The sequence below is a fragment of the Meles meles genome, chromosome 1, assembly GCF_922984935.1.
Source record: "Meles meles chromosome 1, mMelMel3.1 paternal haplotype, whole genome shotgun sequence".
Taxonomy (NCBI): domain Eukaryota; kingdom Metazoa; phylum Chordata; class Mammalia; order Carnivora; family Mustelidae; genus Meles; species Meles meles.
In genome coordinates this window covers 15,270,465-15,342,553 of record NC_060066.1, presented here as the reverse complement: position 1 = coordinate 15,342,553, position 72,089 = coordinate 15,270,465, and positions in this window count along the sequence as shown.

Here is a 72,089-nt window from a genome sequence, read left to right as displayed (position 1 = left end):
CCCTCTACCACAGGGGGCCGCCTGCTTCCCTGCTGGAATCATTTTGCCCTGGGGACTCCCACCAACAGCAGCTTCTTAGGGCCCCTGCTCTGGGCTGTTTGCTCTGTTTCTCACCCCACACATGGTGGGCTAGGGAATTTGGTCACTTTGCACTTATCTCTAAGTTCCTGTTTCTCTGGGCCCAGGTTGGGCCAATCCACACATCTGTTGAGAGGATGAGGGCAAACAAACTGTGTCGAGCCAGATTCTACCAAGTGCTCCTCTGTGCACCCACGATGTGCCAGTCCCTGTGCTGGGCGGCTCTCGGAATCAGGATAAAGCCAGACGTGGTTCCGCTGTCTTCCCAGAACTCAGAGGTAAGAGGTAGACCACAAGGCAGATGTTCTCAACACAAGGGGCGGGGGTGATGTTGAAGCAGAGGGAAGCTTGCGGCTCCGAGGGGGTGCCATGTAGCTTGGGGCCTGGGAAATGATGTTCAGGGTGAGTCCAGCATAAGGAGAATCTTGCTGGATGAAGCCTGAGGGGAAAAGCCATCCCGGGAAAGAAAATACCATGAAGCAAAGATGGAACAGCCTGCGGAAGGCAGGAGCCTGTCTTCTGAGCATAGAGTCTGAGTGAAGGAGAATCAGGTGAGGACAGCAGAGAAAGCAGGAGCTCCCATCCTGTTGTCATTGAAAAGATGGAAGCCCAGAGGGGCCTGGAAGATGGGTAATGGGCAAAGATGCCACACAAAGGATTGGAGGGACCCTGCCGATGGGCTGCCATAAGGGGTGATAGTTTCTGTTTTCTTGGTCTCCAAGAAGGGCAGGGAGTAAGGAAGTTTCCGGAATCAACATGTTCCCCTTCAGCTCTGAAGCCCATTACAGTTTCACCATCAGGTTACACTCTCTTTCTTACCAAACCTAACAAGAGATTTTATCATGTTGCTTCATAACGTATGGTGGGACATGGAGGGCGCTGATAAACTGTGAGGGTGGGTGAGTAGGGGTCAGGGGAGAGGAAGAGGAGGTGGGGACATCCCATCTTGTGCCATGTGGTTCCAAGAGGTGACCGTCAGGGTCTGGGGACAAGGCCTGTCTTTGGTGCTCAGAGGAGACATTCTGTAAGCATTTGGAAATCCTTTCTGCTCTTCCAGATGAATGAAGAAGTGAATCCAAACCTAGAAGTGGAAATTAAAAAAAAAAAAAAAAGTCCCATCATCACTTTGGGAGCTGAGATGTCCAAGTGTCACAAAAGAGAATTTCTCAATGAGGAACTGGCCGGCAAGGGAGAAAAATACCCTTTAAAAATACTTCCTGCTAGAAGTCAAATGGTAGGCAAACAAGAGTTGCACCATCAAGGCAGTGTTCTTTCTGGGTTCATTTTCTGAATTTGGAGTCGGTTGGTTTCCACAAATCCAGCAATCTGACCCTGTTGCCGAGACCTCTCCAAAGTGCAGGCACAGAAAGGAAACTTCTAGGGGATGAGCTTGCGCAGACCCGGGCGGGCAGTGGCGGGGTCCTCCGTGGTCAACGTGCAGGGGGAAGGAGGGAGGCCAGCGCTCCCCCAGTGAGCCTGGAGTCCAGGTGACCCCGGACCTCAGGAGGCCTGCGTTCCACCCCCAACCCTCCCACGGGCTTGTCTCACATCCGCCGGAGCCATTCCAGTTTACACCTAGCGGTTCTGGATTGGAGACAGATGAAGTTCAGATCCAGGCTTATAACCTTCCACCCCCACAGAGGCTGCTGGGAAAGCTCCCTTTGGCCACTCTTCACGAACCGTTCCACCTGGCAGGCCCTGTGCTGGGCTCAGACCTGCGAACGCGGTGTTGGGAGGCAGGGACGTTTGCATTTATCTCTTTCCCTCTCCACTTGAGTTTTCTTGGGAAAAGCTATTAACCTTTGGGAGCCTCTGTTTTCATATCTGAAAGATAGGGACACCGGCACTCAGCTCCTGGGAGCAAACGATGTCGTGAACGAAAGGGACTTCAGACGGCGCCCAAGTGGTAGGACCTCAGTAGGCGTGGCCTCTCGTGGTCTCACCTCAGTGCTCTCCTTGCTCAGGTTGCATTAGCACAGGCCAGTAGGGAGACACCGCTCTGGCCCTCAGGCTGGTTGCTCACGGTCTGGGGAGAGGTGGACAAGAGCAAGCTTACTCATGGGATGTTCTGGGAACAGAGTGAAAAGAGGTTATGGCCTCCCTCTCAGTTGTGTGTAAGTGTGTGGGTCTGTTTGTGGAGGTGTGGATGTGTGAGAATGAATATGGATGTGTGTGGATGTGTGTAAGTGTGAGAGTTGTGTGCGTGACGGTATGGATGTGTTGAGTGTGATTGTGTGAGAGTGTGAGCAGGCAAGCGTGTATGAACATTTGTGTGTATCTGTGGGTGTGGGTGTCATAAGTCGGAGCGAGGTTGAGTTTATGCAGTGTGTGTATGTGTGTGTGCGAGCAAGTGTGTGAGAGTTGTGTACGTGTTGCGTGCGTGTGAGGGCTGCATGGGAGTGTGTGTCTGCGTGTGTGTGAAGGCTTTTCGGTGCCTTTGGTGCTCCTGCAGACACTGAGGACGGAGCAGTGTGCAGAGGGCGCGGGAGCTGGGCTGGGGACTGCTGGCAACCGTCACTACATAGGGACCGAGGGTCCTGTCTGCGCCCTGCTCTCTGCCCAGAGCTGCTCTTCCCCACGGTTCACAGGGTACATCCTGCCCGGCTCTGCGCCTGCAGGCTGACCTGCCCGCTGTGTCCCCGGCTCCCTTGGCTGCTCTTCTGATGGAGCTCGGCCATGGGGGTCCTGCAGGAGACCAGAGGGCAGAAGGGGAGCCTCCGTCTTTGGCTGTGTTCCTCCGTGACCTCTTCCCACCTCCTTTCCCGTGTCTCCTCCCCTGCTCCTCAGGGGGTGCGATGGTGGGACCCTCGGCCCCCAGCCCCCAGCCGTAAGCGGTCCCTTTGAGAAATGCCCTTCATCTGCACCATCTGGGGTAAATTCCGTAAATCCGTCGGGGTGGATACCCCTATTTATTGTTACCACCCGTACTCGGTAGGCCTGAGTTGCCTTTTCTTGGGATGAACTCCCAGTCTCCTTGCTTCTACCTTTTGGTTCTAAATAAAGCAGCGGTCAGCAAACTAGAGACTCGGGGGTTTGCTTCAACGGTGAAGATTCAAGGTTTGGCTTTCAGTTCTCTTGCCGGCTCTGGGGCAGGGCTCCTCTCTCAGTGGTTCCGGGGTGCTCTTGCACTTTGGGGAGGAGAAGGGGGAAGAGAAGCATCTGCCCCCAGCTGTGCCTGCTCCGGCCCCCACCGGCAGCTGCCAGCAGCCCTGGCAGTTCCTCCTTCAGAATGGCTCTGCCTCCCCATCCTCTCCCCTCCCCAGTCTGCTCAGCTTGCTGCCTTCTGCCTTCTCCACCCCTCTGCCTGGGATGCCCAGGAAGCCCAGGAGGTCATTCTCTAGTGCAGCATCTATGCATAGAACACCTGCTGTGTGCCTGCCCAACCCCCACCTCAACTCGGCAACGAGACTCCAGCAGGGAAGACTCACATTGTAGGGGAAGGAGACAGACAGGAAAGGAAGTGATGCATCATCCTGATTGGTCAGGTCACAGGTCAGGGTGCTTGTTTAGGGGAGCAATCAAGCAGGATGAGGAGGTAAAAAGGAAAGGGTGGTCGTGGAGGGTGTCACCGGGAAAGTGACCCTGGAGCAGAGACTGGGAGGAGGTGAGGACGGGGTCCCTGCGGATGTATGGGGTAGGGTGCACTGGGCAGAGGGGACAGCAAGGGCAAAGGCCCTGAGGCGGGGAGTACATGGATGGATCCCAGGAAAGGAGTCCAGGGAGGCAGCTGAGCTGGTCTTGTAGGGCACTGAGACCCTTGGGGTGGCTTTGGATTTCCTCTGAGTGAAATGGGAAGTCTTTGGAGGAATGGAAGGGTGACACAGATTTAAGGATCCCTCTGGCTATTGAAAGAGACCACAGCGTTGACCATCAAGCCCAGCCCACTGCCACCACCACCACATCAGAAACACAGGATGGCTTCTAGAATTTGCCCAAGGACTCCAGGGGGTGTTGCTTGCTGTAAGCCCTCAGATCAACAGCGCTGTGGGACCCCCCCCCCAGCTGTGCCAGCTAATGGAGGTCATGCTTTTGTCTGAGATGCAGGTTCCTCATCCCTAAAATGGGGGTCACACCCTCTGGCTTTGAGGCCTGTCTCAAGAATTTTGATCGCTCACCTACGCCGTCCTCATAGAACGTGAATGAGGCCACTATCACCCCCGTTTCAGGGATGCAGAAACAGAGACTCAGGTACTTAACCGAGGCCATAACCCGCCCCCCTGATTCTAAACATTCAGGTCTATGGAAAAGGAACAGCCTTGAATCTGGGGCCGATTCCTCAGGTCTACACTGCAGGCTCCCCTGGGGCCAAGGTGACCCTTGAACCCTACTCTCTTCGTCCAGTGAGATTCCAGGCTCCTACATCCTCCAACCAATGAAAGCCCAGGCTCCTGCTCTCCTTGACCACCACACTTCATAATTCTCCCCTGTCGGCTTCTGACACCCGGAGGAACGATCCCCCTTCCCTGTGCTCCGTTCCTGGCATGGCCCTCGGGGATATGAGTCGCCTTTGTAATGATAGCTCCTACTTGTTCCACATGTCCTGGCTATCAGGCACTATGCACTCTCCCCTTTAAATCCCCAGGACAACCCTAGAGGATTACTATTCTCATCTGTACATGACGGATGAAGAAATGGAGGTTGAGAAAGGTTGTGTAATTTTCCCAAGATCATGTCCTCATGGTGGAAACCAGAGCTTGGATCCGACACTTAGAGCTGCAAAATCTGTGCTCTTTCTACTGATCTGCTCTGTTTATTGTTCTGCAGAATAGCCTGACTTGGTCAGACACAGAGTAGCTAATTAATCAGCTAATTAGTGAATTTGTTTAATTGCATGAATAACCTTCGCTGACTCGGTGTCACAGGGAGGCTGGAACAGAGCAGGGGGAGAATGACTGATGGGGGTGAGCTGGAGTAGGCGGGACCAGGGCTCCTGCGTTCCTTAGTGATATGGACCCAGGCAAAAGGGACTCTGCAGAAGCGATGAAATTTGAGATGAGGACATTATCCTGGATTATCCTGATGGGCCCAATCTCACCACAGGAGTTCTTAGAAGTGAAAAAACCTTTCCTGGATGTGGTTGGAGGGAGGAAGCGTTGTCAAGACAGAAGAAGAAATTGAAGAAGACACAAAAAGATGGAAGACTGTTCCATGCTCTTGGATTGGAAGAATAAACATTGTTAAAATGTCTATACTGCCTAGAGCAATCTATACTTTTAATGCCATCCCGATCAAAATTCCACTGATATTTTTCAAATAGCTGGAGCAAATAATCCTAAAATTTGTATGGACTCAGAAGAGACCCCGAATTGCTAAGGAAATGTTGGAAAACAAAAACAAAACTGGCGGCATCACGTTACCCGATTTCAAGCTTTACTACAAAGCTGTGATCACCAAGACAGCGTGGTACTGGCATAAAAACAGACACATAGACCAGTGGAACAGAGTGGAGAGCCCAGATATGGACCCTCAACTCTATGGTGAAATCATCTTCGATAAAACAGGAAAAAATATTCAATGGAAAAAAGACAGTCTCTTCAATAAATGGTGCTGGGAAAACTGGACAGCGATATGTAGAAGAATGAAACTCGACCATTCTCTTACACCGTACACAAAGATAAACTCGAAATGGATAAAAGACCTCAACGTGAGACAGGAATCCATCAGAATCCTAGAGGAGAACATAGGCAGTAACCTCTTCGATATCAGTCACAGCAACTTCTTTCAAGATATGTCTCCAAAGGCCAAGGAAACAAAAGCAAAAATGAACTTTTGGGACTTCATCAAGATCAAAAACTTCTGCACAGCAAAGGAAACAGTCAACAAAACAAAGAGGCAACCCACGGAATGGGAGAAGATATTTGCAAATGACAGTACAGACAAAAGGTTGATATCCAGGATCTATAAAGAACTCCTCAAACTCAACACACACAAAACAGATAATCATATCAAAAAATGGGCAGAAGATATGAACAGACACTTCTCCAACGAAGACATACAAATGGCTATCAGACACATGAAAAAATGTTCATCATCACTAGCCATCAGGGAGATTCAAATTAAAACCACATTGAGATACCACCTGACACCAGTTAGAATGGCCAAAATTAGCAAGACAGGAAACAACACGTGTTGGAGAGGATGTGGAGAAAGGGGAACCCTCTTACACTGTTGGTGGGAATGCAAGTTAGTGCAGCCACTTTGGAGAACAGTGTGGAGATTCCTGAAGAAATTAAGAATAGAGCTTCCCTATGACCCTGCAATTGCACTGCTGGGTATTTACCCCAAGGATACAGATGTAGTGAAAAGAAGGGCCATCTGTACCCCAATGTTTATTGCAGCAATGGCTACGGTCGCCAAACTGTGGAAAGAACCAAGATGTCCTTCAACGGATGAATGGATAAGGAAGATGTGGTCCATATTCACAATGGAGTATTATGCCTCCATCAGAAAGGATGAATACCCAACTTTTGTAGCAACATGGATGGGACTGGAAGAAATTATGCTGAGTGAAATAAGTCAAGCAAAGAGAGTCAAGTATCATATGGTCTCACTTATTTGTGGAGCATAACAAATAATATGGAGGACATGGGGAGATGGAGAGGAGAGGGAGTTGAGGGAAACTGGAAGGGGAGATGAACCATGAGAGACAATGGACTCTGAAAAACAACCAGAGGGTTTTGAAGGGGCAGGTGGGGTGGGAGTTGAGGAACAAGGTGGTGGGTAATAGGGAGGGCACGTACTGCATGGAGCACTGGGTGTGATGCCAAAACAATGAACACTGTTATGCTGTAAATAAACAAATTAAAAAAAAAAAAAGACAGAAGAAGAAGGGTCAGAGGGTTCCTTACCTCCTGTAAGGAGGGTCTCAATCCGCCATGGCTGACTTTGGAAAGGGCAGCGGGGCCACAAGCCAAGGAATGGGAAGGCCTTGAGCAGCTGGAAAAGGCCAGGAAACGGATTCTCCCCTAGAGCCTCCAGGACGGTTTGAGGTTCTGCTGACACCTTGAATTTAGCCCCATGACGCTCGGGTCAGATTTTGATCTATAAAACTGTGAGATAATAAATTTGGGACGTGTAGGCTGCTGAGTTTGTGGTAGTGTCTCAGGGCCACAGGAGAAAACAAATAAGGCACCGCCTGTCAGGCTTTGGAGCCTCTGTTCTCTCCTTGGCCAAACGGGGACCACAGCCCCTGCACCCTCGCGTGGGTGTAAGAATGAAGTGAGACGGAATGTGGAAGTTATCCAACGTGGAGCCTTGCACACATAAGTGCACGGGGCCTGCTAGCTAAACTGGAATTGGAATGATGACACCAGCCGGTGATTGACCGGTGTCCATCAGGTCGTGTCCAGAGGAGTGGGGAGGGATCAGGGGACAGGTTGGTCAGAGGAGGTCCCTCAGAGGCGGTGAGACTGAGACATGAGTTGCGGGGACGGCACAGGAGAATTATTCTGCGGCCTGGAAGAATGCAAAGTCTGTGTCAGATCTGAGTATTAGAGCTGGGGGCTGTGGCACATAGGGGTGGGTGGTGCACTGAAGCAGGGGTTGGAGTCGGGCGTCACGGACTTGGGTCCTCACTGAGCTACTTACTAGCTTATCATTACCTTCTCTGAAAGTCTTTTTTTTTTTTTTTTTTAAGATTTTCTTTATCTGTTTGAGAGTGAGAGAGCACAGGCAGGCGGAATGGCAGAGAGAGAAGCAGACTTTCTGCCTAGCAGGGAGCCTGACTCGGGGCTCAATCCCAGGACCCCGAGATCTTGACCTGAGCTGAAGGCAGACACTTAACTGACTGAGCCACCCAGGCGCCCACTGAAAGTCTTTAAAAATAAGGATAGTGTAGCAATTTGAGAGGAGGATGAAATCAGGTGAGGTGTTGATTGTAAACATTGTTCAGGGGCAACCCTGCAGGATGCATGAGGGAATCGTGGTTATTCATTTCCATTGCTCACGGCCAGCATTCTTGCACCACCAGGACCAAAATCAACGAACATCATGTGGCCGAGGGCCCAGCGGAACACTGTTTGATTTGGGACCTTTTCCCCTGCTCTCCGGGAGTGGGAATGTGTGCCCACTTCCTGCCATGCTTGCCCCTCTCTCTAGAGACTTCCTCCCCCAGGGCCTGTGCAGCCTGGAAAGGTGACCCATTTTTTTTCTTTTTTTTTTCTGTGTCTCATGGAAGGAAGTTTGCTCCTTCCCTTCACCTCCCACTTGCCACGTGCCCTGAAGAAAAGGCCTGTTTTTTTGTTTGTTTGTTTTTTGTTTTTTTTTTCTGGGCCGTGTTTCTCTGTCAGCAAAATAAAGATGTTGCTCTGGACCTTTTTTTAACTGTCTGTGAGGTTGTGTGTTTCCAAGAAAAAACAAGACTAAACAAAAAGCAAAAACATTGACATCACCATTGTAGGACTAGAATAATCAGGGCTAACTTTTACTTGCTAGAAGCCTGACACTGTTGACCTAATTATTCATTTAATCCTCATAAGAATTCTGAAATTTTGGGGCTGTTTTTATGCCCAGGCACAGAGAGGTGACCTTTCTTGCCTCGGATCACCCAGTGTGTGTGGGGTATGACTGAACTTGACCCTCACGGGTCGCCGTCCACAGGCAGTGCTAGTAACCTAGAGCCTTGGACCACCTCCATTCTCTCCTCCACTGTTTGGGGGCTCCTCACGGTTCACTACCAAGACCCGGTCATGTCTCCCTCATACCCCATCTTTTCTTAACTGGTTTTTCCTAGTATAGTTAGGTCATATTTTACTGTTCCCCAGAAATACAAGAGCTAATGAGAAGAATGTTCTGAGATGTGTAATAACTGTGTCTTTATGCTATTGCGCAATATATGAGCCTTACATTCTAACTAATTGATACTTATTGAGCACTTACTATATACAGGATCCATTCTAAGAATTGTCTATATTTCAGTCCTTTTAGTTCTCACATCCACTCTGTCCAGTGAGGTAGGTCCTCTTATCATCCACATTTTCCAGATGAGGAAATGAAAGCACAGAGCATGGGTAGAGTAGCCTGCTTATGTCACACAGAGAGTGAGGGGCATTGCTGGGATCCAGACCCAGCCTGTCTGGCCGCAGACACCAGGCTCTTACCCACTTCACTTTATTGTCTTTCTCAAGATTACCTCCTCGGGAGAGGAATGCTACAGCCTATTTTTAGAAGTTCTATAATAATAAGGTTATATAAAAATGAAAGAAACTGCTTTACTTTTGGATTCCTCACAGTCTTAAATAATCAAATGATGGTCAGGATCTCTAAAGGCAGGACAGAGTAGGTACAGTTGTTAAACTCGTTTAATCACGGGGACACTTTACGTCTGGCGGATCAGCTCAAGGCGCATATTCTGTGAAAATCAACTCTAGAGGCACTGCAGATGGTTTTTGGGGGGGGAGCAATCCGATTCCAGATTCTCACTAGCCCTCCCCCATTCAAATTCTTCCCAAATGATCCATTCTTACTCCACCAATGCCTTTGCTGACTCCGTAGTGTACCCGACATGTGTCCAGGGAAAAATAAACTGATGTATTGAGTCTCTGAAAATTAATGATTTCAGGTAAAGGTAAATCATTACTTGTAACTGATTTATACTCTTGGTAAATCTGGACTTTTATGAAAAAGGTTTGAAAGTAAGACACATTTGGCTTTCCCTGTGGATGGGAGGAAAACCTTAAATGGGGAGAGAATGACAGAGGAGGGTGTGGAAGCCATAGGAGTTGAAGCTGTGGTTTTCCCCCAAAATTGCACAAGATAATAATAGGACTTCTGTTTTTCATCTACTCTGGATGACAACTGGGAGATCCAGCAGCTTTCTTGAGAGGACAGAGCTTGTTACATTCAAGGATGATCCAACTGTTAAATCTTAGAAGGTCTGGTTGTCTTACTTGTTGGCCGTTCTTGCTCGAAGCACCGGCTGACATCTCTTCAGCAGGCCTCCACTCTGGGATGCAAAGGTTTCTCCTTGCACTGCCATTTTGTCAATTTCCACATTCAAGTCCATTCTGTCTGCGGTTGCTGAGCACCCACCAAGTCTTGTGATGAAACAGGCACTAGGAGTTTAGTACCCCTTTAATCTGCACATGAATTCCAGGCCTCGGAGATAAAGAGTTGACTAAAGCATGGTCTCTGCTTTGGAAGAAAACTCATTAAACAGAGACAAATAAGCCAAACATGCGGCGCATCGTAACTTTTGGCACAACTCAAAGGTCAACAGAGATGGACCAACACAGAGGTTTAAGAGATCCTAGCTAGGTGGTGTGGAGGGAGGATTCTGGAAAGTTCTTTTGATGAGCTGGACTTTTAAAGATGAATGGGTTGTAGCTCCACAGAGAAGTTGTTGGGAAGAACTTCTCAGGGAGAGAGCAGACTGAGCATTGGAAGAGGTTGTCCGGGAGTGTCAGGAGCTTGCCAGCAGCAAAGTTCTAGGAAACTTTTTTTTTTTGCTAGCAGCAAAGCACTAGGTTCAAGTTCATTTGCTGTTTCTGTGACAACTGCTGACCCCTCATCTGTTGGATGCCCCCCAACACTGGGGGGTGGGGAGGAATGATGGGAAGCTTTCCAGATAGTTTCCAAAGGGCCAGATAAGTTATTTCATTCTTGGTATACCTCTCTGTTTTCATCAGCAGAATGGGTATGAAGTAATTACATCATGGCACATAATTACATACGATAAGGTAAAGAGGAAAAGTAAACAATGGGTGTAAAGGTTTAGAACTGTGGATGGCACCTAATAGATGCTCAATAAAAATAATAGGATTTATTATATATTATTATTATTGAATGCTTGAAGTTTTCAACATATAGTTTTATCATGAGATCTCTAGGGGCAGGCACACCTAATTACACCTGTCTCTGCAGCATTTACCAGTGTCTGAGCTGCCAGCTTTCAGTAAATGTCTTTCAGATAACTTGAATGGTTGAATGAAGAAATAGGAGAAAAATACCCCTTTTCCTAGGATGATTCACATACCATTTGCCTTTCATCCTTGAGGCTCCAGACCCCAGACCCCAGCCTGGGTGGGAGACCCCTGTACTCTTGGGCCAGCTTTCTCTTCATGTGCATCTTCTGTGAGTTACTCTGGGGTAAAGAAAAACATTTGACCCCTGTTTAGAAAGATTGCCTTTCACAATCTCCCAGTTCCTTAGATGGGAATTGCTGAGCTGACAGAATGTACAGAGAAGAGCTAACTATTTTTAGGATGAACTAGAAAGATTAGAACTTTGCTCTCTCCTCAAATATCAAACCTGCAATCTGTAGGAATCCAAACGGGAATTTTTGGGGAATTGGATATAGGGAATTATTCATTGTACTCTTATTGCTTAAAATTCCTACATAAAATTGCTAATGGGCCATTGATGGGCTGGAGTGTCTATTTTGTGCCCCGCACTGTGCTAAAGGCTTTAACACACTATGTTGCTTAATTCTGCTAGCAACCTCGTGAGATTGGTTTAATTCCTCCTTTTTGTAGATGGGAACACTGAGGCATAGAGATGGAAGGTCTCTTGAGTCAAAGGACAGAGAGAGGGTTTGAGGAGCTGGAATTCCATCCCTGGTTTGTCCAAGACCCATGCTTTCTATAAGGAAGGAGGTAACAATGACACAAACCAGAATAGAGAGGAGAAAACAAGCTGGCATGGCGGGCTGAAGAATGAAATCACCCCAGTCATGGTGGATCTGTTGAGCCTATCATTCACAGATGAGATTCACAGATGAGAGAGTCAGAGGACTGTCTCTGGGGAGCACACACCCTGATAGGGGAAACATGAGAAGAATGGTTTTCATCTGCCTAACCCTAACATTTTGTTTTCGGGGGTCTCGCCTTCCCTGCTTGCATGCTACACTAGGGTCTTTCCTGTCAAGTCTCCTGCATTCTCCCAGCCAAGGGGTGGCCATTTGTCTCAAACCGGTTAACCGGACACTGGGAAATTAAATTGTGATACAAGAACTAAACAGGGCAAGAGCTGAGTGATCCCTGCCATCTGGCTCTTCAGCTTTTCCTTCTTTCTGAGGGCTTCCTTGTGGTAGGTACTCTAGGTTGGTTCACTCAACACATGTCCCAAGTCTCTCCCAGCTGTGCTGTCTCTGTTCCAGGAAGTGGACGGCTCAAAGCTCACCAGTCCAGACTTTCTTGTGGTTGGGTGTGGCCATGTGGCTTAGCCAATGAGCTGCAAGTGTCCATCTGCCGGTGACATCTCTCCCCTTTCTTCTTCCTCCTACCGGGATGTAGACACAATGGCTGGAGCTGTGGCAGAAACCTTGTAAGCATGAGAAAAGGCTACAAGTGCTATACAGATATCAGCCCTGTTGAGTGACATCAGGCAGCAACTTTCCTTTAGGCTTCTTGCTCAGAATCCCTTATGCTTTAAACAGCTGTGTTGCGGGTTCCATTACTTGCAACCAGATGCACCTCTTAACTGCTACCCGTCTATTTATTTCCTTTGCATTTTTCTTTATAGGGAGGATGCTTGAGGTAGGCAGAATTTCTTCATGCAACCCAAACCATCTTAATAGATGCAAGGAAAGGAGGAAGGCATATAAGCAAACCACAAGGTCAGCCAGAATGAAACATGCTCCTGCAGGGGAGAACAGTCACAGTACAAATTTATGTCGACACAGTCTGTTACATTTTTCTAAGGGTTTTTCTTTCCCATTGTTTCCTTTGGCTCTCTCAGCCACCTTATACAGTAAGAATTATTACTATCCCTGTCTTAGAGGTAAAAACAAAACGAAACAGGGCAACTTGGTGTTTGAGTACTATGGAGAAACTGTGGCAACCTCATGAAAGGAGGGTTTTGAAAAGGGGTTTGAAGGAAAAAGTCTTTTAATAAGCAGAGGAGGCAGCAGGAAGAGTGGTCCAGGCTAAATCACAAACTATGAGGCCTAGAGGCATGAGAGGGCTGGATGACTTTGGCAAAAGTGGCTAGTGCTTGGAGTTGGGGCCTGGGGGACCCAGCAGGGTCCAGATCTTAAAGGACTGGTGTGTTGGTAGCCTCTTTGGTTGCAGAGGCATTCAGGTAACTTCAACTAATGGGGTAATTATGAGGATACATGTGGGAATAAAGAGCTTCCATAACTAAGGCCAAGCTTCTTGGGGAACCAGGCGTATACCATAATCAACATCACAGAATGAACAAGATTCTTGGGAAAGCCAGATCTCATGGAGGTTGGAAGGTGCATTGTTTTTTTCTGTTTTATTTTTGGTTTTGTTTTTAGATTCTATTTATTTATTGAGTGAGATAGAGAACGAGAGAGCAAGAGTAGGAGGAGAGACAGAGGGAAAAGCAGATTTCTCGCTGAGCAGGGAGCCTGATGTGGGACTCAATCCCAGGATTCGGGGATCATGAACTGAGCCGAAGGCAGATGTTTAACTGCCTAAGCCACCCAGGTTTCCCAGTTGGAAGGTACTTTCACAACATAAAATTGTTCAGGACTGAAACTTCTTTTTGTAACTGAATCATCTCTTCTGCACAAGTAGCAAAACTCATTGGTTGCCAGCCTAGAGCTTTGTGACATTAACAGGAAATCCTCTTGTGTTCAAGTCTCTATGTGTGTCTTCAGTTCAAATTCTTGAGCATATATTGGTTAGGATTGATTAGGCTCTGCTGCGATAACAGATAGACCCTGAAACCCTGGTGGCTTACACAATTACACAAAGTGTCCCCTGGAGCGTGTGGCTTCCAAAGTGTCTCACAGCAAGAGGAGAGAGGCGGCCCACTGGTTCTTAATATACTTGATGCTTATCTTCACAATCCATGGATGAGAAGTAGCCAGATGGCCCCACGTAACTGCCGGGGAGATTGGGGTGGGGAGGGGGAGTGCTCAGAGTACTTGAGAAGTATGAATTCCCCACCCCTACCCCTACCAGGAGGGTCTGATGGATCTGCGAGCTCACCTTCATCTCCACTGACTAAGCACTCCTGCCAGGTGTCTTTGTCAGTTCGAGCTGCTGTAACAAATACACCCCAGACTACGTGGCTTCAACAACAAGCATGCATTTCTCAGTTCAGAGGGTGGGAACTCTAGGGTCAAGGTTGCAGTGCATTTGGCATCTGGGAAGGGCTTTCTGGCTCATAGTTATATTCTTCCATGGCAAAAAGGGCAAGAGAGCCAAGGCCCCCCCTCCACATGCCATCACAGTGGCAGTGAGGGTTTCAGTATTGAATTCTGGGGGGACACAAACATTATGTCCATGATGCCACGGTCACTTGGTAGGCCCCTTTCCAGCCATCGATTGGCTGCCCTTGGGTCAGGTGCCTTCCCGGGATGCCATGAGCTGATGGGGAAGAAGAGATGGTAGTCTCTCTGCTGTGGACAATTTCCACGTAAGGACTTATTGGAGCCACTTCAGGATATTACCTGAAGACTGAAAGCTTATCTGGGGGGCATTGGGGAGCCTCTGAGGGTATTTGCAGGGCAGCAAGAGACATTGCCAGTTTGCATTTTGCACAGGTCCCTCTGAGGCTGGGCTGAGCCTGATGGATAGGAGGTACGGAATGGACGGGAGGGACAGACTGGCTGTGAGGCTGTTGGGATTATCTGGAGAAGACACTTGAAGGGAGAGTGGAGTTGAAGCAGAAAATAAATCGAAGACTCCACCGACAGGACACTGGAACACCAGGATAATACACAGAGTATCTCACATGCATTGTGGTGAGAAGTAAATGAGATTCTGCCTGTAGAGTGCTTAGCACAGACTCAGCACCTGCTAGTATTCTTTACTCAAAATGCCTCTGCTTGAATGCTTCCAGAGATGGGAAGCTCACTACTTTCTGAGGCAACCTGACTTTAATGCAGTAAGTGGCACTCACCTGGCTAACATAGCAGCTGAGACATGGCCTATGAAGGAGCTTTATTACCATAAATAGCTAAACCATTATATCATGTTTCAGAACTAGAGGGGAGTAGTGTCAGGAATCTTTTGGTTGAAAGTCGTGAAACCTAGTTCAAGCTGACTTCTACTTAATGAAGAGAATTTATTGGCTTATGTAATAAAAAGTCTAGAATGTGTGCTTCAGGCAATGCTTGATCCAGGAGCTCAAAGATGTCTCTTGGACCAGTCACTGCAGGTGGATGGACCCCAATGATGGGCTTACCCAAGGTCCCACTCCTGGAGTGGGAGGTAGAGTCAGCTTCTTCTGAGCCCCTGCGACAGAAGTCAGCAAGAGTATGGGAAGTACTGAGAAGTACCATACTTGCCCTTGTCTTGCCTTCCCTCACCATCCTTTTTATTCCTCTGTCTTCTATGCCTGCTTTGATAAAGAGGAATCTCAAGGCTTTGGGGTGGGACTGTGAAAGCTTGGTCTCTGTTCCATTAAAGAAGGACTCTGAAGAATTGTTCATTTAGGGTCACTGCCTCCTCCATGTGAGACTGTGTCTGCCCTAGGGAACCAAGGCTGGACTTACACCTTGTAGAGCAGATTGTCAGCTAAAGGGACCTAAAAGTGACATTGTTGGGACGCCTGGGTGGCTCAGTCGTTGAAGCGTCTGCCTTTGGCTCAGGTCATGATTCCAGAGTCCTGGGATCAAGTCCTGCATCAGGCTCCCTGCTCAGTGGGGAGTCTGCTTCTCCCTCTCCCTCTGCCTGACATTCCTCCTGCTTGTGTTTTCTCTCTCTCTCTCTCTCTCTGCCTCTCTCTCTGACAAATAAATAAATTAAATCTTTTTTTTAAAAAAAGTGACATTGTCCTAGGGTGGGAACTGAGGCTCAGAGTGGAGAGTCCCTGGTCCTGGGCCAGAGTCACAGAGCCCCAATTTCCTTTGATGCACATGCTGACACCCTTGCCTACCACTTACCCTCTCCCGTACTCTGCCTGCCTCTTTGGAAAACGTGGTGCCTTCTTTGGCTCCAGGTTCTGTGGTGAAGCAAGGATGAGAGAGCTTGTCCCAAATATGCCGTCCACCTCACTCCCAACACTGTGATATGAAGGAAAACACAGAGGAGTTTATAGACCTCCTCGATTAATGCTGAACCCTGGCCTCTTGCTTTGCGTCAGGTGCCTTCCACTCTGGCCCAAGACCTCTGAACTTGGCTTGAGTTTGAGGGCTCCAGGACTGAGAGAAAGGGAAAGGCAGTGGGTGCCCCAGGGAAACCTGCCTCCCTTGACCCAGGCATAGAGGGAAGACAAGGGACCTGGGTGAGCTGGCGAGGCCCAGAGGGCCAGTCCAAGAATTCGCAAGGGTGCTGCTGGCTGAACCCTGCTGTTCTGATACCCTGGGGGCAGTGCGGTCATGCAATGAGGCTTCAAGCCTGCCAGAGCCCTTTGGCTGACTAGGGGAGTCTGCAAGTCAAGGGGCATTGCAAGCCCTCCCCCCCTTAAAGGGCTCAGGTGACTGGATGTTTCTAGAAGGAAAGGCGTTTAGAAGGAGGGCTGGAGTCAGAGTGACAGCACTTAGGTTCCAATCCAGGTGCTCCTTCTTGCATGCTCTGTGACCCCCAGCAGCGGTGGGGGAGGGGGGCAATGGCCCCTGCCTGGCCTTCTTTACCCTCAAGACACGAGTTTTAAAAGGCAGTAGAGTGACGTAGCGAAAGGCACGGGTGCACAGTGCACCTGTTACAAGATTATTTTTACTGTCGTTAGAGAGAAGACAGAGCTCCAACATTGGAACAGAGGCTCCTGCAGAAGCAAAGATACGGGATGCAGGAAACAAAAAGCTGCTCCTGGAGGCTTCTTCCTTTTTCTGTTCCAGGCCTTCGGGGAATCTGGGAGTCTTCCAACACACACAGAGCTACCTGGTGGAATACTTTGTGCCGCGGAGGCACCTGTCCTCACCTCCAGAGAGGCAGGGGCCGGAGGTGGGGAGAGCAGCAGGTGCCCAGAGGGGGTGGTTGTCCTCCCCGCCCTGCTCTTTCCCTGCGCTCCACCTCCTGGCTGGAGATTCTGCCCCCGCTCTCTGCTTGCCAGGCTCCTGAGCTCTGGATGCACCAAGCTGGCTGCCTGTTTCTCGTTGGTCACCTAGCTTTCTGGATATTCGAGATGAAGTCTACCCGTCAGCCCCCTTTTCATCCTTAAATCAATGTCTTTTTTTTTTAAAATATTTTATTTATTTGACAGAGAGAAATCACAACTAGGCAGAGAGGCAGGCAGAGAGAGAGGAGGAAGGCGGGGCTCAATCCCAGGACCCTGGAATCATGACCCTAGCCGAAGGCAGAGGCTTTAACCCACTGAGCCACCCAGGCGCCCCCTTACATCAATGTCTTGAACAGAAACGGGGTCATACAGGCAAACCCAACTCCCTTGTGAGACAAGGCAAGCTGCTGGAAGTTCAAAAGCACAGTGACTAAGGTAAAAAAGGGGACAGGCTCACAAAAGTGATCTCAGGCCCTTCTAGCAGTTTCCATATGGGACTGTGGAAAGCCCTGAGAGAGCAGAGGCCATCAGTGCTTTGGGAGTGTGGGCGGGTGTCCAGTCCTGCAGAGTGTCTATGTTCCTGGGGCAACTGACTGATTCCAAGTGAGCCTTGGGGCCATTTTGCAGATGGAGCAGCCAAGCCTCAGGGACAGACTGACTTCCCCAAGGTTCTCAGCCAGGAAACGGTAGGACTGGGGACCAACGTGGGTCCATGGACCCTTGGTCCAACACATTTGGTTGGCATCCGCGATAGCATTTAGCACAGTTCTTGACGTAGAGATGACCAAGAGGGACCTTTTGAGTGAGGGAGGTAACCTCAGGGAGGTGGGGTGCTATAGTTGAAAGCACATGGGATTTGAACCGAGATCTAGCCATTCTAGAATATTTATTTGGACTCGCGGTGTCTCCAATTGTGCTCATAACCCCTCTCCTTTCCTCTTGAGGGTAGGCTGAGTAGCTGTGCTGATGCATGTTCAATTTTTCTATTTTTCCTCCACCAAGAGCAGGTTCTAGTCATATTGTGATTTTGAGTAAGATTTCATTACGGAAAGAAGGAAAAACACAAAAAACAAAAACAAAGATTCCCTGCCTAAAAACAGTTGAAAGAATTATTTTTTAAAAGATTTTATTTATTTATTTGACAGAGAGAGAGAGAGAGAGAGCACAAGCAGGGGGAGTGGGAGAGAGAGAAGTGGGTTCCCCACCAACAAGGGAGTCTGATGTAGGACTTGATACTAGGAGTCTGGGATCATGGCCTGAGCCGAAGGCAGATGCTTAACCGACTGAGCCACCCAGGTGCCCTAAGAATTCTGTTTTAGGTGGCCTTCAAGGTCTTCCCCAAACCTCATTGTCTGTGATTTTGTGATTTGAGTGTGGGCTCTACCCCTTCCTGGCCGTGCAGTGGTGGATAAGTCAGTCCACATGGCGAGTCTTAGCGTCTTCCTCTTAATAATGGGCATAAGGAGAGGGGCGCCTGGGTGGCTCGGTCTGTTAAGTGTCTGCCTTTGGCTCAGGTCATGATCCCAGGGTCCTGGGACTGAGTCCCGCATCGGGTGCCCTGCTCAGCAGGAAGCCTGCTTCTCCCTCTCCCTCTCTCTCTCTTTCTCTCTGTGTGTCGAATAAATGAATAAAGTCCTTAAAAAAAATGGGCATAAGGAGAGAAACACTGGTGAGTTCTCAGGGTTATCACGGGGACGAAGCATTTGGATATGCCCTGAGAAGAGCCGAGGACCTTGCAGGAGTATGGAATTGGTGATGTTGTGTGAGCGTCAAACGTTTCTCGAGGGGCAGGTCTGCAGGTAGCTGGTTAAGCGTCGGAGACGAGCCGTGGGGCACAGAAGGGAGCCGCATTAGACACACAAACGTGGGTGCACCGTCTCCTGGCAGATAGGTACATAAGCCGGCAGTTTCGCTGCAAAAGTGACATGTGCCAGGCGCCAAACGTGGCGAAGGGTCATCCAGCCCAGCTCAGCCTGGGCACGGAGGTGGCAGGAAGGGACTGTGGGTGGGAGGAAAGTGACATCTAGCATGCGTCTCAAAGCGGAAGCAAACACCAACAGTGATACTGGGTGAGCATGAAATATCTGATTCACACAGGATTTTAGTCTCAGAGCATGAAGACTTCTGAGTTCCCACTTCTCCTTTGCGCCAGGATCTAACAGCGACAAAAGTAAATGTGGAGAGTATCACTGGGCTGATGTCACAAACTCTGCGGAGTTGGGCTCCACTTTTTTTTTTTTTTTGCAAAAAAATATTATTCGACCAACCAGTGTGCTAGACCCTGTCTTCTTGCTTCTTGAGAAAACTCAACATGCTTTCAGGGCCTTCATCTATGAGAGCCCAGGGGGCCCCTCTTGCCTTTCTCCTGCCCAGCAGCATGTTTGTACAAATGAGAAAGCTGGATGGGTGAGGTATCTTCACCACGGCTGGGAAATACTTCAGTCAAGTTTAGATCTGGAGTTCCTTGGGGACCACAAGCTCTGATGGCTCTGGAACGGGAGTGGTGGTGTGTGTAGAGGGGACATGTCCAGGTTTGCAGTCTGAGGGCCAGAGGTGGAGCTCACCCCTGCCCTGACCCCGCAGTGGTTGTGTGTCTGTCACGTAGGGAGCTGTGTGCTAGGGTGCAGAAGTGAGCAAGCAGCTCTCTTTGCTTTAAAGTGCTCACAGGACAAAGATACTTCAAGTGTCAATGAAAATCCCTGATGTTGAGGGGCATCTGGGCAGCTCAGTCGGTGAAGCATCCGACTTTGCTTTTGACTTAGGTCATATCTCAGGGTGGTGAGATGGAGCCCTGCATCAGGCTCTGTCCTGCAGGTGGAACCTGGTTAAGATTCTTTCTCTTTCTCGGCCCCTCCTCCACCATCCCCACTCACACATGCTCTCTCTCTCCAAAAAAGAAAAAGAGAAAGAAAAAGAAAAAAAATCTGTGATGCTAAGTTCCAGCAGAGAAAGGAGCACAGGGCTTTGAGAGCAGTATTTGCCTAGGATGCATTGGAAGACATAAGCATGGAAGACGTGAACGCTAGGGTTCAAGTCCAGTGCTGAACTTCACTGTGTGATCTTGAGCAAGTTGGTTAACCTTTCCAAGCCTCAGTTTCTCCATCTAGAAAATGGGAGAATACTACCGTTCCTGTCGGCACGACGAATAAAAAGTCTATCTTCGAGCTACCGCTGCTACGGTGCCTGGCCCCAGAAGCCTTGACCATCATCATGGTGAGAACGGGAGCAAGACATTCCATTTCTCCAAGCCTCCGGGAGCTTTGGTTGTCCTCACGTGTGCACGAGGCGATGGAGGTGAAGTGTGCTTCGTACAACTGTGACATGTTAGAAAAAAAAGGCGGTCATCTCTCTTGGGGTTCTTAGCCTGTTCCACTTAGGATGGTGAAGGCACTGTAGCAGGGCGGTTTGTCAAATTCCAGTGAGTCACGATAGATCAAAAGCCGGGACAGCCCTTCTGACCCTGTGCCCCCGTCGCCCGCCGTCCTCCGGAGCCTCCAGACATGTTCGTTCCATCTCTTGCAACCCCAGTGTGCTTTGGAGCAGGACCTGCTGATCTTGAGCTTGGGTTCTTTGTCTATCAGCAAAGTCCTGCGGGGTAGGGCGGGGTGGGGGAGGGGGCTTGCCATCAGGCCTGAGAAAGAAGTCAGGCTTGCTTGGAATGCAATTGCAAAAGAGATTACAAGAGCCTGGCGAGAATGCTGAAATCAAGTGATGTCGAGAGGTTTTGTTATTTTTGAAAAAATGACTCATTCTGAGAAACCCTAACGGGCCTCCCAGAACGTTCACCTAGTTGCCTGTATGTATAACCCAGAGCCCACTGCAGAGAAAAACAAACCCTGTTGTCACAGCTGAGGGAGGGGGTGGCTAGGTGGGGAGGGGGCGGTGGGGGAAGGGGGGACAAGAATGACAAATGGATGGAGGAAGAGTTTCAAGATAACTCCTGCCCTCGGACTGGACTGCTTTAATTTCCCTGTCCCATTCTCCAACCATCACGAAAACATCCCCTTGCAGGAATGTGTTCTTTGGATTGACCTGAGCTGGCCGGGGGGACACAGGGTTAGTTCTGGGTGACATGCCCAGAGAATAGAAGTTTGTCCCCCCACTCAATGAGAGAGAGAAGGGAGGACCAGGGAAGTGGGAAGAGAGAAAGGGAGAGAGGGAGAGAGAGACAAAGAGATGAAGGAGGAGGAGGAAGAGTAACAAGAGAGCAGGGAAGAGAGGCCCCGTGAATGAGAACCATGCTTGTCTCCGTGAAGGGCTGGCCTCTTCCCCATGGGATGTCCCTAACCAAATGTATGACTTTGGGGAAATAGGTTCCTTCGCCAAGTCTCCAAAGGGCTGTGGGACTCAGAGCTTCTAAAATTTAGTAGGCATAAGAATATTCTAGAAAACTTGTTACAATACAGATTCCCGGGCCCCCACCCCAGAAATTCTGCTTCTGAAGGTCTGGGGAGAGGCCAAGGAATCTGCATTTCTCACAAGCTCCCAGGTGAGGCTGCCGCTGCTGCTTGGTCACACTTTGAGTGTCCTGGGCTGACAGATGCTGAATGTCCCTGCCCTCTCTGGCATCTCTGTTTCGAGAAACTCCACAGCTCCTGGTCATGGAGAGCTGTGCCAGGGTTTCTGCCTTTTGGGTCCGCAGTCTGGGTGAGGAAACAGGCAATACAAAGGATTTCATTACCACATAGGATACCCAAGAAGCTTCCTGCATGGAAGTCAGGTAGGGCTTTAAGGACGAGGGGACCGGGTGCGTCTTTGGGCCAAAGTTGTCACTCACCAGGAGGTCATGTGAGGGCATGACTTCTGGGCAGAGGGCAGTGTAGGCTGTTTGCAAGAGTCCACAGAGAAAGCTCTGGCTCAGGGTTCAGTGCACGAGACGTGGGGTTAGAGCTGCTCCGAGATATTCCGGCTCTGCCGTCCCCGAGCAGCCAAGCGTGGCTGTAGCTGTTCCCGACTCCATGCAGGGCCCTGGGGAAGCCAGGGGAGGGAGCTCCAGTGGCCAGCATCCCTGGGGACCCCAGTCAAGTGTGACGTAGTCATGTACTACACACGTATGTATGGATATATATCTGTATCTATCACACGCAGTATTATATGTCCGTGCAATATATGCATATGTACACACACGTGCACACAGTTGAACCTCGTTATTTGTGGATTCTGTATTTGTACATTTGCCTACTGGCTAATATTTGCTTGTAACCCCCCAGTCAATACTCATGGCCCTTTCAGCCATTCAAGGACACGTGCAGAGCCGCGACAAAATCAGATTCACCTGACACGTTCCAGGAGGGATGCTGCTCTGACTTCGTGTTTCGGCTCTTGTCCTGGAAACCAGGGTCCTTTGTGCAGCCTGTCAGAACCATGTTTTGAGCATCTCGGTGCCTTTTTCTCCCACCCTGTGATTTTGTCATTTAAAATGGGTCCCAAGCCAGTGCCTGAGCTCTGTGTTCGGGAGCGCAGAGGCTGGGAGGTGGCTTCTGGAGAAAGCAGGTGTGTGAGATAAGCCACGTTCAGATCAGGAGCTACAGAGTTAATGAATCAACAATACGTATTGAATAAGGTGTCCTTAAACAGAAATACACACAACAAGGCTCTGTGTTGATGGGTCGATGAAAATGTTGTGGCCAGAGGCTCCCAGACCCTAACCTTTCATTTCCCTGAGGAGCAATGATATGACATTCACTAAGTCAGTGTTCATCGCAACTTTGTAGAACATAATTACCATGAATAATGAGAATCGGGGTGTGTGTGTGTATGTGTGTGCTTGCTTCTGTAAGTTCCTGCCAAATAGTTCTGCTGCTCAGTATTACAAGTTATTATATTTAGGGCACCTGGGTGGCTCAGTTGGTTGAGCAACTGCCTTCTGCTCAGGTCATGATCCCAGAGTCGCAGGATCAAGTCCCATGCCGGGCTCCCAGCTCCATGGGGCGTCTGCTTCTCCTCTCTTGTGCTCTCTCTCACTCTTTCTCAAATAAATAAAGAAAATCTTAAAACACACACACACACACACAAGTTATTATATTTAACAATAGAACTCAGAGTTGCAGCAAGAGTTTAGTAAAATCCAAGCCTAGATGGTAAACTCTGGAAGCCTTATCCAATTTAACCATTTCTTGTCCTGCCAAGATTTGAACAAAAGGCGTTTTTCTATTCGTCCTGAAGGAGCTTCCATGTGCACTTGGATTCACAAGATCTCACCAGCTTGGTTCAGGTACAAAAGTAGATCTAATGAAACTTGGTGTCTCAGTGTGGCCGAATGTGACTTGTGACTTCCCTATGGATGACAGGAAGATTTTAAATTCGAGACTATTTTGCTTTCATTGCTATGATTCTGATGCCAGTTTAGATGTGTGTTTTTTTCCAAACACCATCAAGCTGTTCTCTGCGACACCAGGCTGTCCTAGAATCTAAATTTGGGCACTGTCTACGTCCGTCTGAGGTCGCATCAGACTCCACACACTGTTCCTGCTCGAGATGCCAGCCATAAGTCCGGGTTTGTCTGTGGGCTCTGACAGCCTGGTTATAAACTGAAGATTCCCGTAATCCCCTCCTCGGGTTCGATAAGGCTGCTACGGCAGCTCCCGCGACTCAGGAAACCGGGTTATTCCCGGATTGCTGGTTAATTACAAAGGATATTAAAGGATCTGAATTAACAGCCAGGTGAAGAGCTCCCGTAGAGCAAATGTTCTGGTTCACTGATCTGGAAGCTCTCCTACACCCCTCTTTTTTGGGTTTTTATGGTGGCTTTAACATATAGGCACAATTGATTCAATCATTGGTCATCCACCACAGAACTAAACCTCCAGGCCATTCTCCCCTCGGGAGGTCAGAAGGAGGGGCTGAAGTTTCCAACCCTGGCAGCCAGCCCTCAGCCTTAGGTGACTTAGGGGCTTTCCAAAAGTTACCTCATTTAACATAACAAAAGACACCTCCATCAACCCCTTTCTTAGGAAATTCCAAGAGCTTTAGGAGATCTGAGCCTGGAACCCAGATGGAGACAAAAGTCTTTTTTTCCCTGGTGAATCGCAATCACGATGACAGTGTTTGGTTGACTGATGTAATTTTTGCCATGGAGGGAGGGACGGTACATAGCCTTAAGCATGCTCTGGGACCTGCTTCGTCGGCAGGGAGGGAGATAAGGCACAGTGACTGCCCTTGCTGAAGCAGCTGGTGACGGAACCCCTGCAGCCTCCGGGGGCAGCCTGGCACACCATGCCCCCGCCACCCTGCCCGGCATGGCTGGGTCCTGCCCTTGGCCCTGTGCCCTCAGCCATGTCAGACCTTTTTGGCCTGTTTCTGAGACATGTGCTGAGAACACACAAGGCCCCGTCAGGACTTCATGGGGTTAGACTTGAACGTGATTTCCCTGGGAACCGGGGGGGCGGGGGGGGGGCGGGGGGCGGGGCGCATGGGTGGTTGCTCTGGGCAGCCTTCCTGGACCGTGAAATCTCTGCCTCCCTAGGGACAAGCCATGTTGGAGGGAGTCTCTGGGTGCTCCTAGGTCTCCGACTCCTCCCCGTGGGCCCTGGGGGAGCTTGCTGGTCAGCCGAGCGAGAGAGGAAGCACTGGGGCGTTTGGCTGCCATCCCACACAAACACGCTCCATCACCGTGAATTATTCACGCACCATATGGAGGCTGGACAGGCTCCTTGATGGGTGCGTTAATGAGAAGACTGTGGATCTTGCCTTGGCCCAGATTCCTGGGGGCCGGGGGTGGGGGGTACAGAGGAGTGGAGGGGGGAGGACAGCTTCCTTTTGCTCAGCACCCCTCCCCCATCAGAGACTTCAACGATTCCGGCTTGCGCCACAAGAAGTCTGAACACTGTACCTGGCGTTCAAGGCCTCTTTCTGACCGGAGCTCCCACATTTACCCTCTGCTTCTGGCAAGACAACTTTTCACAGTTCTCTGTACATGACCACACCATTTCCACCGCTAGACTCTGCATCACGTGCCCCTCGCCTGCCCGGAAACCCTTCTCTTTCTCAGCATCCTTTAAACGACAGAGCCTTTAAATGTCGCGTCCTCTGCACAGCCTCCCCACTCACCCCCGGGGTCGAGCTTGTTCCTCCTTGCTCTGCCAGCAGAGCTCTGCACACTGCGTCACAAGTGTGGCCTCTGGTTTGAATCAAGACGCCCGCAGCATCCCTTACTGAGGGACCTTGGTTCCTTAAGTAGAACCTAAAATCTTGGGTGTCTCCCTAAAGCTCTGGGTGGGGAGGATAGAGTGTATGCTAGCCTTACCTGGTCCCCAGCACCCACAAATCCCACACGGACACTAGCCCTCCTTCATTTCTTCATTATTATTAATGTAGCATTTCGTTCCCTCTGCTGTGATCACTTCTTTTGTAAGCCTCGCTCTTTCTAGACTCTGACCCGCTGGAGTGCTGGGCTTGGTCTTACTCATCACTAAACCTTCTGCTTCTAGCCTGGTGCTTTGTAGGAGTCTCACATGGAGCATATACTCAGTGGCAGCCCACACGCGTAGTGTCCAACATTTACTCCGTGCTTATACTTTGCCGGGCTGTGTCCTCAGCCCTTTACGGGCGTGAACGCGTTTACGGTGATGGTCTCACGTGGGTGCTGAGATCGGTATTCTCACTGAACAGAGGAGGAAACGGAGCACAGAGGAAGACCTTGTGCAAGGCCATACACGAGTCCTGGAGTTGAGATTCAAGCCAGAGATGTTCGAAACTCAGTAGTTCCGCCCCGTCTGTTAGTTGGAGAATAGTGGTGCGGACGGGGTGTTGGGCGGTTGGTGTACGGCACTCAGCAGGTGTTCAGTGAACGGTGAATAAGCATGTGGGGTCTTGGTGTATTGACTACCCAGGCTAAAGGGAGGCAAGTCACACAAATCAGCTACTAAAAAAGGCCGAAATTTCCTATTTGTTAAACTTATCTCTAGAAAATGTTTCTCTAGAGTCTCCGATCCCATGTGTCTTTTTTTTTTTTCCTGTTGGCCTGCTCTAGACTCAGCTCTCGACTTTCCAGAGAGGAGGAGAAGCGTGTGTTTCCCAGACCGGCTCTGGGGCTGTTCCTCCTTGCTGTCTTTCTGCAGGCTGCTCTATCTCTTCCCTCTGTCTAGAACATTCCTTCTCCCTCTCTTCTGCGCTTTCCCCCATGCCACTGTGATCCTATCTGGAAAGCTCCTCCCATCCTTCAAGGTCCAGTTCACGCCTACCATCCTCTGGGAACTCTTGCCCACCTGTCAACCCCACACCTTGGTCCTCCCAAACTGAACACATGTCTAAACTATATATACCCAGCAAAGTGGTGACTGGCTTGGGCTTTAGGTCCAGACATCTGGGTTTCTGTGGGGCTCGGCCACCCTATGCAAGTCCTCCTGCCTGGGCCTTAGTTTCCCCATCTGTGAAATGGTACAATCATAGCCGCCACCCTGCAGGGTTCCGTGAGGCGTTTGTGGAGGAGCACCCAGTCATGAGATGTGGATAGAGTACGTGCCCCTGTACTTTTATTCTCTTAGGAGGGGCCCTCCTTGCATCCTTCTGCCTCCAGTGCTCACCATAGTGCCTGGCACAGGGCAGGTGCTCACGAAATGAAAGTACAATTCGAGTTCAACAAAGTAAGCATTTATTGGGCACCCACTACGTACCAAATGCAAGATATGCAAAGATAGGTAGCAGCTAATAGCCAGGGTGTCTATATGCAAATATAGGCAATGAGAGACTTGGAAGGAAGACCGACGCGGTCCCTCCATTGGTTCATTTGTTCGTCAAGGCATTTGTTGTTCCAGGCTCTGGGGAGACAGAGTTGAATGAAATACACCCCTGGTTCTCAAAGAGACATGACTGGGTACATAAAACATACAACCGAGCAGGTAATTGCTGTTCTAGAGTGTGCCTTGGGGCTCTGAGGACAGAGCACTGGGTTGAAGGTCAGTGTGTAAGGGACCGGGAAGGGGAAGGGGCATGAGATAGGCAGTGCCTTCGCATCTGCTGGTTCTTTTGCCCAGGACACCTTCTCTCTCATCCTTCCTGTCTCAGATGGCATGTCCCTTCCTCGGGCAGCCCCTTCAGAAAGCCGCCTCCTTATCGTTCTGTCACTGCAGCCTGTTCGTTTCTTCTCAAGCACCGATCTTGGTCCCTGGTGAATGAAAGGTGGGCAAGGAAAAGAAACGAGCATTTCTTGGAATACCTACTATGTGCCAGACACAGTGCTCTTTAATTGACTAACTCTAATTAATTTCCCCAACGGTCCAGGGTGATGGTATTCTTATCCTCATTTTGCAGACTACAGAAGGGGCTCTGAGATGGCAACTGCCTTTGCCCAAAGTCACAGGCCAGAGGCAGTGGAACTGGACTTGGAATCCAGGACCAGCTGCCTCCCCACACCCACAGTGCTTTCATGGCACCAGAAGAGGCCAAGTGCAAGAAAGGAAATGGAATGACTCGTTTACTGCTTCAGGCATTTTCAGCAACAAGTAAGTGATTTCCCTAATTCCCAGTCTGCTGTTAATACAGAAACCTGGCAGCTGGGAACCAGGCTGCGGAAAAACAGGTTTCCTTCTTAACTCAGCAGCACCACCTGCAGGACGAAAGGGAACACTGCAGAAATGATCGGGAACAGGAGCGCAACTCTGTGGGAGGGGATCCTGAGGGAGGGACCTGACGCTGTATCTCATACCCTCATTAAAAAGGTGCACACTGAGACTGAGAAAGGAACTTACTCAAAGTCACTGTGACTCAAAGTCACAGTGACTCAAAGTCACAGTGTCGATGATGGCAGATGAGAAGCTGTATCTCTTCTGATTCCCAGTTCAGTACCCTCTGCCCACCCACTCTTTCCTTCTCTCCCTCTTCCCCATTCAATAAGCATTAATTTAGCACCTACTATGCCTTGGGCATATTTCTTCTTGTGGGTGATAAATATTAATGGGTTATAAATAAAAATTTGCCTTCTGAAATTACTGTTGTATTGATTAATGGCCATTAAATCATACCTCATCATTGCAAGGAAGATGTATTGACCATTAGTGTGTGTCAGGCGCTGGGCTAAGGCATGATCTCAATTGATCCTCGCAGGAGAGGGAATTAAGGCTTAGGGAGGTTAGGGAACGTGCCTGGCTTAGTAAGTTGTGCAGTTGGGATTCAAACCCAGATCCTTCTGACCCTGGAGCTAGTGATCTTAACCACTGTGTTCTATTTATTCTTTACAGTGTCTAAGGTTAGTTCAAAGAGTATGCCTACTCTAATTAGGATTTTGTTCCCATTTCAAATAGTTACTTATTTTTTTTCTTTTTTGGTCTAAGAATGGTGCTGACTCTCTTCTTGAATTTGTTGCTTCTTAAATCCCTGGGAGCTCATATTGAGATGCTACTCTGTACCGGGCACTGTTGTAGGTTCCCAAGACACAGAAGAGATTGCAACCCAGCTAAGAGCTCATGGCTTTGTAGGTGTCAGCCTCCATACAAGGCAATTGTCAAGCTCTGTTCCAACAGTAGCACCGCACAACTCCAGGGGGCACCATTCATACTGCAACTGGTGGAAAATGATACCTTTTGAGTTGTGCAGTGCACTACGTGGCCGTATATGGTGGCTCTGACCTACTGAGAAGGGAACAAGGGGCTGGGGCAAGGGGGTGAGGGATGGGGAACAATCACTTCCGCCTTTGCGAAGTGGGGAAGCTTCGCAGCAAAGGGCACGGGCATGTGAATGTGCACAAACTTTGATTTCCTGTCCTCTTCAGCTGGGAGGTAGTATCCAGGTTTGAGGAAATACATCTCTGCATTTCAGCGAGAAGAGCAGAAAATGTATTTCAGTTTCCATTTCTCCCTTAGCTACCAAGTTGCATTTCATTTTAAGTCTCCAGGAATTTTGCCCTTGTTCTAATTTTCGGCTGGATGGGTAGTTCCTCTCTTTTGGGTGGTTGGTTCCTGGAATTGGAGCTCAGCAGCTGCAGGTTGCATGTGAAAACCAGAAGATCAAGTGTGGGCAACCTGACAACTGTTTGAGGAAATCTCTGCCCAACTAGAAGGGAATGAGCTCACCGCAGCCTGAGAATGGGGTGCTCATTTCACAGAAAACAGCTCTCTCCTCTCTTCCCTGATCCCTAGGGCTCTCACCATCTAAGAGTGCTTTGTCTGACTTTTGTTCACATTTTACTTTAATTTATAGTACGAAAACAAATTTTTTTAAATTTAATTTTATTTTTTTAAAAGATTTTATTTATTTGACAGAGAGAGAGAGATCACAAGTAGGCAGACAGGCAGGCAGAGAGAGAGGAGGAAGCAGGCTCCCCGCTGAGCAGAGCCCGATGTGGGGCTCAATCCCAGGACCTTAGGATCATGATCTGAGCAGAAGGCAGAGGCTTAACCCACGGAGCCACCCAGATGCCCCCTTTTTTTTCATTTTCTAAACAGAAAATTGTTCTACAATGTATATACTTTCTCCCAAGGCCCCTCCTGAAGATGTTAATTCAGATCCCACCAGGGAGAGCTTGGTGGGGGGTGAGAAACACAGGATTGGGTGGGCAATCAAGGGTGCAAATATGTAAGGGATAGAAAAAAAGAAAAGGAAGAAGAAAAAGAAAAAGATGGGGTTTCAGCCCTCCAGAAGCTCCTGGTCCCATTGTTGCTGGCCTTGCAACCCCAAGAGAAACACTGTAGGAAAAGGACAGGGTGGTGAAGGAGGAGGATCTCTTCACCAGACAGAAGGCAAGGAGCACCCCTCCACCCCCAAGGAGCACCCCTCCACCCCTGAATGGCGGAGCAAGGAGAAACGTCAGCTGGTGTGGGCAGAGGGAGAGAGAGTTCTCTTTTCTGTTCTGCCCTGGGGGGGAGAAAGATGCCGATCAGCTTCTGGATTTCTCATTAATTCAGAGTACGAGGGTTCCTTTCTTTCCCATGTTGTGGGTTAAATAGGCATTTGATAGCCAGTCTGAAACATAATCAGCCAAGAAAACCTTGATTCTGTGAGAAAATGAAGTCTATGGTCCACACTACTGTCTTAGAAATCAACTATGGGAACACATCCCTTCGTTCAGTTGAAGGGCCTCCGCTGTTGGTCATTGTAAAGTTTCAGGTTGAGGAAAGAGCTATGAATTCCGATGATTGGGTTCTCAGCTGTCCCATGCCAGCTGGGTCATGTTCTTGGTCAAGTCACATCATTTTCTTCTTTGGAGTCTTGCCTGTAGAATGAGGGCTTGGACCAGAAGAACTCCCTTGCTCTTTTGGGATCTGAGTCTTTGGGACTTTCAGTCTCTTCATTATGTTACTCCCATTTCTAGCATATATGTGCATTTCTCGCTGAATAGAAGGTTTCTTTGGCCCAGGGCTTGTTGGCTGAGATCCATTTGTCCCTCCTGTGTCAGCTGGTTTCTGGCTTGGTCCAGCCAATGGAGGGCAGTGGACCATTATTGAGGGGACTCAGGAAAGGAGAAAGCAGGGTATTTCTCCTCCCCTCTGCTTTCAGAAGTTGCATTTCTTCCTTGACTCTGGATCCCACCAGCATTATAGGGTGACCTTAGGACTTGGTTTCTGATGACCCTGACTCCTGCTCTGTCCTTCCAGCAAAAAGGCAGTGGTGGCTTCCTGCTGTTATTAACTTCTGGGTGGCCTCATTGTTTCCTGGCGGGTTTTCAGCCCTGTGTCACCTGTGTAACCCATTCCCCACATTAATTTCCTCTTGTTCCAAGTATGTAGAGTGGTTTCTGTTTTCCTTGGTTGGACTTTGACGGAGACATTCAAACTTTTGTTGGTTTTGTCTTATAACAACTAGCAATAAAGATGATAATGATAATGTTGATGATTATAACCCCTCACTTGGTATATAACCTCACATATTACAAAGCTTTTTACCTGGGTTCTATAATTTTAGGCTCATAATAACAGTGTGATGTAAGAAAGGCATGTATCATTAATTCCATTTTACAGAAGAGGAAATGATCTCACCGAGTAAAACAGCTGGTAGGTCCTGGGACAGCTGAAACTAAAACCCAAGTCTTTGGTGTCTCATCTAAACCCCCTCCCCACAAATTATCCCACTTGTCATCATTATCCCACCTACCCCACTGGAGGGGTGTCTTAATGCTGCTCCTTTAGGATGGCATTTTCTGAGTGTGAGGCACAAACCATTGTTCGAGGGTGTACTAGTTATCTATTGCTGTGCAACAAGTTTCCCCAACACTGAGTGGTTTAAACAGCACCATTTAGTACCTCCCAGTTTTTCTGGGTCAGCAATCCAGGAGAGGTTTAACCGAGTCTTCTGGATCTCTCAGATGGCTGGAGTCATTATAAGGCTCGACCGGAAACACACAAGATAGAAGTCTAAGACACACGTGAAAATCCAAAAACACCTCTCAGGGCATGGCAAATTCAATGATATAATTTTGTTTCAAATTGTCATGAGTTCCAAATGTTTATGAAATCTTCAGAAGGACCAAGACCTCAAGGCCAAATTTAATAAGTCTTGGTGGAAAAGAGAGACTTGTGAGCAGCATCTGCGGAGTGGAGCGAAGGGTGCCTTTTTGACGGGGTTCTGCGTACAACCAGGAGAAAATGCCGAATCAAGGGTCATTGAGAAGACTACTTGCATCAGTTGAGTGAAGTCTTTCTGAAGATTGGGCAGCAAAAGGACTAGAGAGTGTATTTATTTTTTCCTTTTGAGTTTGGGATCCGGATGGAGAAGGATGAAAGAGAATGGTGGGAAGTTGACGTTGAGTGAGTCAAAGGGCAGCCATGGGAAGTCTAATTAATTTACTGATGAGTGCTTAGCAGCAGCTGACCACAGGTTCATGGGATCCCATCCATGGCGGGGACTAATATGACTAGAGAGTGAGCCCTAACCTCACTGGTATTAGAGGATTCTGTAGAGATAGGGCGCCATGTTGTAATCAGGGATTTTATTTTCGGACGTGCTGTGTATCATATGTAAGTGCCAATATTTACTTGATATGGTAGTAATAGTTAAATAATTTGTGTTATTTTAATGTAAAAGCTATTTTTCATTGAAGAATTTGTCTTGGTTTGGGTTCCTCCAAGGCGGTCTCCAAGCAAGGATTTGGATGACAGCAGTTAGTTTGGAGGTGATCTAAGGAAGCTCCGTTAGGGGTAAAGGAGTGAGCCAGGGAAGGGAGGAAGCCCGTGAAGGTGCATGAGTGAGTCTGTTGCCGCTGTGGGCACCCACAACTCGGTTGTGCCGGGACTCCTTAAGAGGCAGTATTGGCTTATCTCAGAATTGCGCCACTGTGGGATGAGACATTTGGGGTATTTACTTACTAATTCTTGTCCTGTGTTAGTTGAGGGTTACTCCTGGAAGCTCTATCTCCCTGGCCTGCCCTGAGAGAGGGCCAAGTGCCCTCCCATGGCAGAGAAAGAGCTCAGATTAAGAGAAGTAAGGATTTGGAGTAAGAAGGCAGAGGAGTGTATGGGAACTGTCACCACACTGCCGGTGGCCTGGGGATGGGTGGGTGGGATGAGGGCAGGACGTTGGTGTGTATGAAGTGTAACCATAATATCCAAAGGGAATAACAACTAATAATAGGACATGCTTTCTCAAACACATTGAACAACCAGGGCTCATTTAGAGAGATAGTCTTCTAGGTCACAAGACCCTATAAAACTGACTCAAACAAAGACACCGTTGGAGCCAGGGACCACAGAAACACATGCCTCCTTATGTCAGCATACCAGCCTTGGGCCTCTCTTTGTGGTTGCCTTTAATTGCTTGGATGCCAGGCACATTAATGACTAAGTAGCAATGGCAAGACCAGGGAGGTACAAGGCAGGACTCCAGTTCCAGAGAGAATTTTTTTGAAGCCGTGATAAGCTGGACCCACCTCCGTGAGTCTTAGAATATTCTCACTGTAGCAAAGTGTCCTTTGCATGAAGAATTCTAAATCACCTCTCGTTTAGAACATGGCAGGTAGTTGAGATCATGAAGAGTAAAAATGAACTTCCTTGGTTCAGAAGGGAGGGCTTTGGCCAAATACGAAGATCTGGACTTATGTCCTTAATATCCAGATGATGAACAGATAGAGAACGATTTACTTTCTGATCTCAAGTCATTCATAGGAACAATGCTATTAGTAATTGCTAAGGTTTACTGAGTGATATGCTGGGCTCTGGGCCATGTTCTTTATATGCCTGACCTCACTGAATCCTCCCAACCACCCGGTTAGAGAGGTCTTCTGTGATCTTCAGTTCACAGGCGTGGGGATGAGACTTAGGTTAAGGACCTTGCTCAGGTCCTGAGAACAGCAGGGGCAGAACTGGGACTGGAAGCCAGGTACGACTCCAGGAACTTGGGAAGAAGTTCTCAAAGACAGCTACTATGATCCTGTGTGTCCTCTGAGATGGCTGCATCTTGGTGGGCCATGGAGTAACAGGGTTGTTATTGTTAGATCGGGGTCCCGGGTTTTAGAACACGCTTGTGTGAGAAAACTGTCAAACATCTGATGTTGGATGTGGAAGATGCCAAGTAACCGTGTGTGCCAGCAAGTATCTGTGTGTGCTGAGTCGGCATGGCCCCTGTGGCCCATGTCACTCTTTAGCGCTCAAGTGTGAGATTTCCCAGAAGCTGTCCATCTTCCACGAATGCAGCACCCGTGTCCTGGGAGTAGGGTGACCGAGACACTTGTTTTGGGTTCCACCCTTTGCTGCCTGTTTGACTTCAGGCAAGGGACTTAGTCACCAGGGAACCTACTTTTCTCATCTGTAAAATGAGGATAATGAGGCCTGACTCCTGCCTTCCTCACAGCGAGGGCAGGAAGCTTCCTGAGATCACCTCATTGGAGCCTTTTGATCTGCTTGAAAGAATCCGCCTTAATTGCCCAGCTGGGCAGTGGAGCAGCTGGGCGAAAGTTTTATGACCCAAGATTCCCACAGTGCATCATGCACACGCTCCCAGAAGCCCTCTGAGGTTTTCAGTGATGGGTCCGGCGGCAAACGTCCTGCCAGGCCCTCAGCAGAGATTTCTCAGAGACTGACTCATGTAACAGGCCGTTTCCCAGGGGTGTCCTTGCCAATGCTTCCACTTATTTTGTCGTGTTTCTTAAAAGTTCCAGTGTGCACACAGCAATTTCTCACCCTCCCCTGACTTGTCCCCACAGTCACCACTGGCACCCCGAGAGGGCTGCGAACCCTCAAGGGTGGCTCTTGGCTACTTTGACAATATAGCTTGGACGTGCACTCTGCCCTCTGGGTCCTGCCCATACCCCTAACTCAAAACCCGGCCCTTGGTTTCCTTCCTTGTTTCATTTCTCATTTCTTCCCTGGTTAGTTCACTTATTCAGTTAAGCATTCCATTTTATTTGCTTATCATGACCTGCATGCTGGGCGGTGGTCCTCTCTGGGGGACCTGTAACTTCCGTGTTCTCAAGGAGCTCACAGCCTCATGGCAGATGTAGGCACACACATACTGGTGGGTGCCATGCAGTTTGATAAGCATCATAATATGGGAGATGGAGAGTCTACAAGAACCTCTTCAAGGGGAGCCTAATTACACCTGGGGTGAGGGTACCACGTCTAGCACTCAAGGGTGATTAAGGCTGGCTGCTGGGAGTGGAAATATGTCTCATCAAGAATGACTTAGATGTGAAAGAGGGTGTAGGGAATTCGGGAGACTGACACCACCAGGACAGTCCACGGCTTGGTAGGAAGCCCAGTTCCTGAAGGTTCTGATGAGCCTTGTCCAGAAGCCTGGCCCTTACTCTGGAAGGAAAGGAACGAGGGCAGAGAGGTGATGTGGTCACCACCCTCCTCACTCGGCAACCTGTCAGGTGCTCTCAGACTCCTAGGCTTTCACCGGGCCTCGTCTTTCTTCCTGATGCCCTTCCCTTCCCCACCCCATTCTCCTCCTACGATGGTCCTACCCATCTTTCATGGTCCCCTCCAAATGCCATCTGTTCTTCGAAGACTTTCTGGTTCCTGGGCTCAGAATTGTTTCTTCCTTTGGCACCTAGAGCCCATGACATGTATGTGTCCATTTTTCACATTCTACCTTGAATTTTATGTTAGTTGCACCTGTTTGTCCCCTCCCTGGACCAAACACTCCTTAAAGGTGTATTTTCTTCAGAATATTTTCCTCTGCATTTGTCACTGTGAGTCAGGTCTCTCCCAAGCTCTAGCTCTACTGTTTATTAGCAATGTGATCTTGGACAAATCACTTTATCTTTGAGACCTGGAGCTGTTTCATCTATAAAGTAGGGTAATGATTTTTATTGCATAGGATAATTGTGAGGATTAAGTAAAGTACCTAGTTAGCACTCAATAAACATTAGTTGCCTTCCTCCCTCCTCTGCTCTCTGGTTCAAAAAGATTGTTGCAACATCGTGGGAGAGCATCACAGAAGGAGGTGTGTGTCACTTTTCCCATGGGTCCAGAGGAAGTACTGGCTGCACGTGGGAGATCCCATGTGTGCTGCCTTGCTTCGAGCACAGGCGGAGAGACAGGATATCAGCGTTATTGCATGGAGCCTTAGGTGTCGATGGGAGTCACTGCCACCTGTTCCTGTCCGAGCATTTTTTGACAACTTCCAAGGAGTACTCATCCTTGAAGTCAACAAAAAGAAAATGCTGCAAATGATTTACAAAAGCCAACTCAATAACATGAGTCTCCTTGTTTGGGTGTATGGCCTAAACCAAGGTGTGCTTGTAGGGAGAGGAGAAAGAGTGATCTGCCATTGAGTCTTTTCCTTTCTGACCTAGTCACTGCTCAGTCTGTCTACAAAATCTGTAATATGGGATTATAAGGGTCATTGTCATGGTCATCCTAGTCATCACCACCAGCAGCAGCCTCCTCCTCCCCTTCATCATTGTCACTGTCTTTGGGGGCACATCTCCACCTCCTCACCTCCCATGCCATTCTGTATAGACCCTGTCTGTGTGCAGAGCCTCGCAGACCACTGTGCTCCTTTTATCCATACTTGATTCTTCCAGCAACCCGGCAGGGCAGGTAGAGTGACTGCCATCATGTTAGTGGGCAAGCAACTGGGGTGCAGAGAACTTGGGTGACTTGCTCAAGTCACAGCCTAGGCTGGTGGTAGAGGGGGGGATGGGCAGGGCTGGGGCTGAGACTCAGGTGGTTTGAAGCCTGCTGAGGGCTGTCTGAGAGAGAGGACAGCCTTGTTCCTTGGCAGAATGTCACCATGAAGTCTGAGGAATTTTTATAGCACTGGTGGGAGTCAATCCCTTTTTGTACTTCCTTTTGGATTTCGGAATACCTACTGTGCACCTGGGTACGTGAATGTTGGTTGCATGAAAAGTAATAATGAGATTGGCCTTGGCTTTATGGGGCTGGTGTGATTTCTGGACTATTCCACAGATGCCTCCCCCCCCCCTTGCCTTGGCATACAGATGTATAAAATTGAAGGAACATATATATTTGTCCTCTGTGGAAATGCTAGGGACATATCTTTTCTGTCTCTAACATGTTTCCATGGGAAGGGCAGAAATGTCGTCGTCCTGGGGATACTGGGAAGGGCTGGTGCTCGTTGGGTCACATTTGTACATGGAGCAGGTGAACATTCCAAGCCACTGTGTCGCTTGCTTGATTCTGACTTGGTTCCTTGCACTTTTGCTTTTTCAGGCTTTAAACCGCCCTCTCTCTCCCTGCAGGTGTTTGGGGGAAATTTTTGGCCAAAGAACAGAGGTGTTTTACCTTTTCTGTGTGAGCCTTTTAGTGAATTTTAAAAACTAGCTAGGCCATGTGTGAAAGGTTTAGAATTCCAAGAGACATGTATCAGCAAATGGATTTTTCTTTTTTAAAGATTTTTATTTGTTTATTTATTTGACAGAGAGAGAGAGAGGTCACAAGTAGGTAGAGAGGCAGGCAGAGAAAGAGATGAGAAACAGGCTTCCTGCAGAGCAGAGAGCCTGATGCGGGTCTCAATCCCAGGACCCTGAGATCATGACCCGAGCCGAAGGCAGAGACTTAACCCACAGAGCCACCCAGGCACCCAGCAAATGGATTTTTCAACAAGACCCCTTCCACTCTCTACTCAAGAAAATATTGGGATATTATCAAGCATCACCTCCATTGCATTCTCTGTTCTCTGCTGCGGAGATTTCTTTCTGGGCAATTCTGGACAGTGAAGACCACCTCCTCCCTGCTTCCCCACTCTCACCCCTCCCCCACCTTAGGAGAGAGAGAAGAGGCTCCTTCATGGTCAAGGACCTAAGGCATAACTTGGTCACTGTTTGTCTAGGGTCAAGGTGACCTGTCTTTCTCTTTTATGCCTGAGACGTTTATACTTTGACAACAGTGACATCCAATTGCTATTTCTCCTTTCACACTGAGGGCCCTGGGAGCCAGGTTTCCTCTCATCTCTAGTGGGTTTATTGTGGAGTAGCAGGCATGGGAAAAAAAAAATCTCATGATTTACAACAAGATACAGAGACTTTGAAGAACACCTCGTCTTTCATTCCCTTCTCTTTATTGTAATATCTACAAATTATCTCATAGGAAAGGAGGAGCCCCAGGCCGAGGTGCTGTGTTCTCCTAGATAGACTTTGTCACGTCCATATTTCTCTCAAGAAAAAGGTGGAGGCCGCCTGGGTGGCTCAGTCATTAAACGTCTGCCTTCGGCTCACGTCATGATCCTGGGATCGAGCCCCAGATCGGGCTCCCTGCTCAGTGGGTAACCTGCTTCTCCCTCTCCCACTATCCCTGCTTGTGTTCCCTCTCTCACTATCTCTGTCTGTCAAATAAATCAATAAAATATATATATAAAAAAAGAAAAGGGTGGAAAGTCACATGGCAGGTGGCCATGGTGCTGGGCCTTCAAGGCCAGAACTTCTAAGCCTGGGTGCTTGTGGGAGAGCCCCATGGACATCACACTCTGATCTGGGAATATTGTGTGGGTGGGGTCCCTTTGGTGGCGGTAGCAGGTGCTGGGGCTGTGTACCCAAACCCAGCTGCAGATCATAGTCACCCCTACCACTTGGACCAAAATCCCTGGTGGTGGGCCCAGGCACTGGGATTTTTTTAAAAAGCTTCCCATATCTAAAATATGGATACCACTGCACATCTGTCTTCTAATATGTGATAGGAACCACTGCTCTGAGACAGTCTCCGTTCTAAAGATTGTTGCAGAACATTTAAATAAAGTGAATATCTTTTCTCTATAGTTTCTTCTGTCTATTATGTAGTAGGAATAAGAACCTAGTGAGAGAAGTAGCTGGTACCTACTTGAAGTACCCAGTACCTTGTGGGAGAAGTACCTAGTACCCATCAGAAGTACCCAGTACCTTGTGGGAGAAGTACCTAATCCCTAGCAGAAGTATCCAGTACCTTGTGGGAGAAGTACCTAGTACCCATCAGAAGTACCCAGTACCTTGTGGGAGAAGTACCTAATCCCTAGAAGAAGTACCCAGTACCTTGTGGGAGAAGTACCTAGTCACTAGCAGAAGTACCCAGTACTTTGTGGGAGAAGTACCTAGTCCCCAGCAGAAGTATCCAGTACTTTGTGAGAGAAGCACCTGGCATCTAGATGGAGAAGAAAGCATGAGCAGGGGCACTTCTAGCTCCAACACCTCCTAGGAGCCTGGGGTCTATAGAGTTTCACCATGTGATCCTCACCCCAAGTCTTCAAAGTAGGCACCACCATTCCAGTGGAACTCAAATGAAGTTTAGGGACACGCCTGAGTTCACATGATAGCTAAATGTCGAGCCATGATTTGAATGCAGGTCTGCTTGAACCCCCAAGGCCAGTATCTTTGCTCCTTACCTGGATAGCACCCAGCAGGTGGGGTCTTTCACTCCCTCTACATCCCTTATGGTGACAGTTAAGAACCCTTTCTTCTCTGAGGCCCTGGACAACAGGATCTGTTAAAACTGTGCTCTCCAGATTGCCTTGGGAACCCCGGAGCCAAGAGTGCTTTCCTTCTGATTCAAAGGACTGCCAGTATTCTCTTTCCTCAATATCAGCCTCCAAGAGAATCCCTCAGCTTGTCCCACACTGAAGCAGTGTAACATTTAAAAAAAGAAAAATCCGTATCCTTATTTTCAGCTTGGAAAGAACAGTCCCCATAACCACAGCTCCCTCTGAACTGTCATTTCTCAGAATCCCTCCAAGAACGTGGGAGAGAGACACAGAACTGTGGATATTTGCAATGCTTTCTGATAGCTACCCCCGCCCTACTGCCAGGTTGTCCTGTTCTCCTCGGCTAGGTGACAGCGTCAAGGGGCATGGCAGCCTAAGGAGGAAATGTCACAGGACTTCTTGGTCTCTGTGAAAAGCCAATGATCAGAAACTGCTCAGGAAGGGGGGCTCAGCACAAGCATGGTGATGCACACTGCAGGGTTTCGAGTCACAGGAAATGCCATCTGTATCAACGGTACGATCTGACCTCCCTCTCCCCACACACACTTGATGGGATCCTGGGCACATTCCCGCAGGTGTTCCTGTTCTGCTGAAAGTCAGTTCTGTCTGGGAATTGTGGTCAGTTCTGCATGTAGGTTTAGAGAAGGGGGTGCATAGATTGGAAGGCGTTTGGAGAATGGCAGCTGGCTTGGTAGAGGGATCTGGAATGGTGTATGACAATGGAAAGAAACAAACCTAGGGCAGTTTGCATAACTTGGAGCAGACTCTAGAGAGAGCAGCCTTCTCATGCCCCCCCACCCCCGGCCCCGGGCTGCTTACCCGGTGTCAGGCTAGGCCAGGCTGTGAGTTCTCTTTCATTTTGTGGGACCACCGGCTCGGACATGGAGCCTTGGTGATGGCTGCCCTGAGGGACAGGGGGAGAGGAAGGAGGGTATCAGCTTCATGTTCCCTCAGTCTGGACATGAAAAAGCCATATGACCAGTGAGGCCAAAAACATTTACTAACTGGCACTTTGGTTTTTTAATTTTTATTTTTTTAAGATTTTATTTATTTATTTGAGAGACAGAAAGACAGACAGAGACAGCACAAGCAGGGGGAGAGGCTGAGGGAGAGGGTGAAACAGACTCCTCGCTGAGCAGGGAGCCCAATGTGGGGCTCCATCCCCGGACCCTGGGATCATGACCTGAGCCGAAGGCAGAGGCTTAACCCACTGATCCACCCAGGTGCCCCTGCATCTGGCACTTTGCAGACAAAGTTGGGCAGCCTGATATAGAAAATCAGGCAGCTTCTGAACTTTCCTTTTCTTTATGTAACGTGATTTCTGTAACACCATATGGCAAACACTGTTTTAAGTGTTTTATGAATATAAACTCCTTGAATTCTTATAATAACTCTGTGAGGTGGATATTATTATCCCCATTTTTCCAGATCAGCAGATTGATGCCTAGAGACATTAAATGAGTTGTCCAAAGTCCCAGAATTAGTGTGTGGTCGACCCAGGATTTAAAACCAGGAGTGGGGGTTCCGGAATTCCTGCTCTGTCCTCTGCCTTTGGCGAAAGCTTGCTACAAAAACACAAGGCCTGATGTGCTTGAGGGGTGGTGAGAGGTTGGAATGCATAGGGGTTCATCAGCCCTGGGGAACCCGAGCTGGTATGTTCATGGGGGGAGCAAGCACAGAACCCGCGCCTGACACAGAGGGCCAGCTGTGAATAAGAGTGGCTGTTATTATCAAGCCTGGGGTGGGCAAAGTGAGAGCATGCTCCATGGCGCAAGGAATGGTCCTCCTCCTGATTTCCCACCTTGGCTGTTCTGGAGGAACGGGTCTCTTTAGGAGCCCGGTAGAGAGCTATTTGAGCTGGGCTGTTGAAGGACCCAGTCCATCGTAATGGGAGGACACACCCTCTGGGAAGACACAGCAGGCTGGTCGGAGAGTGGGAGCAGAGTTCCCAGAATTCTGTGAGGCTGCCTCGCCCCCATGCAGAGTCTGGCACCCTCTGCCCAGCAGCCCTTCCAAGAGGCCAAACACCCCTCGACCACCACGCCCCCTTTTTCAGGTGCTCCGATGGAAGTTCAAAGGGAAAGATTTCACTTCCAAAGGAGGGACTGTGAAGGTTTGATGAAAGGCTCCTCTCTCCAGGCTCTCTGTTTCCCTTTCCAGGGGTGAGTCACACTGCTGGAAAATGACAAACTCGGCTAACTAAGATAATAGGCAGGACACGGGTGAGTCAGCTGGCATAGACACCCACCCGGCAGGGCTCGGCGGCCCCACACAGGCAGGAGGCTGCTTTCGGAAAAGGAGGACGGCTGTGAATAAGGGATCCACTCAAGATATTTTTTCTTGTCCTGGTTGCAGACAGTGTTCCCCATGGCGTTTTTTTCCCACCAGGAGCCCTGAGTCTGGCAGGCATCGGCATTACTCACAGGGGAAGGAATGGAGGGCCAGGGAGGAGTGCACGTGTGCAGACCTTCCTTTGACAGGTGTGGAAAACAGCAGTGCCCTCCTCCTCTGGGTCAGGACAGACACTGGACCTCCCACTTTCCCTGAAGCCCCCACCTTCCCATTACCCTTCCCTTAGGTAATTTTCGTATTGGTTTTTAATTGAACGAATGCTCGTATAGCACTAACCTGCCAGGTGCTATTTAAATACTTTATAACTATTAACTTATTCTAACCTTCATACTGACCCTTGGAGGCAAGTGGCATGATCCTCATGTTACAGGTAAGGACATTCAGGCACAGAGAGGTAATTGCCGCAAAGCTACAGCTAATACCATCGAGGCGAGAGTCTACTAGCCTAGCTACAGAGTCTGGGTCAGAATTGCTGGGCCGTGTCATCTCATTTAAGTCCTACAACCACCCAGCAAGGTAGGGATTATTCCCATTTGCATAGGCAGCAGGGATTCAGAGGAGTTAATTTTGCACAGATCGAAGTGATACGATGGCAGATGGAATTCGCTTTTGACTCCAAGGTGAAACAGACTATGCTCACGGCTCTGACCCTGGAGGGAGAATGCTCTCCCTTTCATGGGTTTGTATAGCACGGGTGTTTTCCTTAAATTTCCTGTACTCAGTCAGGATCCCTCCCCCCACTACCTGAATTCTTTCGCTCCCATTTTCTTCCTGTCGCAGTGTTTGGACCCTCTAGTTGAGTGTTGAGTGACAGTACTGATAATCAAAGGCATATTGCGTTGTCTTTGACAATAATGGGAGCACTGCTCATGTTTTCCACTTTCTTTTCCAAGGACAGTGGTTTGTTGTGGCTCTTTGGGTGTCCAGGCACAGCCCTGCATCAGGAGGAAAATGATAGACTTGACTATGACCCTGCCTCTTGGTTCCAAGAGAACTTGGTCAAGTTGTGCGACTTCTCTGATCTTCAGCATTGACATGTAGAGTTGGACAAGGTTCACGGTTGGCTGATCAAATTTTAAAATTTTTTTTAAGCTGAAGAATATTTTAGTTATAAGAAATTTAAAAGTATCTCCAGATACAAAATAGATCCCATACTCATTAATGTATCATGAGGGCCACGGATGGCTCTGCAGAACTGAAGTTTGGAAGTCACTGGATTGGGTAATAACAAGCTCCATGATTATGGGAAGCCAAGAAGATCAATATATTAGTTTCTGAGGTAAAATATTACCACCCATTGGGTGGCTTGAAACAACAGAAATGCATTCTCTTACAGTTTTGGAGACCAGAGTTCAAAATCAAAGTGTCGGCAGAGTCATACTCACTCCAGAGACTAGAAAGGAGAATGCCTCTTCTTGAACTTCTGGTGGCCCTGGTAGCTCTTGGCATTCCTTGGCTTCTGGCTGTTTCATTCCAGTTTCTGTTTCTGACCTTCTCCTTCACATGAACTTCACATGACCTCTGTGTTCTTAATCGTCTCTTCTGTCTCTTAAAAGGACACTGGTCATTGGATTTAGGGTCCATTTGGATAATCCAGGATGTTCTCAACTCAAGATCCTTAATTTACATGTGCAAAGACCCTTTTCCCAATAAGATCATAGTCATAGGTTCTAGGGATTTGGATAAGGACATATCTTTTGGAGCTACCATTTGATCCACCACGATCAGTAAAAATTTTAGGTGTCTACTATGTGCCTGACATTGTGTTAAGCATGCCAGACCACAGACATAATTGAGACAAAATATTACTCCCTAGAAGCCTCTAGGCTTATTTGAGAATCTCTATGTAATTTCAGGTGTATGCATTGAGGCTTGCCTGCCTGCCTTCTCCCCTGCCTCCCTCTTTGCCTTTTAAAACCAGGTTTAGGGAGATTTAATTTACATGCAGTAACCTTCATCAGGGATAGGTATACAGTTAATGAAACAGGCTTAGAGAGATAAAATAATTTGCTCCAGGGTACACAGAGAGGAAGTGGCAGAGGCTGAGATTTGAACATACGTTCCCTATCACCAGGGCCTGCATACCAACCCGTCAGGCTACCTGGCCTCCCCTCTTCCTCTGGGTGCCTCCAACTCCCTACCTGTCAGATGAAGAGGTTGGCAAGATGCTTTCCAGAAGACCTTAGAGCTCTGACATTGGATACTGCCACAGGGAAGTGCAGAGAAACACTATTCAAAGGAACCCTTCAGTGTGAGGAGAACCTTCCTGAAACAGAAATTTGTATGGCTCCTATAAGCAGTTAGCTGATTTGTGTCTATGGGTCCATTCAATGAATTTACAGCTCAGGCTACCTCATTTCAATTTAACTAATCCTCACAGAATGGGCAAGTGATTTAATGATTCCATGAAGGAACTGTGAGCTGAAGATCATAGTAACGAGGCAAACCCAAGGGGGCGGCAGGAGAACGGCTAGGCTGCTACTTCTGCAAGTCCTAGTGCTTGATGTTCGTCGGAGAATGCCTGGGTAAAAATAATGGCAGGCCAATCACATCCATCACAGCATGGGTCAAAAGACTCAAAAAATTATTAAGAAAACTCTTAGAAATATGGCCTTTCATCCACTGCAGTTAATGACGAGTCTCTCCTTGTGTCTTGACATAACTGATGAGGGTGTGAAGCCACTGCAATTAGCAAGACATTAAAATTTTTTTTCCCGGGGCACCTGGGTGGCTCAGTGGGTTAAAGCCTCTGCCTTTGGCTCAGGTCATAACCCCAGGGTCCTAGGATCGAGCCCCACATCGGGCTCTCTGCTCAGCAGGGAGCCTGCTTCCTCCTCTCTCTCTCTCTCTCTCTGCCTGCCTCTCTGCCTACTTGTGATCTCTGTCAAATAAATAAATAAAATCTTTAAAAAAATTTTTTTTCCCAACTGTTTAAAGTCATGATATGCTAAATACAGCCTTTTACACATTTTGGTGAAATTTGATAATTTTGAATTTGTTACTTCAGAGGGAAAGTGAGAAGCTGTAATCTATTGGTCAAACACTTGCTCCTCTTGCTACTATAATAATGGCTAAAGGAATATTTGAACATGACCTAGTGACACATTCATAGGGGCTCCTTGGTCATTAAATATTGTTGGAAGATGCACAGCATCTGTGGCTGAAAAGTTGAAGGAACTTTAAACAAATAATTCAAGTGAGAGAGATTTGCTATGCAATTACTGGAAAGCATAGATATTTCCAACACATTTCAGCTTATGCTGTTTCCAGACTGTTCATTTCAATAATGAAATACATTGAAAGACCCTTCCTTGTTAGCTCTTAAAGGGAAGATGTACCAGAAAAAATTACATTCTCAACAATAAATGAGTTCCTTAACAAAAGCAATGTTTTGGGTATTTATGTTGACTGGAGTGAAAAAAAAATAGACACGTTTCATGGGCTAGCACCTTATGTGTAATTGCAATGTCCATAGCAAGCTATTTTTAAAAAAATTTTTAATTTTTTTTGCAACATAGCAAGCTATTTAAGCCAGGAAGTTAAAGCCACAAAATCACAGAACATAATGGGATCTCATTGATGTGGATCATTACACAGAGGCAAGAAGTTTAAAACATGGCAGAATCTTTACAATACTAAGTAATTAGATAGGGAGTATGTCTGGAAATACTTTATTCCAGCAGGGATTCCCTCATTGTCTTCTGGCCAAGTATTTGAAATAGTGAGTGAATAAAATCAAGGGTTGAAATTATTTGATCTTTTCCAGGCAGACAAGTGGCGGTCAGAAATAAGCTATAGCAGATACATTGGGGGAAAAAACCACAAACCTGCAATTAAGTTGTCCCCTAAAGGTGAATGTCACAACTTAATAATGAGACAGTAACTGCCTTTCAAAGAAACAGGTAAACCACCATGAGATACCATCATAAATGCACCAAAATGGCTAAAATGAAAAAAAAAAAAAAAAAGACAGACAATACCAAGAGGAGGTGAGAATGGGGAGCACCCAGAATTCCCCCAGTAGTGGGAGTGTAAGCTGATGGAACCCGTCAGGCAGCTGTTGGGCAGTATCTGGAAAGCAGAACATAAGCAAACCCAGTGACCCAGCAATTCCGCTCTAGGGGTATACCTGACGGAAATACAAACATGTTGTCCAAAAGACAGGCATGGAAATGCATACAGCAACACTGTTGCTAGTATTCGCTGGAATTTATCCAAATGCCCATCAAAACCAAAGGGATAAACCCATTGTTGTGTATTCACACAAGACAATACTCCAGGCAATGAGAATAAGCGATCGTGACAACTTCAGTGATAGGGATGAATCTCACAAATCAAATTTTGAGCAAAATGAGCCAGACACACAAAAGGGTGTCTCCTGTAGGATTCCACTTACATGAAGTTTTTAAAAAACCAGACAGGCCAAATGAATCTGAAAGCTGGGATAACGGTTACCTTTGGGAAGATGGAAATAACTGGAAGAGGCACAAAGGGGCTTTTGATAATGTGGCTGCAGATAATGTTCTGTTTCTTTTCTGTCTTTAACTGGGTGTGCTCAGTTACACACAACCACACTGATCTGTACACTTGTGATATGTACATTTTCTTGTATGTATATTATTCTTGAACACAAAGAAAAAAATGACACCTTTCTCCTGAAGACACGTTTGAGCACAGATGCTCTGAAATATTTCCAGTGTTAACACAGTTAAAAATGATGTAGATAACAGAGATCTCTATTCCTGGAAAGACTGAAACAGAATATCCTAGCCTGTTTTAAGTTTTCAAATATTATTGATGTTGAATGAGTTTTTTTTTTTAATTCCAATAAATTGTGGGGAAAATGGATTGTTATCAGGGAGCTTGGAAATATACTAGTCAAATTTCACCAAGAATCTTTGCATAACTCGTAGATAGAATTGAAAAACAAGCATTATGACCGAGTAAGGTAACAATGCTGCATTTCTTTCATTTGAATTTATGCATCTTTGTGAGGCATCTTTTCTAGCAATGACAGGCACTAAAAGTAAGTGTCAGAACAAACTGAATTTAGGACCAAACTGTTAATCACTATGTCATACAGATTAATCCAAGGTTGAAAAATTTAGAAAAACCTATTCAAAATTACATTGGTCTCACTAAAGGCATTTTTATTATATCAGTAATTTTTTGAAAGCAAAAAAAATAATAAAAATGACTAAATGTTTACTTCATCTTGATTTTAACCTTTTAAATAGTCATTTTTATGTATATTTTATAATACTGATAATAGAAAAATCGTATGTATATATAAATTAAAAATATATACACATACATTGCAGGTCCATGCTTGAAATTTCATTGTAGATAGTGTGCTCTGTCAAAAGAAGCTCAGAGATTGTTGGTCTATACCAACATTTAGCCTCTAGAAAAAGATTATTTTAGTTGATGTGGGTCAGGAACCAAGGAGATGAAGTTTTGAATCTTAACTGTGCCACTTACTAAATGTGTGATTTTGAGCAATTAGTCAATGTGTCTGAAGCTGGGTGTTATTGTTAGTAGAATGGGAAGTTAGTCCCTGTCTGGAAAAGTTTGTTGCAGTAATTGCATGAGTCAATATACGTAAATTTCTTAGTACCTTGATTGGCTTCTGAACATTTAATAATAGTCACTACTCCTGATATAATCATTTACTAGAGTTTTGCAAACTTGTATCATGTTAAGGGTCTCCAGGGCGCTTAGGAAAATGTTTGGGTCTCACCTCAGATTTTCTGAATTAGAATCTTCATGGGTAGAACCTTGGAAGTTGTTATCTTTAGAAGGTCACCCTTATGGGGTTCCTGGGTAGCTCAGTGGGTTAGAGCCTCTTCCTTCCGCTCAGTTCATGATCCCAGGGTCCTGGGATCGAGCCCCGCATTGGGCTCTCCACTCAGCGGGGAGCCTGCTTCCCCTCCTCTCTCTGCCTGCCTCTCTGCATACTTATGATCTCTGTCTGTCAAATAAATGGATAAAATCTTAAAAAAAAAAGTCACCCTTAGTACCAAGTAAGTTTGTGAGATACTGATTTGTTACAAGACGCTGAAGCTCTCTTCCCTCTAATGATCAGCTCCATGGATGAGTCTTACCTCCTAAGAGCCAGGAACTCCCACAGGACCATCTCTGTCCTGCATAGCGTCCAGCATGGGGCTCTTTAAGCCACTGTAGGGAAAAGGCCAAGGTGAAAACTCCATATTTGGAATGATAAACAAAAAATGGGTCCTAGTTGGTGAAGTATAACAATGGAGAGACTGGGAGAAGCAACAGGCCAAGATCTCCATGGGAGAGACGCAGCATGAAGAAGCAGGAGAAACTTCCCCCTTGGGCTCGGGCTCAGAAGTAGGACTAAGTCCTTGGGGTGCTAAGTAGGGGATGCTGGAGGCAAAGCATGGCGCTTGGGCATACTGGGAAGGTTCTGTGTCCTAAGTCCTATGTCCAAAGTGGACCACAACTGACCACAACTGACCAACAAAATTACCCAGGTCCAGGATAAGATAGACTTTGTGCTTTACTGTTTAGCCTTCTTGACTTTGAAGATCCATACATTCCATTCGCATTGACTTAGGATGGATTGGTCCTCAAGTTGGGGGCTTGGCCTGTGCATGAAGACAACGCAGCCTAGAAGCATAGGCAGTACTTCCTCACTCAGGTTTCCCCATACTAGGTGCTTAATGAACGGATGCACATTCAGCATGCCATTGGGTAATCACACCGAATCTTGTCATTTTGTCCCATGTGCATTCACTTATTTCCTCTGTTCCTCTCGTTGCCTCTGCAAGGAAGATTGTCCTGGTTGGGCAGCACTGAGAGGGTGCCCTTCCCCAGCACAGATGCTCTGCTGTGTCCTGACAGCCCCGAGTTGCCCTCAATTTGAAGGTGTGGATAATTAAGCTAATGAATACTTTTCCACTGGCTGCTTACAGCCTCATTAATCTACACACATGTTGCCACAGGCAAATTATGGCGTCAAGGGTGGGAGGAGCAACAAAAATAACTTCAGAAATTCATTAATCAGACTTAGTCAAGCATGCTGTTCGGAACTGGGAGTTCTTATCCAGCAGTGGCCAGAGGATTAGATTTTTTTTTCACAGCGACATGAAAGGGACTTCTTAAGCAATATTTTGGAACATCTAGGTTATTGTACTGGTATTTATGACTCTGGTAGTTGATACTAGTGAAATCTGTCCAAAGACTTCCGTGTGGAGGGTTCTAGAAATCCTGAGCTGATGATCAGGTTTCTAAGCACACAAGAGGGAAAGTATGATCATGGGATCAATGCAGAAACATACCCAGCTATGGCAGGAGTGGCTCATGCTCCCAAATAATCATTTTCTCCCCAACATTTCACAAGTGTCCTTGGAGTCAGTTTGGAGCCACATGACTCCTGTTAATGGATGGAGAGCAGGGGCAGGAGCAGGCACGGCTCCAATGTCCCCTCTTCTGCTACGACAGCCTCAGAGGCCACTGTTCCAGATGGCAAAATAACAAGATGGAGGAGAACTGTTTGACCTATATTGGATTCACATGTGTGAAGAATAAAGTACATGCTAAGCCATGGAGATTTCCTACTTATTTGCTAACGCAAGAGTCTGTTGCATCCTGGCCAATATGGTAACCACTTAAGGCTAAGGGCTGTTTTTTTGGAACATGGTGATTGGATGAGTTGTCTCATAATGTCCTCAAGAGCAGAGTATCTGGATTTCAGTATGGCCTTCAATGGGATCTTCTGTGGATAAGCTGGTGTCTTTTTCAGACCAGTTGGGGTCATGGGTGCTGGGTGATAGAACAGTTACATGGATTCTAAGTTGCCCAAATAACCATGTACCCTAAAAGAGGTCATTAGTAAATTAATGTGAGCCTTGGAGAGGACATGAAGAGCGTAATCCCTATCTGATGTTGTTCAACAGTTTTATCAGTGGCTTGGGGGAAAGGAGAGATCCCCTGTTTTTTGGGTTTGTGTGTTTCACAGAGAAGGGAGACACATTGTGGGTCTTGACTGATAGAGTTAGAACTCAAATTCCGGGTTTCATATGACAAGATGGGAAAAAAGCATCACCTATGAATATGTGACATGACATTCGAACTGCAAAATCACAGGAGAGGAGCGATGAGGTTGAAAAGCAATTTGAAAATAGCTGTGAGTGGGCCAGTAACCAGAGCTAGAGACAAACAGAGTGGCCTTTAAGCTCTAATAATCATTTATTCTCCAATACTCTCTCCAACTACAGAACTATTTAGGAGGCTGGAGAGTGGGTGGAATGGGGAGAGAATCGGGAATGAGCACATGGTCTGGGATTCAGTTGAAAAGTCTCCAAATCCTTTAATAAATTTGAAGACAGGTCCTTCAAAGTTGGCGAGAAAAAAGGAGAATCTTTGTGAAGAATCTTCGTGACTGACCTCAAATGACACGGATTTGATCTACTAAGATGGCCAGGAGCTCCTCCTCCTGATTGATGAGTAATGCAAGACCACAAACTCAAAGTCACTTCTGGGGATTTAGGGGATCACCTTTGTACATGGAAATTACACCAACTCAGAGCACTGTAAACGCAAAGAGCATCTGAATTCATTGGAGGTCTTGATTCTGGTTGAAGTTTCTTGTGGCTTTCCTCAGACACAGTCATTTAATGACATTCTTTCTTACACAACCACAAAAATAATGAACAAGTAAGGGACTCAGCTTTGCTTTCCTTGGAGTTTTAAAGGTCACATTTCCCCCTTCCATGCTCATAAAGTGTTTGACTCTGTGGCGGGCATATCCCATTCAGAAGAAAGCATGCTCTTAGAAAAGAGAGAAGAATCAGGAACCAAAGCACAGTCTCCCAGCCGCAGCTTGGTCATGTCCCTGTCTCCCTGGGCTCCACAGAGACTAAGTGTGTGCGCAGGTTTAAACAGGCAGCTCACAGGTGGACAGAGAAATTCTAGACCACAAATACAACCACCCATAAAACAACCAGATGACCTCCAAAAAAATCATCAGCCTACAAAACATCAGGAAAATAAACTTCTAAATCAGAGACAGTGACAGGTAATTGTCCCAATTCTTCAGGGAGATTTGGAACCACTGTTCCAATGGTGATTGAGTCCCAATGTAAAAGCAATAGTTGAGGCAGGAGAATTTTGGAGGGCCCTTGGTCCCCTTTTTTGCCCAAATGCTGGACAAGGATGGAAGAAAGTGTTTCTCCCTTTAATGGAGATCCTTGGGAAAATTCTCAAATGAGTGGAGCCCATGGCAATGTGTTGGAATGGACACGATACATTTTTCCTTCCTGGGGACTCCAGATGAGATGAAAGATCACAGTCATTGCTCTGCAGCCAGGAAATATCAAGTCTGTAGCACCATTTCCTGAAGATGGACTGTGTCTCTGCACCAGGGGCCAATGAACACCAAACAGCGAGCCCTGGCTTAAGGCCCTTCTGTTTAGGAATCTTGCTTGATATGTATATTTCCATCCGTAGATCCAGGCAAAAGCAACTCTTTGTTTCCCAAATGAGATGAAAGAAAATTGTAATTGGATTTTTCATGGGCCCACAATTTATGCTTCAGGGAAGTGACTAAACCATTATATCATCTATCTCCTCCATCCTTCGATTCCCCCCTCTCCTCCCCATGCCTCTGCTGGAACATGTCCAGTAATTCCTGTCTGTCCTCCTCTGGAAGCTTCAGGCAAGCCCTATCTCCCACCCTGGGGTGGCCCAGAGTCGGGCATCACTGGGGCTCAGGACCACACGGGCATCGAGTACCTTGCCTAGTAACCTCTAGACAGCTGTAAGCAGTGAGGGAAATATTAAGCACTACATTTGAGAGGGAGCGAAGGTCATGTAATATGTGTGACCTATTATTGTCATTTCCAAGCTTGGGGTCCTGGTAAAACTCCTTCAGCAGGTAAAGAGAGCAGACTGAATGGTGTGCCTACCGGTAGAGCAGTAGCTACTATCCACACATGGAACAAGGGATTGGGATCATGCCATTGACCTCCAGTCTTCAATGGGGTCAGTGTGATGTACTTGTCATGCTCAAGTTCCTATTTCAGTTCTCCTACTTGCCAGCAGTAACTTTGGGCATTGTTGCTTTTAGCATCATGTCCTTACCTGTAAAATGGGAAGGCTTTCAATGGGGGGCTGTTGGGAACATTGTCTGTTGTCATACATAAGAAGCGCCTGACATGGTTCCTGCACCGGGTTGACTCTCCTTTTCTTTAACTTCCAGCTTTGAAGATTTGTTTTATCCTGCTCAGTGACCATGTGTAGAGTTCATTTTTGAAGAAAGATAAGGCACATTAAGGAAGTCCAACCTCCTCCTTTTATAAATGAGGAAAGTGAGGTGAGAGCAGTTAAGCCATTTTTTCCAGTGTCATGGGCCAGAAGTCTTGACTTTTTATCGAGGGATGGTTTTATGGTTGGATGCTTATGTTGAGATCGTGTAAGCCACTCACACATAGGCATTTGCGAGCAAGACAATTATACAAAGTAGAAAAGACCAATCAAAAGTATTTGGCCATGTTCTGGCATAGCTATGTGCATGCCCGGTGGTGGGGGTTGGGGTGGGTTGTCAGTAAATTAATTACTGAAGATGTTTCAGAAGCATGACTCCCTGGGGATGAAAGCAGACAGGGAACCTTCTGGGTATTCTTTGGGCTTTGACAATATCTATGTATAGTGCAGAATAATTGTGAAGACAATAATTGTGAAGACATAAAGAATATTTACCAGGCAGTTGAGAGTTACACAGGAGCCTTCCACAGGAAGACGTTCTGCACAAACGTGTGTTAGTAATTGAATATGGGAACTGTCTTCAAACTAACCAATATGCTCCACCACCTGCCACCACCTGGCTCTCTCGTGTTAGTCCAGTTGAGTCTGCCATGGATGGGGTCCTTTAGCTAATACTCTCTCATGGAGAATCATGCCAATGATTCCATTCCTGATTTAGTATTTCTTGGATGATCCAGGGGTTTTCCAGGATCTAAATGTATTTCAAAGGTTGCAACCGTGAACACGTGTTCCTGGTGGGTGGCCCACAGAGGGAGTAGGTACACATGGGTGGGCAGAGCTTACCAAGGGTGGGCCCTGAGGTTGTTCATTGCATCAAGGTCTCGGATGCTATATATGACATCTCCATTGAGATGGCAAATCCCACTTGAGCATATTTTTTTTTACAAACCATGCTCCTATGGCATTGTCAAGCTATGCCCCGTTGTTCCCATTTTCATGAGGAGTCTGAGATGAACTGCTTTGCTCCAGTTTGTGGAGTGGGTAAACAGCTCATCTGGGACAACCAGCTGGATCTCTTGACTCCTGACACAGGGCTGGCCCTCATGTCCTGGGATGCCTTTCGTAAATGGAGAGGGCTGAAAGCACCTTGACTGTTTGGACCCAGGCAAAAAAAATCTACTTCTTTAAGTCTCCGGATCTGATTTAGAACCCCATAGCCATCCAAGTAGAGCAAGTCTCTAACTAAAGCCCCAATAATATTCATGGTAAAAGTGAAAAAATTTAACATTTTGAACTTACGGTAATACAGACTTATGGTTGAAATTTAGTAAATACATATGTACAAAAACATGTCTACGGAATTCAAATCACACGTAATTCCACCACCCCAGTTATCCACATACTTTTGTTGTGGTATTTCTAATTTTTTCTTAAGCGTAGACCTGTTTCCTTTTATATCTGTGTGACCATGTTTATTATTTTGTATTCTGAAGTTTCATTTATATATGATGATCTTTTCTTCATGTAATTCAATATCCTTTAATACATTTTCAATGACTGCATCGTGCAAGTATGTCATGACCTTTCTGAAACGATACCTGATTTTGACTATTTAGATGATTTCTAATTTTGGTTAATATAAATTACACTGTGGCAAACAATGTCACTTATTATATTATATTATATATTATATTATATTAAGATATCTTCATATAATTTTATAGAAATCTTTCTGTTACTGTCTTATTACTTGTTTTGGATAAATTTCTGAAATGAGCATTTTGGAAGCTCTTTATACATCTTCCTGGAATTAAGTTTTGAACGTCGTCTGGAGCTTCTGAGCTATCCCGCCTTTCGTCTTATTCCCTGGACAGGATGCCTGCCCTGCTCTGAGCCTCCTTAAAGTTCACGGCCTTTGACAGTCTGGGTCACAACTCTCTCAGCCAAGTCTGCCCTATTCTCAGGACCCCGCTGACTTTATCTTTCCTGTCGGGTGGGGAACTGGACGGGAAGGGGAAATCAGACTCCCGGAAAACCCCTCTACCCATTAATCCAGTAGTACTTTGTGCTACACCCATGGCCAGGCCAGCTCTTGTCATGCTCTCCGGAAACCCTGTCCCGTTCCCACCCCGTGGACAGCGAAGGGAAACCTCTTGCATCCTTGTGCATCTCCATCCATGGCCGACACCTAGGCTGCGGAGAGGCACTGCCCGCCTTCTGTAGTCATTCCTCTCCTTGCCCTGGCTGCTTGTTTGCTCAACAGCTCAGCCACTTAATAGACCTTTCTATCGGTTTCCCCATCGGCAGCATGGGGACTGGGATTCCGGGCAGGCAGGGTGGTGTGGTGAGCACTAATGAATGTTTTGAGGCACGTTGAGATCTGTAGATACACACTGCGAGCTAATGAGGCTCCTCTTGGGCAACCTGCTTTGTTTCCCACAGAGGAGGGATCAGTTCCTAATCCCCCGGCAGATGGTGTCTCCAGGCTGCTTCCTGATGAACCCGAACAGTGGATTCCCAAGGAGATTCCTCCAAGTGCTTGGCAAGCTATTAGCTAAGCTGGAAAACTTGATATTCCGTCAGAAGCAGCTCCAAAATAAGCCCCAGTCAGTGTGTCCACTGGGGAGGGCCACCTGGCCCCTTCCGGAATAATGTCAGCCTGAGCAGAGAGTGTACACAACACGGGATCCTCAGATGATATTAAACGGCTCATGGATGAACTTAGAAGAACGTCTCCCGGTTGTGCCTGTATGTTGGTGGGTATTTTCTCTTTGTAGCGAGAGGTTACGGTGAAAAAAAAATCAGTCACCATAAGAATAACTACATGTGATAAGAGCTTCTGATGTGTCAGACACCGTGGTAAGCGCTTTCCCGGAAGTCAAACGGTTCATCACGACAATGGCCTTGGGATGCCGCTACACTTATTACCCACTTTGGACACACGCATGTGGAGACACAGAGACTTTAAATAGCCTGTCTAAACTTACACAGCCGGGAAGCCGCGGAGATGGGATTTCAGTCAGGCAGTTCTGGCTCTGGGGCCCACGCTCCTGCTAACCGCCTGTCAGATTTCCTTTCAATACACTTGCGTTTAAGGTACTCATGTGAAATCTGTGTTAAAAATAGATTTATTTAAAGTTATGAAAGCATGTTGGTGGGAATAAAAATGATGAATAAAAAAATAAGCCCAAAATAGCGGGATGATAGGAGGAGTTGACGGACACTGATGCGGAAATCAGGTGACCCCAGGCCAGCGTCTCCCAGTGGGGGATCTAGGGACCCCCTGTGTCGGCGTGCCTTATGAAGCAGTTAAAAAATCTAGATTTACTGAATCAGAATCTCTATGGGTGGAGTCCAAGAATCTCTATTTCTAACCAGTTCCTCAGAGCATTCTTATAGATCACGATGCATTCTCGTGTATCACCCACGCCCACCATCCCTCCACCACAACTATAACCACCAAGCCTCGATGTCTGGCTGTCCCACTAAGCTCTCTTAGTGGCCTAATGTCAGGGAGAGCCGTAGGTGAAGGGGCAGAGAGCTACTGTGTAGGAAGCACCTACAGTGCCTGGGCCTGCTAGGTTGGTACCTAATTTTCACAGCTTGCTGTGGGGGTATAAATATGTTCATTTTCCCGTTAAGGAAACAATAGCCGACCAAGGCTAAGTGACTCGGTAGGTGGTGGGGCCAGGAGTCAGGCTTGGGAGCTTGGGGTTTTCAGCTGTGCTTTTTCTATCACTGAACTAGCCCACGGAGGTGGGACCTTCAGGGTCCGTTCATCACAGACCAGCAGGAAGATGCCAAGTCAAGAAAATGGGCTTGAACTTGGATAGCTGCACTGACCGGTGTACCCAGCACTTAGTGCTGGAGTTTAAAGTGAAATAGAGGAGCATCTAAGTGCAGGAGATGTGTCCGCTCCTAGGTGTACCAGGGTTAGGTGAGAGGTTGGTGGCTGCAGGAGAGAAGAGAAGAGATGCCACTTATTAGCCGTCGGTTTTGACAAGTTACTCAAATCTCTAAACCCAGTGTCCTCGCAGGGACTGCAATAGATCCGAGCTCGGGTGGTTGGTTATATTCAGCATGAAATGGGCTAGTGAATGTGGAGTGTCTGACTGTCTCTTACGTTCTTACCAATGTTCTAGATTCAAGGGAACGGATGAAGTATTATCTGTCTTTATGGGCTTTCAAAGTGTGAGGTGACCATGGGAAGTCCTAATCCCATGGAATTCTCCTCAAAAGGAGGAAGCAGGAAGAGGCGGAGGGAAGGAAGGAGAGAGAAAGAGAGAGAGAGAGAGATACCCTGCATTTCGTAAAGCTCACAAAGTCCTTTTTGTGGTCCAGATTTGCATAATGGGATTGAGGGTGAAGACTGGTAAGAAGTGGCCAAACCAGCTCATAGTGAGGGTCTGGGTGTAGAGTGTCCAAGGGACCAGATATATTAATTTGCTTGTTTATTTCTTCCTTTATTTACTGAGTGAGCATATGTTGAATTCACCATGTTTGGGGCTCTAGTGCTGGGCTCCAGGAACGTGATGATGGTGACTATGACAAGGTTCTGGTCCTAAAGGAGGTCTTAGGCTAGTGACATTCAAACATGGAATCCCAGGAGACAGGAGCGGGACTGAGGAGAGGGGGAGAGCCTGACTCTGAGAACAAGGACAGGAATGGACAGATGACACATTTGGCCTGAATCTCCAGGGGGTAAGGTAACATGCTCAGGTTCTACTGATCCTAATCATTGACCAGGGACTTGGGCCGAAGTCTTCAAGCTCATGTTCTGACACCTTTTTTTCAGTCTGGGTGTAGCTGACTTTCTGCAAGGTAGAGGGGCCAACAGTAACTTAGAGCAAGGGGTGGCAGCTGGGAGGCTCTGGGGTCCTGCCTTTTCTACTTGCTAGCTAGGTGATGATCTTCTTTGGTCTAGAGTCATGTAATTCCAAGACTTACCCTTCCATCTATACAATGTGGGTGATATGACTTCTTTCTCAGAATTACTGTGATGATGAATGGACCAAAAATTGAAAGAACAAAAGTGCCCTTGATAATGGTAGACGCATGGAGTGCTTAATACATGGAAGTTACATAGAAAGAAGCTGAGATAGGGTGATTGCTTTCAGGGAACTCACTCTCTGGAAGGCGATAGGGTGCAGATAGGATGGGAGAGTAGAATGTGGCCGGGAGTGAGAGAGAAGTAATAAGCACAAATCTCTTCATTCAATCGACTGTAAGTAAAATCAGGATTTGAAGAGTGAGCAGAGCGTGACCACAAGTCAAAGGCTTTTTGGAAGGATCAGTGGGGTGGCCAGTGTGTGGTTTTTGTTCTATAATCAGACTCCATGATTTCCTATCCAAAGTCCATCCCCCAGAGCAGATCCGTGTTCTTGGGGAAGGAAGTTATTTAATTTCATTAAGCCTCAGTCTCTTTTTCTGTAAAATGGGTGTAACAGTAGCATGTACTTACTGGATCATTCTGAGAATTAAAAGAGCTAATCCACCTCAAGGGCTTAGTGCCATGCCTGGCACTTGGTAATCATGCCATGAATATTATCCCTGTGGAACTGAGCCTTGAACAATGAATACGCAAAACTTACTTCATCTGGTTGTTGTAAGGATTAAGTGAGACAATTTCTGTTAGGCTGGTACACAGCAGGCATTCCTTACGTGCCCTTGCCTTCAAGGGCACGGGCAATGGCTCCTAGTTCTTTGTATCTCACGTGACCCTGAACACAAGTGTCTGGCCTGAGGTTAGTTTGAATACGAGGAGTTTGGCGGGGAAGTCGACAACACGTCCAGGGACTAAAGGGAGGCCATGCTAAGTCTGGGAAATGGCATGACTGAGAGCAGAGCGGTGGGTAATGTCCCGCATCCCCAAGGAACAGTTAAGAATCCCCTTGGCAGGTTAGGTCGGTTATGTCCCCTTTGTCTCCCCCTAGGGGCCATCCGAAGCATACTCGGCACACTTCTCGGGGAAGGGAGTCAGGCCGGAAAGAAGCGACCACCCAGCCCCACCTGAAGATGCCCAGAAGTTGCACTTTGTCCGTGATTCAGCCCCGCAGGGTGATTCACGATCTGTCTCTGCATCCCTGACTGGCTCTTGGCGACATTTCCCGAGCAATAGCAAACAGTCTCCTAGGAGCCAGCCCCGAAACTAAAGCAAGAACTGTTATTTAATCTCTTCTCACTTTATCCACCCAGATGCCGTGGGGCTCTGCCCTTCGACCGCCTGCTTCAGGAAACAGTCGGATAGTCTCCTCTTTCCTGTGTCCCTCGGGGCCATGAATCATGTAACGATGACAACAGCGTTTTGGATGCTTGTTTTGTGGCAGGCGGGGTTCTAAACGCTCTGCACATTTACCTCAGTCAATCCCTCAGACAACCCCACGGGTTTGTCTATTTTGAGCCTGATATTTCAGATGAGGAAACTGAGGCACAGGGAGGCATGCCACCTGCTAGAGGTGACACAGCTAATATTTCGTAGAACCGCCTTTCAAACCGGAGTGATCTGGCTGCCGAGACCATCAGCCTCCTGGGGACAAATATTGGCCTGTTGTCTAGTATCACTGGGTTTTCGAGGCACAAAGGAGTTGACTCTCCAACTCGGGGTTAGCTGGCATAGGACAGGTTCTCACAGTGTCCCAACCATAAAATCACAGAGAGAAATGGTTTTCAGAACAACCTGGTTGGGTTCTACCTGCAGAGCTGGGCCCAGGAACCTGCATGGTACACCGTCGTGATCTCTGGTGTGGCCCAAAGAACCCAGGTTTGGGGACCGCGTCTTTTATTACCAGTTCTTAGATCTCTGACGAATCGCTTATAGCTTCCCCGTGTCTTTGCTTCCTTGTTTGCAGAAGGACAGTAACCCCAACCTCACTGTAGTTGTTCTAAGGGTTAAATAAATACGTGATTCATGCTAGACAGCCAACGCAGTGCCGGATACAAAGAACACATTTCTTTTATGAACTTGCCCTTGAAGGTAAGGGCAGCATTTCCCATTTCTTTGTATCTCTGCGGCCCCCAGCACAGGGTGGTATCATCTGGGAGGTGACAGCGAGTCTCTTTACTCATACATGCCATGCAAAAATGGGGTATTTGGGGTCAGGAATGGACACCTCTTCCTCAGGAAAGTAGCGGTGGGAGGGAGGGACATCGATTTGGTACAAGCAAGCCTTGGTACGATTAGGTCAAACCTCAGTTTCTTATCTGTGTGCGGTGGAGAAATGTACTTGCCTCAAGGATTGCTGGGAGAATCCTCACAGAGGATTTTACGAGATGTGGGCACGCTTTGTTTTTCCAAACATCATCCTTATTACCTACACCATTTCTACACGGTGGCTGAGCTGAATTCCAGCCAGGCCAGGGGCTGTATGTGTGAGCAGGTCCAAGAAGACGTGAGTTGTGTCCTGGTTTTCTGGAAGGCAGCTCCTGGGGGCAGGGCAGGGAAGGGATGGCTCTCAGAGACCACAAACCTGGGCCCAAATACTGACAGAAGGGGATGTTTCAGTCCTGATGTAGAAGAAAATGCAGGAACATCGGGGGAGGCACTGCGAACATTCCCCTTGACCTTTGGGGTTGACTTAGCTGTGGGTTGAGATTCTCCATTCGGAGGGGGGGCAGGCGAGGAGTCAGCGAGCCTGGCCCTCATGTGGTCTCTAAAAATGGAATTAATAACACTTACTTCTCTTTTCCTTGACCCACACGTCCCTCTTCCTGCTTTGCGCGCTCTGATGTTTTCTCACTTTCTATCTGTAAAGGCTGTCTGTCTCATTACTCACCAGCAAGGACTCCAAATGCAGAAGCTGCCCCCGTGAAGAACCACTGGGGAGCCCACAGCTGTCCTACGTCACACTGTGAGTCACCCTGGAAAGTGAAACCTGGGCTTGCCGCTCTGTCTTGAAGGCTGGCGGGGTTCTCCTGGGGAGGTGACTCCCCCCATGCAGCAGGTGGGTCCTGCTGGATCCTCACGCTGGGTTTAAACCCACAACTTCTTGCCTCTGCACTTTGGACTTTGCCTGGGATACTTTCTCCACTCTTCTTTTTCTGGGTAACTCTCATCCACCCATTAAGATCAAGCTCAAAATTCTCTTTTATGAAAACTTCCTTGATTCTCCTTTAGCTTCCTACTGGAAAGGCCATAGAATTCTACTCCTATGTTTCCTCAAACATTTCTGTTATAGCCTAGACCCCACAGGGGGGTTCTCAATTGTTCTCAGACCCTGAGCCACGTGAGGGCAGGGACCACATCTTGGGTCCCCCGTAGTCCCAGCACCTGGTCGCTGGTAGGTGCTTTGGGAATATAGTTTGCATGAGTTATTCATGATATGGTTGATCACTGTCATGGCTCATGCCCGTTGAACTACTGTCCTCGGAATCTAGCTGGTAGAAGATTCGGTTCTGTGATAACCTTCACAGAAGTTTGTACAGCACTTCCTTGAGTGTTATTTTTTTTTTTTTAAAGATTTTATTTACTTATTTGACAGAGAGAAATCACAAGAGAGGCAGGCAGAGAGAGAGGAAGGGAAGCAGGCTCTCCACTGAGCAGAGAGCCCGATGTGGGACTCGATCCCAGGACCCTGAGATCATGACCTGAGCCGAAGGCAGCGGCTTAACCCACTGAGCCACCCAGGCGCCCCCTTGAGTGTTATTTAATGGCAGCAGTTGACTTTCTTACTTATCCATTCTATTGTACTGTACAATGCCCATTGTTAGAAAGGCCACTCTGGCCAGTCATGATAGCCAACTATACTTCTGTCAGTTAGAGTTAGCTTCAGCTGTGAATGATAGACACTCGGCATGACAGTGGCTTCAGTAGTAATTATTTTTCTCTCATGTAAGCAGCTGCAGACAGTCCAGTTCAGGACAGCTGTGATAGCTCTTTCTACAAAGTTCTTGGGTCTGTGGCCATTCTAACTTTGCGCTCCACTCTCCTGAGTTTAGCCACTGTCTTCATGGCACAAGACAGAGCTCCCATAGTCATATCTGTGTCCCAAACACAGTATGAGAGAAGGTAGGAAGAAGGGACAGAATGGGTAGAGCAGCTGTCTCTAAGGAACTCTTCTGGAATCTACCGGAATCTACCATGTGACATTTTGTTCACCTCCTACTGGAAGAACTTAGTCATGTGACTACACTTCCCTGCAAGCAAGTCTGGAAAGTGTAGTCTCTGTTTTGAGCTGCCATGTTCCTAGCTATGGAAAAAGGGGTCACTGAGAGAAATGGTGGAGGTCTTTACCGCAATGTTTGCATGGCACTCTGCTGTTTAGATGTAATTTTTATTTTTGTTTATTATCTGGACAGATGCTCAGACGGTAGATGAGGTAAGCAGCTTGGCTGAGGGCAGACAGCATGCACGTGGCAAAGTCAGAGGAACAGAGAGGTGCTTTTTTAAAAAGACTTTATTTATTTATTTATTTATCAGAGAGAGAGAGCACGAGAGCGAGCACAAGGAGGGGGAGTGGCAGGCAGAGGGAGAAGCAGGCTCCCTGCTGAGCAAGGAGGCTGACACAGGGCTTGATGCCAGGACCCTGGGATCATGACCTGATCCAAAGGCAGCCGCTTAACCGATGGAGCCACCAGGGATCTCCAGAGAGGTGTTTTAATGCTCTGAGCTGGCTGGTACTCCAGGTTGCTCCCCTGCTGAGCAGATACACATCGGTCTTTGTTGTGTCAGTTGAAGAGAAGTGGAAGGAGTACAGTCTCCCTGCTGAGTGGTGACTACCTTAAGCCCAGGGCGGGAGGGATGGGCTGGGGTGGTGCGGTGGGGGCGGGGGTGGTGTTCTGAATGCCCCCCTTCCCTGGCATCGTGCCCGGGGCACAGAAGCCCTCCGTAAACTGTGGAATTGATGAGCCGTTGTGCAACACACACTCTTCTACTAAAAATGATAACAAGGTACATTCTTCTAGCCCATGACAGTCTTTCCATCTCTGGTGTCCAACTGGCTTCACAATTCAGGGAGGCTTTTGCCATTCTCAAAGCCAGATTGTTCAGGAAGGACTTCTTCCGGCACAGATGGAGGGCCTAACATCGGATGTGGCACATTCAAGTTTGATGCCCCTTTAACTCTCAACGAGCTTTCCAGAGCCTGAGATTATTATCCTCCTGTGAGAGGTGAGGAAGGTCTAGTTTAAAAATTTTTTTTTAAGATTTTTAAAAATTTATTTATTCGACAGAGACAGAGATCACAACTAGGCAGAGAGGCAGACAGAAAGAAAGGAGGAAGCAGGCTCCCCGCTGAGCAGAGAGTCTGATGCGGGGCTTGATCCCAAGACCCTGGGATCATGACCTGAGCCGAAGGCAGAGGCCCTAACCCTCTGAGCCACCCAGGCACCCCAGGAAGGTCCAGTTTGAAGAGTCAAGGCTCTGAATGGCGGTGGTTTTGGGGTTCCTCCCCCTTTACTCAGTCCTCGGATGTCAGTGAGTCACCAGCAAGGTGTGCAAAGTGTGGTATGGGAAGCACGAGGAAGGATTAGTTGTGGAATCCGGATGTTTTTGGGGAGTCAGGGAAAGCCGCTGAATCATCCAGTGCGAGAGAGAGAGAGAGAGAGAGAGAGAGAGAGAGAGAGAGAGAGAGAAATGGGTGGTCTTGCCCGTAGGCTGAGGGTCTGAGCCGTTCCTCACCCTCAGTGGGCCCTGGGGAACCAGGAGGGTGTAGCTGTGGAAGTCATAAGGGGGATTGCGGGCGAGTATGCAGAAAGGGCTTTCTTTCTGGCTGAGGTCTGCTTCAGTTATCAGATCTCCTGCCCCTGGAAACTTTCAGAAAGCAACATTTAAAAAAAAATCCATCCTTGGAGATGGGGCCTGGGCCTGTTAGACCCTCGGGAAGGAAGGTGGCCTCTGATGAAAATGCCCTTCCTTCTCTGTCACTTGTGAGGGACGGGACAGCAGCACTGTGTGGTGGGCATCACCTGGGATTCAGTCAGCAGAGACCCAGGTTCAAGTCCTGTTTCTCCACTGAGGGTGGCCTTAGGGTCAGACTGAACCCCATGGCAAGAGTTTCTTCAGGAAGAGAATGACATGGCTTCTCCGATGAGGGGGTTGAAGGTTTTGTACCTGAGTGAGCTTTCCAAACAGTGATTCATTCTACGTGCTGGAAGTACGTCTTCTCTGTTTGCTTTGGCTAAGCTTAGTATACAACATCGGGGCAGGAGAGGAGGCTGGTCCATGGAGGCTCCTGCTTTAGCTCTGTGCCACCTGCTTCCTGGGCAAGTTGCTTCCCCCTCTGTACTTTCATTTCCTAAACTTAAAATGTGCAGAGCCACAGAACCCAACAAAGATGGTTGTCATGAAGATTTAATGAGATTATATATATATACCTATCTCTCTCTCTCTATAGTAAGTTCTTACCGAGTGTTAGCAATGACATTCATGACAAATATTTTAGAATTAAATATGCTATGAGGATTAAGGCACTTAGCAGAGAAATACTTTAGGCATCTAAATGGCATTTTAAAAGATTATTTTAAAATACACCATTATTTTCATTTTACTGTTAGTTTTATTAGTAGAATTTTCACAGTTGAAACTGTGGGAACCAATGTAGATATTTCTCATTTTAACCAGCAGATGGCACTCACGTTGTGCTTAATTCTGAAAAAGCTTAAAAATACATACATATTCATATTTTCCATTTTTACCAAAAAGAGTAAGAAAAAAATCTTACGAAAGGCCATTGTCTGTGCCATGGGGAGATAATTAGGGTATGTAAAACAGCTGATACGGTAATTAATAAGAGCAGAGACTGGAGAGACTCTTGAAAAGCTTTATGGTGAAACTGCGGGACAGTAATTGACCTCGCCGACACAAGGAAAAACATCAGATGCTCACACACAGCAGGGAAAGGCTGTGTTCTTACCTCTGTGGATTTAGAACCAAACCAGGGAATCCTGGAGCTGCACTTCTAAGCCACACCTGCGAAGGATTTGAAGCCGTTAGCTGCGAGAGGGCAAGCTCTCCAGGGGCTGGTCTCATCCATATTCCAGGGCAAAGACGTTGATTGACACCCAGTAGATGCCCAAGAGTCTCAAAATCCAGGTGTCTGCTTTCTCACGGTCATAATCCTGGATAGACATGGGAATTCTAGGGTCTTATCTCCATCTGATTGTACAGCCCTGGGCATGGCCCTCCCCTTGCCTGGGTGTCATTGAGCTTCTACATGAAATGAGGAGGTGGAAATAGATGCTGTGATCCTCTATGGATTCTGTAAGGACACATCCTCCATGTTGGGAGGAAATGGGTAAGCATGGGTAGAACCAGTCAAGTTGGTGCTGTTTTGGTTGGAGAATCTGCGTAAGTCTCCTGGGAAGCCCATAGTGATGGTACAGACTGAGAGCATTGTCTGAATTCTACATCTGCCTGGACTTGTTGCATAACCATGAGTGAGTGGCTTTACCTCTCTGGTGGAGAAGGAGTCCCTTCATATTTGCTTGAATGGGTAACGGAATGTTATAGTTTTCAAGTGTTTTATAGATTTTCTAGGTGCTGAGTCTATTACCTATGTTTGAGGTGTCCAGTGTGGTGGACACATGCTTGGATTTTATTTCTGATTTATCCCCCATCTGCCTTTCTTTCCGTATCTATCTGGGCCCCACAGAGCACAGGCCTTTTCTTCTAACCTTCCCAATATGGCGGCCATGGAGACTCATTGCTCAGATTTCCTTCCAGAGAACTCGCTTGGGGAGTATCAGTGACCAACAGCCTCCAGCCACCATCCCAGGAGCACTGAGGTCCTGCTTTCTCTGGTTGCTCCCAGCCAGTGACTGGGCCTGTCAGGGGCACCTGCTCACTGAGGGCTCTCCCTAATAAGAAGCTCTGGTGTTAAGACTCCTCAACACCCTGGTTCGCCATCCTGAGCTGCAGTCTGAGACTTTTCCTCTGTACTCCCTCTTGTGCTTTCACCTTTACAGTTTTCAGACCCACCCCCCTGTCTGAAAGCCCTCCTAGCCTTCTCCTTCCCTGCCCTTTCTATCCTTCGCTGTAATGAAGCCCTGGCACTTTGAATCCCAGTGTAGTGTCTACTTTCTTCCAGGTCTGATTTGGCATACCAGACTCCTGTGGGTGACCCATTCTCTGACCTCAAGAGCGTGGGGTTGACTTTTCCTCTTTATGGATTTGAAGAAGGCAAAAAGTAAAGTAAAGTTCCAAACAGCCACTATTTAAACAAAAGAGGATTACTTCCTTTTACCAACAGGATAAGGTTACAGGCTGTATCCATTCCATTGGGGTCCACATTAGTCAGATTTTGCTTGGTTAGGCTACACTTTCAAACCTCAGATCTTAACAGCTTACAAACCCAGAGCAAACAGTTCTTGCTTATGTTACAGGTCGGCTGACATCCATATTTCTTCTTTATCCCAGGATCGAGGCAGAAGGAGCTGCCTCATTTAGGACATGCCTTGGAAGAAGAAAAAGAACAAAAGAGTGGGTAAAATCATGAGATGGCTTTAGAGTTCTCCTGGGATTGGCACATGTCATTGCTACTTGCATTTCATTGGCCAAGCCCAGTCATATAGCCTTACCTGATGACAAATGGACAGGGGCATGTACTCCCTCAGCCCACCCCAGGGAGGCACTGTAAGGCACATGGTAGCGGGCAAGGATTTACAATCTCCTTACCATGAGGACAGAGAATAATTAGGAGCAATAATATAATATCCAGCTGATCTTCATTATTGACAGATTCTGTATTTGCAGATTCATCCACTTGCTAAAATTTATTTGCAACCTCCCAAATCAATACTTCTGGAAATTTTGCAGTCATTTGTGCACATGTCCAGAACAGCACAAAGTCCGAGTTGTCTGATGCCTGTCTTCCCCACCGAAGTGGCACAAGGTAACACTCGGCTTTCGTGTTTGAGCTCTGGTGCAGAGACGAGCAGAGGATTGAGGCAGGATGAAGTGGGGCAGTCCAGGAGACTCTGACACAGGCCTGCTGGACACGGTGACAACCCAACTCTGGTCCCCATGAGTGCCAAGGCCCCTGGCCAGTCCCTTAACCCTTCTGAACCTCATTCTCTCTTTTGTAGAATACAAAATAATTGAATCTACCAGGATGAGTTGCTTTTAGGATTTAAGGTTATAATCTATGTGAAGGGTGTGTGTGTGTGTGTGTGTGTGTGTGTGTGTGTGTGTGTGTGTGTGTTCCTCAGGAGCAGGGGGTTAGTGTTTGCTAATTCAGTGTTTGCAATGACCTTATGGCACACAACAATCATGTATGTACCATGAATAATGAGATCAGGGTCATTGGGAGGCCCCCCAAACAGCACTTTTCTTCACTATCCACGTTTTGAACCAATTGAAAAATCATAAAATGACTAAGGTATGGAGAATAAAATGCTGCTTTTCTTGTTGATGATTAGTAGAGGCTCTATTGAAGGCCAAATGGGCATGCTTACTCCTTGTCCCCGGTCTAGTCTCCAAGACAAATTTTATATCTGCAGAGTAGACACACTTTTCTTTTTCCTTCCTTCCTTCCTTCCTTCCTTCCTTCCTTCCTTCCTTCCTTCCTTCCAGATTTATTTATCTGAGAGTAAGAGAGCACAAGCATGGGGTAGAGGAGCAGAGGGAGAGGGAGAGAAAGTCTTACGAAGACTGTGCTGAGCATGGAGCCCAACTCCATGGGGCTTGATCGCACCACCCTGAGATCATGACCTGAGCCAAAACCAAGAGTCAGACACTCAACCGACTGTGCCATCGAGGCACCCCCAGATACACTTTCTCAGGTCACTGATACCCATCGGTCTGGGTAGAGAGGTAGAAAGACGAGAACTTATGATGGATTAACTATTCCCTTATTGAGAAATAAGGACCAATGGCTATTGTTCATGGACCAGAAAACTCATTCCACCTCGATAGGGAGATACAAGAGTCAAAGGGCTGATGGGAAATGTTTGGGAAAGAATGACTTCTCATGGCCAGCAGGTGTAGGGAAAGGTTATTCTTTGATACATTAGGAGATGCAGACCCAGCTGTGGGCTTCATGAATGAGTTGGGATTTCCCTCCATCACTGTTATGTGTTGACTGTTGTCTAGCGCCTGCCTTTTTTTTTTTTATGTTATATTGGTTATCATACAGTACATCATTAGATTTGGATGTAGTGTTCCATGATTCATTGTTTGCATATAACACCTAGTACTCCATGCAATCTGTGCCCTCCTTAATATCTATCACTAGGCTCACACATCCCCACCCCCCACCGCCCCCCCTTCTAAAATCAGAGCCCATAGTCTCTCATGGTTCATATCTCCCTCCAACCCCCCCCATTATTACCTTTCTTCTCCTAATGTCCTCCATGCTATTCTTTATGTTCCACAAATAAGTGAGACCATATGATAATTGACTTTCTCTGTTTGACTTTTTTTCACTCAGCATAATCTCCTTGTTCCTTCCATGTTAATGCAAATGGTGGGTATTCATTCTTTCTGATGGCTGAGTAATATTCCATTGTGTATATGGACCACATCTTCTTTATCCATTAATCTGCTGAAGGGCATCTAGGCTCGCTCCACAGTTTGGCTATTGTAGATGTTGCTCCTATGAACATTGGGGTGCATATGGTCCTTCTTTTCATTACATCTGTATTTTCGGGGTAAATACCCAGTAGTGCAATTGCTGGGTTATAGGGTTGGTCTCTGGTCTTAACATGTAATCATTCAAGGGAAATCACAGTCTGGTATCCTGCTAGAAAGGTGATGTGTAGTCACCTGGATCCAAGACATCTGGTTGGGTTCTACTTATGAGTCATTTGAATAGAGTCTACTTATGTAGGGAGGCAAACAGATGTCATTCCTTAATCGGTTTGAACTGGGGATGGAATGGTTTCTCTAATGATTTGGAGTAAGGAGCAGGGTAAGCCAGATGTTGGTTGGACCTTGAGCAGCAGAGAAAGCTGGGCTTGGCTGTTGCTGCTGCAGTCTTGGTTGATATTATGTGCAGGCAGGGAATTGGGGCATTAAGATTGACAAGTATCATCCCAGGTGCAGGCGGTTCAAGAGGAACAATTCATCTTTGTTCTTTATCTTTGGCTGAGAAATCTTCCTGGTAGCTTTTTAAGGCTAAGTACTGGGGCTGTTTCCTTGGTTACAAGGACTCACTCACTAGGGCAAGGGTGTGGTGCATGTACCAGTCGGTATGCAATGTGGCATATTTGTAAGTGTGTATGTATTAGTGTCCCAGGGGTAGTATGCAGTGTGGAAAATTGCAAATGTGTGTGTATTAATGTCCCAGGGGTATGCAGTGTGGCAAATTGCAAGTGTGTCCCAGGGCTGTCATACAAAGCACCACAAACTAGGAAGCTTAAAACAGCAGAAATTTACTTGCTTATAGTTCTGGAAGACGGAAGTCCAAAATCAAAGTGGCCTGTGTCATGTTCTCTCTGAAGGATTGAGGAGAGGACCCTTTTATGCCTCTTCCTAGCTTCTGGTGGCTTTCCAGCAGTCCTCGGCATTACTTAGCCTGGAGATGCCTAACTCCACTCTCTGCCCCCATTTCCCCATGGTCTGTTCCTCTGGGTCTCTGTGCAAATTTCCTTCTTTTTATAAACACACCAAATATTGGATCAGGACCCCCACTCCCAATGCAGTATGACCTCATCTTAACTTTTGATCACATCTACAAAGATCCTATTTCCAAAGAAGATGACCCTCACAAGTTCCAGGTGGATGTGAAATTGGGTGCAACACTGTCCAACACAGTACAGTGCTGATGTATGGATATATGTGTGCGAAATTCATCCCAAACAGACTTTGTACACTTACATTTCTTTCTGCTTCCCCTATTGCTGCCTTAACTCAGACCTCACGAATTCTCCAGTGTTTGAAGATTTTACAAAGCGGTGCCTGCGTGGCTCAGCTGGCTAAGCCTCTGCCTTCAGCTCAGGTCATGATCTCAGGGTCCTGGGATTGAGCTCCGTGTTGGGTTCCCTGCTCAGTGGGGAGCCTGCTTCTCCTTCTGCCTCTGCCCTTTCCCTGCCCTTGTGCTTGCCTTCTCTCTCTCTCTCAAATACATAAATAAAATCTTTAAAAAATAAGATTTTAAAAAATACTCTCATATTCCTGGTTTCATCTGAACCTATCAATTTCCCAATTATTTTCCCAATTGTCAGAAAGGAATTAAGGCTCCAAGAGGTTAAGCCACTTTCTGAAGATCACACAGGTTGTGTGTGTCAGGAAAACGTCTGTCTGGTTTGTGCTTGATCCACATGGCTCCCCACGTGGGTGGTTTGTGCTTGATCCACTTCTAGCTGCAAAAGGCAGCATGATTCTTCTGTTATTTCCCAAACCTCTTTCCTAATGAAGGAAAAGTCTTTCTTTTTTGCAATTTAAACATGCTTGGCAGTGTTCCCCTTTCAGAGACCCATCAATCAACCAAAAATCCAATTGACCAAACAATATTGAGTACCTACTATACTTGAAGTAGCATTCCTCGGCCCTGAGAATAGAGTGATGAAGACAGTCCATAGTCTGGCAGTGACCGAGACAGATATGCAAGCAAATATACAGATCAAAAGATACTTAGAAATTGTGATGATTATTTAGGGAGCAAATAGAGGGTCAGGGATTTCCTTTAGATTGGGAGGGGTCAGGGAGAACTCTGGGAAGGTGACATTAGAATAGGGATCTGAAGCACAAGTCAGGTTAACTAGCTGAAGAAGGGGCATGGAATGTTCCAGGCAGGGGAAGCTGCCAAGTTTGAAAGGAGTTTGGTGGGTTTGAGGGGATGAGGGGAAGTTGGTATAGTTGGCAAGGCAAGAAAGAATCAGGGAGATCGGTGAGGAGAGCTTTCAAGGATGGTAGGGATGTGAAGGGGGCTTAGGTTTTGGAAGGGAGATGGTAAGAAAGGGTGGAGTTGGACAGAGATTTTTGGAGAGGGAATCAAAGAGGCGGAGGGGACCATCCTGGCTCCTAGCACAGATAGGTGGGTTTCGGACATGCCGTGATGGATTTCTTTTCTATCGATGACTCATGTTCAATGACTTATCAATGACTCATGGCTCACATTTACATCTACAGGTAAGGAATGACAGGTGGCATTAGGAAGAAGTGTCCTGCATCCTGACCACGGCTTTGGGGACCCGTTCACCATCATGCAGCACCCCTGAAGTCTGCCGACTGAGGCCACCATCTGTTTTTGCTGTCAGAGCTCCTGGAACTGCTGTCAAAATGAAGCCAGCCAGATTCGCAGCCTACAGATCCAGCACAGTTCATCCACGTTCCCCACTCATTTATTTTTCTTTCTTTTTAAGATTTATTTATTTATTTGAGAGAGAGCATTGAAGTGGGAGGAGGGACAGAGGGAGAAGCAGACTCCCCGTTGAGCCCAGAGCTAGATGCAGGGCTCCATCCTAGGACCCCTGGATCATGACCTGAGCTGAAAGGAGACACTCAACTGACTGAGACTCCTAGGTACCCCTCCTCACTCATTTCTTTTTTTTTTTTTTTTAAAGATTTTATTTATTTATTTGACAGAGAGAAATCACAAGAGAGGCAGGCAGAGAGAGAGGAAGGGAAGCAGGCTCTCCGCTGAGCGGAGAGCCCGATGTGGGACTCGATCCCAGGACCCTGAGATCACGACCAGAGCCGAAGGCAGTGGCTCAACCCACCGAGCCACCCAGGCGCCCCCCTCCTCACTCATTTCTAAACACAAGCAGATTTCAGAACATTGGTTTAATTCAGGTGGAAAACTTCCTCAATCCCCCCCCCCTTTTTTTGTATTTTATTTATTTGGGACAGAGTGAGAGAGAGTGAGACTGCACAAGTGGGGAGGATGGGCAGAGGAAGAGGGAGAAGCAAACTCTCCACTGAACAGGGAGCCCGATGCGGGGCTCGATCCCAGGAACCTGAGATCACTACCTGAGCCAAAGACAGACAATTAACTGACTGAGCCATCCAGGCGCCCTATTGAATTTTAACATTTATAGAAAAGTGTGCAAATGAAGTGTGCACATTGGTGAATTTTCACAAAGGAAACATACCTTGTGACCAGAATCAAGAAGAAGAGCTGTATCCCAGAAGCCTTCCTAGTGTTCCAGTCACCAACCCCTGTCCCCTCATCCTCACGGATGGTAACCACTGTCCTGTCTCTAACACTACAGCTTCATTCTGCCTTTTCCTGAACTGGTATGAAGTCCTATAGACCTCCTATATTATGGACATTCACTTATTCTCACTGCTGTACAGTATTCCCTTCTGTAGTACAATTTGTCCATTCTTCTGTAGGAAGACATTAGGTTGTTTCTAGGTTTTGGTGATTACGAATAGAGCTGTTATAAATATCCTGATATAGGCCTTTAGGTGAAAGTGCTCAGTAAGTATTTGATGAAAGAGTAATTACTTACTGTAGGAGAAGTCACTCATTTTATAAAGTACTTGATAAGGGAAACCTCTAAACCCATTACACAGAGGGAATGTTAATGGGAGTTTGGGGGAGAAGCTGGGTGTGCAGGAGGGATCCTGAGAAAGCAGTCCTTAAGGAACAAAGGAGGAGATGACACCATGACTGAGTCCACAGAAAGGCCTAGAAGGCATGGATGGGAGCAGGGCAGAATGTGAGTGAGGAGCCACTGATTTGAAGGGCCAACAACACTTGGTCTTCATCTGAGAGGCAACAGGGAGTTGTGGGTAGCTCTGGAGCTTGAGAACATGGTTAGGTTCCCTTCCTCACTTCCTTTTCCTTCCTTCCTTCCTTCCTTCCTTCCTTCCTTCCTTCCTTCCTTCCTTCCTTCTTTCCTTCCTTCCTCCTTCCCTCTCTCCCTCCCTCCCTTCTTTCCCTTCCTTTCCTTTCCTTCCTTTCTTTGATTTTTAAAATTTATTTGTTTTAGAGGTGGGGGAAGGGCAGGGAGGAGGGAGAGGGACAAGCAGACTCTTCACTGGAGCGCTAAGCCTGATGTGGGGCTTGATCTCATGACTCTAGGTGCCCCTCGTCACTCACTCAGATCCAGATGTGAGCCAAAATTGAGAGTCAGACACTAAACTGACTGTGCTACCTACCACCCAGGGTCCCTCTTTCTTTCTTTTCAAGTGAAATTTAGTTGTCCATGGTTGTCACGGTAAGTTGGCAGGGCGAGGGGAGGGACAACCACCAGGAATCAAGGAGCCAGGGTAAGAGGTTGCTGTGCTGTTAGTTTAGCTGTGTGTTCATGAAGTTGTTGTTGGTGTGGAAAAGACTGGGTGGGAGGAACACCGAGCAGGAATAAAGGTGAAATAGTAGTGAGGAGCCATATTTAAACATGGTTGCCAGGGCTTGGGCTTGTGACAAGAATGGGATCAAGCCAGGTGGGTTAGTGAATTCGGGGAGTGAGTGGGAGAGGGGTGTCACCTAATGGCTTCTTTTTCTTCAAGAACAGTTCAAGGTGGAGGTTATGGGTCAGGGAGGGGGACGTTTGGTGGAGCAGGAGAATCCAAGGGAGAAATCATGTACAAACAGTGGGTTTTGAATAAAACACAAAGAATCACAAGTATCTGGGTAGAAGACCACAAACCTCCAGAATAAACCCTAATTATTTTCAATTAGTTGTTAACGAAATACTAGCTTCCTTTCCAACCTTTCAAAGCCGTCATTTGCAGCATTGTTAATGTGAAATCTCTCGGTTCCTTTTGACCTGGCCTGTTTGAAGTGTGGGTGTCATCTGGTTTCCCTGCTGTGTCTGTTTTATTGTTTTTCTCAAATAGTCAGCTTTTGACTTTCCGTTTCTTTTATCATATACTTTTGTTTCCAATTTATTAACTTCTTTTGTCTTTGGTTTTTATTCTGTTGCCCTTTCCCTAAATATCTTCAAGCTTAGCTCATTAATTTCTAATAGTTTTT